The sequence below is a fragment of the Tasmannia lanceolata genome, unplaced genomic scaffold (genome assembly GCF_043159265.1).
Source record: "Tasmannia lanceolata isolate RefF3 unplaced genomic scaffold, GAP_Taslan_0.1 ptg000004l, whole genome shotgun sequence".
Lineage (NCBI taxonomy): Eukaryota > Viridiplantae > Streptophyta > Magnoliopsida > Canellales > Winteraceae > Tasmannia > Tasmannia lanceolata.
The window spans coordinates 5937407-5997658 of record NW_027518681.1 but is presented as its reverse complement, the minus strand read 5'-3'; the positions used below and the strand labels follow the sequence as shown (position 1 = coordinate 5997658).

Below are 60252 nucleotides of genomic sequence, written 5' to 3'. Positions count from 1 at the left end.
AAACTTGCTGGCAAAAGAAGAAATTATATGGGGTTCGTTCCTTTTCATCCAAGAAAAATAATTGCAAGAAAAAGTACAAGTGAGGAATACTTCTTCTATGATCTAAATCATTCATATATTAGTCTAAGATCTAGATAAACCAAAGGGAGTGGCAATATCACCTCCAATAGTTAAAGGAAAATAAACACACATGCCATTGTTTTTATAGTGTCACTCTTCTTTATATTAATAACACATGCCTTTGATTTGATAATGAAACTCTTTTCCATATACAGTCGTATGGATGGTTAAAGCCTTTTATGAATAATATAACAACCTCTCTACCAGCCAACCAAACAGTCTTAAATAAACAGTAGAGTGCCATTAATAAAAGAATGGAATACCTATTTCATCTCTTTTCAAAAAGAGATTTTTACAAATGACTACTTATAGTATGGAGAATTAATAAATAACCACCTCTCATAATGTTAAAGGATCACTTGCTGTCAAGTTCGAGAGGGATACCCTAATGATAAGGTGTTTAACTAAGGAAAAATAAAATAAAAATAGCCCTTAGTTTGATAGAAAAACAAGAGATAAATCAAACAAAGAGGAAATGTTTGGGTTTAGCTCCAGTGTTGGTGCAAGAATCCTACACACTCTCTTTACAAGAGATGTGTCCTTTGATTGAAGGTTTTATATTAGGCAATAAATCATGCCAAACATCTAATGGCAAACCTTGATGTAGTGTGTGTCATTAACCTATCCTTTTGAGATTTGAATCATGGGGTGTTAAACAGCTGGTTGAATTTTCACTTAAAAAAGTTAGAATTTTTAAGGTAGAAGGGATTAAGTGTAATCTTGTTATTTCCTAGTCAAAGAACCTTGTCATTTGAATTTTCATAATTGTTCATTTGGCATTATAGAGCAAATACTTAGTGGGCTTTTATTGTTTCTCAGCATTTCCGTTCCCATTCTAAGACACTTCCAATACAAAATATTTATATGGTGTAAGCCCTTATAGTCCCTTATTTTTCAAAAAGTATTGTACGGACCACACTATAAGATGATCCAAACCGTCCATGTGATGGGCCATAACGTAAATGGGTTGTGCCCAAAAAATCATTTCTAAAGATGATCCAAACCCTCCGATCTATAAAGGTACTGCATTTTATGGAAACCTCTGATGATCGGAGGGCTAGGATCATCCTATGGAAATGATTTTTGGGGCACAACCTATTTAGTATTTACGTCGTGCTCCATCACATGGACGGTTTGGATCATGATGTGGTCCGTACAGTATTTTTTGAAAAATAAGGTATTATAAGGGCTTACACCATATAAATAGAGGGATGTCCATATTTAATGGCTACAACTTCGGCTTAATTGAAGGTTCTTAATTTGTTTTATTATGAGAAAGTATATACTTCTGGAGAAACACTCATCATCATTCACAGTCAAAATTCTACCTCCTTTTTTTCAATCTGGACCGGAGTTGTCTAATTTTTATTAGAAGTAGACAGATAGATCAAAAAATCTTTTGAGAAGTCAATTTCTTAAGATATGGAAGGATATATGGAGAAACCCAAGTTGAGAAACTGTTAAAAAAGAGAGGAACCTGATATCTCCACCCTCTTATTTTAATAACTTCACCCCTCTGTAATCTCACTATAGTCCTTGATGAGTTGTACAAGGCAATGAAAATAATTCTAAACAAAGTGAATGGTGCCAGTCTCTACGGAAGCATCCGATAAAATTGGTACGATGCTGAGAAGATTAGTATGTGAGATGATTTTCTGGTTTCATATGTGAGATGATTTTGTTTGATAATCACCTTGGAGGAGTTCAGATTATGCATATATCCATGAGAGATCTTCTAATACGTTGATGAGACATCATTCAATTCAAATACTTCCTCCAAGGTGACACATGAACTCCTCTAGACATAGGCTTTGATATTAGACTTTGTATTTTAGTTCTATTGTTGATTTCATGCATCTCTCTTACTATAATCTCGATATGTTTGAACTTGTAGGACAAGTAGCGTAGTTACAAGAGGATTCATGAGACTGGCATAGAGAACAACAACAATGTCATTATTGAGTAAATTTTGGCTGAGGCAGGACAAGGGTTTATAAAATCAAAGTTTTTTATGGGTCATGAAAAAAAAATTCCATGTGTTGTTATAAATTCAAATATGTAAAAAATGATGCACTTTGTATGACTATAGTACATGAACGTGCCGATTATAAATGGCAAATATATGCATCAACTTTGCTATAGACAAAAACTTTTAGTGCATTTAGTGGCTGTTTGGGTACGTGGATTTTAGAATCCAGGTTTAAGTTTGAAAACAGTGTAAAAGAGGGTTCATGAGCAAGCCGTTGTATGCTGTCTTGGCAGTGTTTCTTGGATTTTAAGTAAGAAATCTAGGTTTTAGAAATCTCTCCCGCATCCTGAGATTTCTAAAACCAAGAAACATGGGATGATCTCCGGCTCTCTGGCTGTTGGAAAGAAGGGCGAGAAAATAGAAAACGACGGTTAGTCTCTGTCTTTTCTTGTCGTTCATCTACAATTTTGAGGAAATCCAAGATTCCAAAATTAGAGGCTGTTTGGATATGCAGATTTTAGAATCCGGGATTTCTTCAAAATTGTAGCTAAGAGATAAGAGAAGAAGCGGACCGGCCATCGTTTTTGACTTCTCGCCCTTCTTTCCATTAGCAAGAGAATAGCATATCCTCCCATATTTCTAGGTTTTAGAAATCTCAGATGCTGGAGAGACTTTTAAAACCTGAATTTCTCACTTAAAATCCAAGAAACACTACCAGGACAGCATACAACAGCTTGATCATGAACCCTCTTTTACACTGTTTTCAAACTAAAAACCTGGATTCTAAAATCCGTGTATCCAAATGTCCCCTTAGAACACGGTAATACTCATGCAATCATGCTTATGGAGGTGGTATTCTTATGGTCATCATCCATCCAAAGGCTATAAAGCATTAGGTGACAGGGTGATAAACCACTAAAGATTATCCTCAACATATACCGTAAAAAAAAATACTTCAAGACTGAGTGTAATGAGGGAGAGAGATTGCAAAGAAGAGATTGAATTGAGAGTTCTCATCGTAAGACGTGTGAAAATTTGGCGTACTTTTATTAGAGAATAATTGGCATATTCAAATAAGGAAATGATATCAGCACAACCATGTTTTAATAACGGCACATACCCAGCTTGTCTTTTCTTTTTTAATTGGCTTGTGAGAGCTTTTAGGAACTGTAATAACCTTTTGACAGCTCTTTGAATACTAAAAGACACGATACATTAGTGAAAATATCAAAACATGGTTGTGCTGTATCATTTCCTATTCAAAAATCATGTTATATTAACAGCAATGGAATGAAAAACAATTTAGGGTTGGGTCAGATTAGGGCTGAGGGAAATGCTACCTGGGTCGGGCCCACCAGACCCAACCTGGCCCTTGGTTGTACACTTAATTCGGAAATTTTTTGATACGTACAGCCCAATCCGAAGCCCAGAAGAGAAGTGCAAAAGATGTGATCCTCTCACAAGTATAGCCATGATGTATGATACACTAGAAGAAGAATCTCAACAATGCTTAGCACTGCAATCATCAACATACCCTTACTTTTCTCCCCCAGATACACACGCTCTACCCTTTCCCCATGCCCAACAATCTTTTAAGCAATTTCTCAAAAAGAATCAGCATGCACTCTAAAAAGACCAAATTCCTTTCTAAAAGTAGCTCCCTTTTCTAAATAATAAAACAAGCCGTACATATTGCTCGAGTACTGTTAACATGTGGATAGTAAAGATATCCAATAGATATGCTGCCTTTGATTACAGTAGACAGAGAACAGAATTAAAGTCATACATCTAAGATAGATCATGGGTGATGGCAATCTGATCTCAAGGACCTTTAGGCCACATGAGCGATTCCTGAGCTTCATCAGTACGAGTTTTTTCAGAATCGGCGAACCCCAAAAAGAAAGATTTGTGGATTCGCCAAAACATTTTAATCAATTCTCAAATTTTAATTTTCTACATGGTCATAACAAGTGAAATATTGAAAATTTCAATGGGTTAAGCAACTAGAATATCCTATTTTCATATAAAAAAGTTGTATTAGGATAGATAAAACTCAAATCCCGCGATAATAACTGTAAAGTTATGACAGTGATATTAAGAAAAAAAGAAGAAGATAAAAAGATATCTAGAAGTGTCGCACATAATCCTGTAGTATTGGAACTTGACATGTGTTTGACATAGGTGCTTTGCCCATTCAGAAGAATAATACAGTAGTTGCTAAATGATTATCCATTTTATGACGAATTTTGTACCATGTAATTAACATTCTCATACCACTATGAGTAAAAGATTCAATGCTTCTCAAACTGGAAATGATCTTAGAAGGTGTCTTCAGAATTACAGTGTAAGTGTGTAACTAATCAATGAGCAGGAACTTTGCAAAGGAAACAGAAATCTAGATACTGAGTCGCCTACCTGCTGTATAAAAATATCCCTTCATAATAAAAGATATCTGAACGTAAGTTTTGAGAAAAGCAACAGAAACCTGAATGCAGATATGCCAAGCATGACTGCAGTACAGAAATATCCTCTCATCAGAACAAATCATTGACCTTCAAGTAAGTAGAAAAATAAGGATCTCTTAACTTCTTTTTGCTCCATGTCTACAGGAGGGGATGCACCAAGTTTGATAACTCCCATTGCCAGTAAAATGTTCTGCGTGATCAGTAATTTGGAAAGCTGGATGCATGTTGACTTCTGCAGCAAATTTCAGGGCTGTTTGATTGGATTTGAACTCTTCAGTGAGAAGGGAAAATAGTATAGATTTATTGAGTTCATTAGGATTATATTTCTTCTTATAGAAAGAGAGTAACCTATAATTTAAGCACCCCAAGCCTATATTTTCCACCACTGAATCCACATCCGCTCCTTTCACAATGGTATCCACTTCATCATTTGCAGAACGTAATAGGTGTTAAAAAACAAAGGAGGGGGGGGGGGGGGGGGTCAATCGTGATACTAAAGGTCCCTGATTTCTGCTATTATTTCCATGGGCCAGCAGCTTTATTAGAGGCCCAGCTGAACACATTTCAGGCGTCACCCTCTACGATTAAGGAATTATTTACCGGTTGTGCTGTCCCATCCCCATGATCCCCAAATAAGTGCCCGAGATTCTGCCTCATTAGTCACAAATCCCAACCCAACCACAAAGACATAGGAGAGTTCGGTCCTCCAACTCCAAAAAATTCTGCCAATTCCTGCACACCCTGGACTGGATTACCCTTCGAATTTCCATCAAAATTGAGTTTGACTTCCATTTAAAAAGGAAAAAGAAAAAAAAGGAGTTTGACCCACCAAACTGGTGGAGATCGCCACCTAGGCTTTACTTTACTCCCCATTCCTTTATTTTTTATAATGGTTTTCCAATTTCTAAGGATGTTGAGCATGGTATATATTGAACCCTCATTGGTGCTCTTCCACACAGGATGAGATCCATCTTGATGTCTAAAATGTTCCCCGACATTTCTCTCCTTCTCCTCAAACATGCAGTTATTCCACTCTTTCCAAACATGCAAGATTTTTGCAAAAGGAACCAAGCTCCAAAGAGTTTGACCCATCTCACCAAATGGTCTTCAGCTCCGATTGAGAAGAATGCTTTTGATGGATCCGCGGAACACCAAAGAAATTCCAAAATAATGTTCCTCTATAACCGTGAGACGAAAGAGCAATGAACCATGAGATGATCCAAAGATTCTTCTTCTTTGAAAAAGATGCATCGACTTACCAGATGGAACTTCCTCTTTTTGAGCTGGTCACAAGTGTTAATCTGTCTTGCCCCAACCGTCCAAGCAACAGGCCGACACACCAGGCGGTTCCGAGGGATTCCAAATCTTTGCATAACGGGATGACGATCTAGACCCTCCAATAAAAAAAGAACGAATAGAAAAGGAGCCTTGAGAATTCGGAGTCCACAATCGATGATCAGGCCTAGAGGGTGAACAATTACAATTGTTGAGAAGACCAAGGAGGGACACAAGGCTATCTATTTTGCTATCTTTCATGTTACGCCTATTCCTAATCGCTCTTCCATTAATATAGTCAAACACTCTAGCCCATCTATCAATCGCTAACCGGAATAAAATAAAAAATGTATGGCACAACCGAGACACCTATTCATAGATCTACCCATTGTTTTGAAAATCTTATGATTTACGGTTCGATTACGATTCGATTTACGATTCTTAGGCAAAACGATTTGAATCCCATGATTGAATCTTAATATGTATGAATCTTATGTTTTTTTATTGAATCTTACGATTCGATAGTAAATCGTACGATTCATACGATTTATGTGATTTATCCAAATTAAGCTTTGTATAAAAAAAATATGTCTTTCTTTCAAAAGATCTCATTTCCTTTCTATATTACAAGAAGCCTTTGACATCCCTCTCATTAGAAGGAAGAAGACAGAGGAGGAGTAGGACTTCGAATGAATCGAAACCAATCGAGCACAAATCATTTGTTGAGGGCATTACTCACATCGAGGTGGGAGTCGAGGTGGGAGACTACCATAATAAAGACAACATTGATTCCCGTCTTTTATGATTGATATTTATCATTTGATGTTTGAGACTTTGAGAATTAATATGATCTTGTGTCTTTTTTTAAAGATTATTAACCAAGATGCATGGGTTTGGATGAGAATTAGATGATTAGTATGTGTCAAGTTTGTCAGTAAACAAGTAAACAATTCATATTCTGATATTGAATGGTAATCATGATAGTTTCTGTTTGAATTAATGAATTTAGACGAAAAATGAATAATTGGCTATTTTTATTCTTTAATTTATTTTTATTCTTTATTATACATAGTTTTTATATTCTTGAATGAATCTTACGATTTACGATACGATTTATAATCCGATACGATTCGACCCCGATTACGATTTACGATTCGATTCCGATTTTCAAAACATTGGATCTACCCAAAACCTTGTCCCCTCTCCCCTTCCCACTCTAAATCTAAGGACTCGTAAAGGGATTTAATGCTACAAATAGACTTCCATGCACCCGAACCTTTACCTAAAGGAGGGTTCCTACTCCCAATCCACCCATCCCCGCCCACATTTGTCACCAATAATCATGTGCCATAATGTTTCTTTCTCCTCTCCATATCTCCACAACCACTTACCCAACAATGGATTATTTCTTAGTTTGATTCTACCAATACTAGCAGTGATTTGTTTCTTAGTTTGATTCTACCAATATCGATGCCACCCCTTGTGTTTGACCATCCTACCTTCTTCCACTTCATGAGGTGCTTAAGATTCTTGTTGGACTCCCCATCTTCTCACAAGAAGTCCCTTGGTAGCTTCTCCATCGGCTTGGCCACCTTAGGAGGGATTTATGAAGTGGAATGAAGTGCACTGGAAGGTTCGCTAACGCTGCCTTGATGAAAGTTATCCTTCCCCCAAAGGATAAGTATCTCTTTATCCACGCCACAAAATTCAGGCCAATTAGTTTGGTTGCTTGCTTATATAAAGTGTTGGCAAAGGTCCTAGCAGATTGTCTTAAGAAGGTACTCCCATCTGTTATCCCTGGCTCTCAATGTGCTTTTGTTAACCAAAGGCAAATCATGGACTGCTCCTTGGTGACAAATGAAGCGGTTGATTTGTTTTCTAGAACTGGAGTTGGAGGCAATGTTTGCAAGCTGGATATGGAAAAAGCCTATGACCGTGTGGACTGCATTGTTGGGATTATCTTCTTGGTATGATAGGTTTTGGTTCTAGATGGAGAGCTTGGATTCGATGTTATGTATCTTCTGCTTGGTTCACTGTCCTAATAAACGGTTCAACCAAGGGCTTCTTTAAATCCTCCAGGGAGATCCACTCTCTCCTTTCCTCTTTGTAATTGTGGCGAAAACTTTAAGTTGCCTACTGGATGAAGGAAGGTCCCAGGGCTTGGTTGAGGGTTTCAAGGTGGGTCAAGAAGGTCTTGATGTGTCTCATCTTGCTTTTAGGTCTCAGTTTGCCGATGATACCTGTTGTATTGCTCTCCTGATGTTTCTAAGATATTAAGCCTAAAAGCAATCCTAAGATGCTATGAGTTGATTACGGGCCAAAGATCAAATTTTTTCAAGTCTAGAATGTTTGCTCTAAACTCTGATCAGTCCACGGCTATTGGTCTTGCAAATATTATGGACTGTCAATTGGATGAGCTTCCCTCAACTTATTTAGGCCTTTCATTGGGGATTGGTAGGCCTAAAAAATAAACTTAGGAGTCCATAGTGGAAAGAATAGAGAGAAGATTGGATACTTTGAAGCGAAATCTGATCTCTAAGGGAGGCAAGGTGACGTTAATAAAGGCATTTCTAGCGAATATTCCCATCTAGTAGCTGTCCCTTTTTAAATGCCCAACCAGAATTGTGAAACACATTGAGAAAATTCAGAGAATATTTCTTTGAGGAAGGTTAGAGGAGAAAGGCGTCCCTTTAGTTGCATGGAAGGATGTCTGTAAGCCCATAAAGGGTGGAGGTTTGGGAATCAGGAGAATCAAGGAAGTTATCTACTCATTACTTGGGAAATGGCTGTGGAGGTTCGGAGAGGAGCAATTTCAATTCTAGGCTAAGGTCATTGAGAGTAAATATGGGGCAGAGCCTGACCATCGGAAGCCAAAGACATCTTTAGGAGACTAAGGTGACTGTTTGGCATGACATCATGAGCTTGAAAGATCGTTTTAATCAAGGAGTCAGATTCAGGGTTTATTCTGGAGTAGGGTAAGATCCTTGGAAGATATCTGGTGCCCCCACTCTTCTCTTAAAGATCGTTTCCCAAGTTCATATACAATTGCAGTCTAGAAGGATGTCATGGTAAAAGATTGTTTTGAAAGAAATAACGATAGAATAATTTGGAGACATTTATTTAGACACAACTTTTTTTTACAGGGAACTTCCTGCGGTTACTAGAATAGTAGAATGTTTGAGGGGCTAGAAGGGTGCTACATCAGTCTCTGCAGGATACATAAGTGGGTGTGGATATGGGATACTACTGGGGAATTCCCCTTTAAATCATTCTAGTTACAGCTACTTGGTGCCTAGTCCCGTGTCTCCAATTGAAGCAAAAGTGTGGAAAATCTTAGAAGATGCAGATTACAAAAAGCATATACTATAATCTGATAAAATTGATCAAGTTAGAATGGTACTCTTGGGCAGAAGTTTAGTACCAAAGGCACCAAACTGAGTCACGAGAAAACATATAAATCAAATAGAGATTAGTGAATACAAACACTGGTCAATCTTATAATTTGCTATTACAAAGGTTTCAATGAGTAGATAATAGAGTCAAAGGGATGAAATTTGCCAAAAAAAAGAAGCTGTACATGTACATAACACATATACGCTATGCATATTGTCTATATCGCATCTAAATACCTTTAAAGTAACTTAAATTCCCCACAGTTGACCACAAGCAAGCAACCTTGATCACTGTGTGAAAAACTTTGAGATTGTTGTGCTAGACATCAAACCCACCCAGATTACAGTGAGGAGAAAAAGTTCGCCTTGCTCTAGACAGAGGAAAATCTACACCAGTTCCAAAAGGAACAGCGCCACCACCAGTTCCAAAAGGAACAGGGGCACCGATAGCTGGGAATAGATCATAATCTCCACCAATCACGGGTACACGAGGAGGTAACCGAAAAGGAACAGCTGGGCCTCTCCTCGCAGGGAAGTACCGCAGCCCAAATGGAAATTCCCTTCGCCGCACTGGAGCTCTCCACATCTTCTTCTTTGCCATACTTATTGCAAATTTCTCTTTCCAATGCCCCCCTTTCTTTCCCTCCTCATCTGATCTCCCAAACTCCTCCATAAACTTTTGCTTCCACAAATCATCGTTTGACGACATATACTTCAATTCTGAACAAACACAAGCCATCTTTCCAATATCAATACCAGGAAGAAACTCCAGAGTCTTAATCTTGAGATCAGTGGGAAGCCTCATAAAGCAGGGAGGAGGAGGTAATCCAGTATTCTCACAAAGGCCAATGAGGAGAGGCAATGAAAGCCCATCCTTCACAATCTTCCAAAGTTCAAAAACCTCCCTCTCATGAATTGATTCAGAATTTCCATCTTTTTCAATCATCTCATCAGACTCACTATTCTGCCACACAAAATCTATAGACGGGACGAATCGCGATGCATCCAAAGAGAGGCGATACACACCTAAACCCTTCCCACTTAAAGACCCATAAACTGCTACAACTTTCCCTATAACCTGAAACTTCAAAACAATGTTCTGGGCAACATGATCATCTGAAGTCACAAGATCAGGGATTGTATACTGAATGGATAGAGCTTTTGCAGCCATTGAAGCCCATCCATCAGGAAGGCAAAAATCTTCAATAACACGCCCTGTTAATGGATTAAGACCCACAAATCCAGACTCAAGAAAAACAGCATGAACAGCGATTATCAAACGCCTACAATTATCGCCCACTGCATTACCTGCTTCCAAATTAAGAACCTTCTTCAGAAAACAGGGAACTGTACTAGATCGAAGCATTACAAGACATCCATCCAAATCCATATCTTCTGGGTTTTCATCAATCTCCTCAGGAGAATCTAGGGTTTCCTCTTCTGAATTGGGATTTCTTTTCATCGAATTTGGGGTTAGGGTTAGGGCTTTCTCTGCTTCGAAATCCATATCTTCTTGCATCGGATTTAGGGTTAGGGTTAGGGTTTTTTCTCCTTGAACTTTTTGAGTTAATTCGGGATTGGGAGCTTCTTGAATCGGATTTGGGATTGGGGTTAGGGTTTTTTCTCCCTGCACTTTTTGAGTTACTTCGGGATTGGGAGCTTCTTGAATCGGATTTGGGATTAGGGTTAGGGTTTTTTCTTGCCCACAAGGGTTTTCTTCAGGATGAGGAATAGTGGGGTGGATTTGATGAATTAGGGTTTGTGGGGAAAAGGAATTAGGGTTGAGAGAGTAGAAGATGAGATCGCCAGAAGTGAGACCAAGGGATTGGAGAGATTGGTTTGGAGGGGCTTCTAATTCGTCCTTCCTATTGAGAGAGAGATGGATGGATTGGTGAGGGAGGGATGAGATTTTATCGGCTATTGTGGTTTTGAGATCATGGAGAGAACATGGAGATGGTGCTTGGATTTTCAGAGTTTCCTTCGAGTCTAAGGATCTGATTCTCAGCTTCATAGTAACAGATGTGTTGGAAATGGGAACTTTGGAAGTGGGAAGGTAAGTACGTGGTTATATACTTATATAGACTAGCATTCATGGGCTTAAAAAGAAGTAAAAAGAAGAGGTGAATATATTAATTTACCTAAGGAAAATGGTGGGCCTCACTGGGTTTGAGTGGAGTTGGTGGGACCTGCCTTGTCAAAAGTTTCTAAACATGGTATAAATTTTAGGCCCCACACTATGCTTAAGCTTGGGTGGAGACAATGGGATTTTCCCCTTTAAAACATTGGTGTCAAATATGGGACCCATCCTATGCATGGGCTTTGAGTGTAGTTGGTGGGACCCACTCTATGCATGGATTTGGTAGGGATGGTGGCATATGCATGGATCTAGAATGGTGGGCGTCAGATCGCAGGCCCTAGTGGCCTGGCCCATGCTATGCAAGAGTGCATATGGTGGGCCTCACCCCATCAAAACATAAAATAGTGGGCCAACTTTATTGCATAGGTTTGGGTAGATAGTGGGCCCCACCGAATTAAAACTAGAGGTGAAAATGGTAGACCCCACTCCCTAAAAAACATGACGTTTAAAGCAGTGGTCCCTATCCTATTGATAAAATGAGCTCTAAGATGGTGGGGCCCACCCTAATACATGGGTAGGGGTCACTACAAAAAAAAAAAAAAACCTATCAAAGAATGTATCTGCATCTTCTTCATCCCTCTCAATTTCTCATTCTATTCTCTGTTTTAACAGAGCATAAAACTTGCTCAGATTAGGGTTTTTGATTTATTTTGATTTTGATCCAGTATTCTTTGTGTTTTGCAGCTCGTTCTTCATCCGAAGAAGCTAAATAGCTGGTTTTGCTTTGCTCTCAGGTTTTTCTCTTCCCCATCTGTATTTGCATGTTGTACTTTTTTTTTCTGATCGATTTAGAGAATGGCTGTTGTTGTGATTTAGGGTTTTTTAAATTGTTTTAGTAGGGCTTTAACCTTTATTCTGTTATCATGGTTTTAACCTCTTACATTTTAATTTTTTAGTTGGAAAAATCCATCTCCAAACCCAAAGATCGATTGACATATAAGCAAGCCAATTACATGAACTCCCCTGTGTTCTCATTGTCATTTAATACATAAGATAGATCAACAGAAGACCTTTTTTAGTATTTGGGCGTTTTGGGCTAGTAACTAGTAGATTGCTTGAATTTCCATGCTTGCTCTCTTTAGAAAACAAAAACTTTCAAATGGGTGTGGAATTGAATATAGAATAACATAAGCAACAATCAATGAAGTGGATTTTAGGAAATCTTTAGAAATCTGTCATTTTGGGTTATTTTCTCCATAATCCAGTTTTGTAAATGGATAAATTTCTAAAATTGAAAGTGATGGGTTTTAGTAGATTACTTGAATTTCCATACTTGTTCCTCTTTAGAAAACAAAAAACTTCCCAAATGTGTGTGGATATATGGAATAACAAAAGCAGCACTAAACGAAGTGGGTTTTTAGGAAATCTTTACGAATCACTCACTTGGGTTATTTTCTACAACATCCAGTTCTGTAAATTGATTGATTTCTGAAAATGAAAGTGGTGTGGATCCATGATATTTTTTTGTTGGGCATTTTCATGCGACTGTTTATTTGCTTCTAATATATTTATAGATTTTTTCTTATGTTATCTTAAGAGTAGAGCTATTTCTAACCCACTCCTCGAAAGATTTATAAATCTATATTGTATAGGTTTCGCAGTACAATTTGACAAAGTTTCTCAGTTGTTAAGGGTTGAGAGCCATTCTCGGTAAATCTAAAAGCTATTATAGGCCAATGGGCTTGGAGTTTGGAGTTAAATATGATTATTTGCAAATGATGGTTATTGTTGTTTTAGAAATGTTACTGTTAATGGCTTTCAAAGAGGCCTTAATGACCCAATTATAAATAAGATTAATTAAAAAATCTTTTTTTCATCCCGGCCATCTCCCTCTTTTTACAGATTCCCTCTTCCTCTCTATCTATTGGTCTCTTTATTTGTTCTTTTTTTTTCCTATTTGATCTATTTTTTTTTGCAATTTTTATTTGATGATTTTTTTTCTTAATTGAATGATTCTATAGATCTGTTGAAGGTAATAAAGGGGAGGTCAGATCTGTTGAGAAGGGATCTTCTTCTGGAATTTCAAAACCCTCTCAAGTAATTTCAAACCTCTCTTAAATCAATGCTTGTTTGATGTTACTTCTTTGCTTTTGTTTTTGTTTTTTTTTGAATGGTCTCACAACAACAATTGATGTCTTTCTCATCCCATAAAATGAAAAACAGTGCATCTTACTATTGTAGAGAAATTATATGGTTAATGCGCATTCAGATCGGTGTAGGAGGTACGACCCTTGACATTTGATCCAGCAGCACCTTAAAAAGTGCCTTGCTGTTGGATCAAATGTCAAGGGTGGTACCGCCTACACCGATCTACACGCGTATTCACGATATAAAATCTCACTATTTTATTCTTTGGATGAATTGCCAACGTCTATAGCTTGAATCTGCATGTCAAGTTGATAGGAATATGATGTTTTCTTTTAAATTTTCATTAAGGTTCAGTTTCTTTCCTTTTTTTTTTTTTTTAAATGATTGAGGTTCAGTTTCTTTCTATGTAAAATGGGTGTAAAACTAAATTTACGCCCTTTTTTCCACATAAAATGGGCTTAAAATTTGTTTTACACCCATTTTCCATCAAGAGATATGGAACCTCAAGGTCATCAGTGAGCAATATAAGTTGGTAAATTCAAACCGTCAAAATCTTCAATGGTAACCTTCCCCCCTCTCTATACGGAACTCCCATAAACTGTTTGTTATTGTTTAGACATCATATAGGGCCTCTTTAAAGCTTGAAATGCTTGTAAGATCATCCCCTCTATATTTCTTGTAGAGGCAAGGGGCACAGCTGGTTAACAGCCTCAAATTGGAGGGTTAAAACTGTCTTATTTGGAGAGATTTTTTCCTTGGAAAAATATCATGCACATTTATTGTAGTTCCATACGACCAAGACGAGTTTATGTCAATATATTCCAGATCCATGGAAGACTTTTTGTAAAGCCACAATCTTCTCCAGATTTGGAAAAGAAGTGCTTTGAGTCATTGATCATCTGAACACAATAACCATTCCTTGCTTCAAAGGTTGTTCAAAATGTTGTTTCTACAGGGAAACTGATACTCATAGTCATACTCCCTTCTTGATAGATACACCTCTCTTTTTTGAATTTGTCCATTGGTTACAATTCCCAACAAGCTGTCACATGTAATACACCCCTCTTTTTCTTATGTTCGATACGAGTTAGTTATAAATCTATAATTTCATATTTTGAATAATGTATCTATCTTATTATATGTTAGACTCCCGCCGACGTGACTCTGTCACTACTACATGCTCCGTCCTCCTATGGAAGTCACCCAGCTCACTCCCCCCTGAGGTATAAATGGCTTTTACGTTTCCATCTGAACTATGATTTGGCCGACACTTCGAATTTATTGCCGACTCACTTGTCCTGCCGTGTCCACACGTGCCACGCGTGTCCACACGTGTTGACACTCCTTGGACACTTTTACTTGTATTGCTAGAAGTTTTAGACTTAATGTGGGTGTGTGGACATGTTTTTGTACCGTGTCAAGTGTGACATTCTATTTTTTATTGAATATTGTGTTTACCTCATTTTGACAACTCTTATCCATGTCGAAACTGGACACACGGATCCATATCCACAAATCATGATTACATATACTTTGGGGGGTTGCCGTGTCCGTGTCCACAAATCATAGCATCAATAATGTCAATACTTAACTCTTATCATTCATTGTGTAATTTACAAGTTTTCATTTCCTCAATGTTGCTGAGGTTATTTTGATGAGCATTACACGACTGGAGGTTGAAGTCACCAGGGGACTTCTTGTGAGTGAAGATCTAATACCGTTAGTTGATGGCGCACCATTGGGAGATCATTCTTTCTGGTCAGTATCAGGGTTCCAGTGGTGGGCGATGAACCTCTGATAAGACCGTCAGGATGGTGCAAAATTATCAGAGATGCCACATGACATATGCCATTGATTTCCTACTTTGTAAGTACATTAGACGGTTGTATATTGGTGCATGATTAGACTTTTTTTGACAATGTTACTCATTTGTTTCTTTATTTTTTGTTTTATTTTATTTGCAGGTTAGATCAACACCGATTATTTGACGCTTATCATGTTTTTTATTTCATTTCTAGAGTGGATTTATGGACTTTTGTAACTTTATGTAACTATTACAACATTATGTTCTTTTGATTGATGATGTTTTAATGTATATCTTCTAGAAGTTTAAGTTCCCTTGAGTTAGTGATCGGTGGGTAAAATATGAGGAAACTTGTTTCATGTCTTCTTGTTTTCTTTTTTTTTTGAAAATTGACAAAAATATATTGATAATTCATACGAGAATTACATGAAGAAGGGACCAGGAGTCTCCCATGAACTACATCGTATGAGGACTTAGAAGATAACTCCAGAGCCCTAAAGAAAATCCAAAACTATTCCCCCTTTACCATCCCCTTTACATACGCCAATCCAAAACAGAAACACTAAAGTTTCAAATTCTGCAACCTTCCTAGTTGTCTTCGATATCCATGATAATAACACCCGTTCAGTAATTACAACCCCCTGAATACAATTCAATGATCCTCCTTGTCAGGTGCAATAAAGACACTCGTGACCTCCAGGAAAAACACCTTATTTGGCCAGGCAGTCTACCATCACATTTGCTGACCTCCTCCTAGTGCTTTCATCGATCTGATTTCGCGAATGAGGTCCTTGATACCCAAAATCATTTGCTCATCTAATCGGAATGTCTTCCTGTTTTCTAATTCTGAGCTCTTTCATGTCTTTGTGCTTTCTACTCAAAATGGGAACATCAAAAGGTAATTATTATTATATTCTAGTCAGTTTTCTTTTTTTGTTCTATTTATGTTCTAATTTTTGTAATTGGTTGGTGTTTTGTCTGTGAAGATTGAGTATGACCGAGGTACTTCGAGTTGCAAGCGTGAGGTTGTACGTTCAAGCCACCTTTCCAACCAAGAAAAAAAATAAAATAAAATACAGACACATGAAAACTAATTAAAATTCTGGCATCATCTTCTCTATAGTGTTCTCACCAGTAGTAGACATTTGTTGGTACACATTTGTATTTTAAAATTTTATCTTTTACTTGTTTTGCGCATTCTCAAAATGTTGATATTGGATTAAATTGAGTGATTTCCAGTGTAAATTCAGATGTTTACTTGCACTCTTGTATGCATCACTAATTAGCTTAAAGATATCAGAAAGAAATGCCTGAAAGCATGTGTGGATTGATGGTCTCTCCTCTTTTTTGTGCTATTGCAGACAGAGAACCTTGGTTCAGTAGCAATTGGTCCGCCCCAATTTTTAACAATGGCACATGACCATCCTCCTGTCTGGACTGGTCTATTCCCCAGTTTCTTTCCCAAATTTGAGGTAATTTCTATTAGAACCCTGCACTACCTAATTGCTATGATATTCCCATCGAATAATGCAAGTTGATTTCGCACAACACTGTGTGCAAAATGTTTATTTCTACTCAGTTGATGACCAAGGAATCTTTTGTTAAAGAAGGGGTTCTCTTTGGACTGCAACTCTGTTAAATTATCATTTACATTTGTTGGATATAGTGTATTGCCTAAGGGCATAGTTGTCATTTTTGTACTTATCCTATTTAATATAAATACATAAGTGAGGGGGAGATTTTCCTAACTCACTTTTCTTTTCTCTCTATTCTCTCTCAACATGGTATCAAAGCCCTAGGGTTTTTGATCCCTAGGGAAACCTTTACCCTCCATCTTCTCCAGCAACCCTAACCCTCCTTCCTTCTCCCTCTCTCTAACCTAACCCTAACCCTAATTCTAAAACCCACTCTCCTTCCTTCAACCCCGCTACAGTGCCGCTACAGTACTCGCTACAGTACCCGCTTTTACCCTCTTTGAACAACGAAACCAAGCAATCCTAGTTTCATTCTCTTCCCAATGATCTAAAATCCTTTGAAATTGTTCTCTACTTCTTTGCGGCTCCGACTCTAGTCCTTATATCTTCTTGTTTCCCTATGGCTCATATATCTCGCCCCCATCCCTTGTCCTTGTCCTTGTCTCGGGGCCGCACTCTTTTCTCTGGATTATCGATCTGACTTCCTTTACCTTTATCCTCCTCTATCTTCGCTGTAGTTCTTTTGGTTTGCCGGTATCGTTGAGAGCTTCTCATACCTCTTGTCGATCTTCTATTTATTGTCATGGATTCCCCTGATGTTACTGATCCTCCTCAGATCAGCCATTTTCGTGCTGACACCCGCTCTGCTACGGCGTCGGCCTTTTCTTTGAGTTATACTCCTTCCTCATACTCTTCGTCTGTGGACCATTCTTTTCCTCAGATTACCTCAGAGCGTCTTGACGGCTCCAACTACTTGAGTCGGAGTCTTGCTGTTGAGACCTACCTCCTCGCTCGAGGTAAGGTATCCCTTATTGAGCAGGATCCCCCTTCTCCCTCAGATCCTACCTATGACCATTGGCGGCAAGATGATGCCTTCATTCGCAGCCTTCTGTGGCAGAGTATGACCCCCCAGGTCTATAGGCCACTGATGACCTTAAGTACCTCTAAGGCCATCTGGGATCATGCCGCTCTCATTTATTCTGGGGTTGATAACCTCACACGTCTCTCATCCACGTACTCTGAGTGGATACGTCTTCACCGCGGTGGTGCCTCTCTCTCTGATCACTACAGCCGGTTTATCTCTCTGCCAGCAGCTTGACACCTATATGCCCCTGACCACTGATCTGGCTGTTCTTACTCGACAGCGTGACTAGTTCCGTGCTGTTCACTTTCGCGAGTCTCTGGGGCCATAGTTTTTACGCTTTCGTCAGCAGCTTCTTGGCTCCGGTTCACTTCCATCTATTAGCGAGATTTATTCACGTGCTCAACAATGCTTACCCAGTATTTCTTCTACTGTTGTTCCCGTCGACGGTTCCGCCCGTGCAGCTTATGACGGCGGGTTTCGTTCTGGTCGTGGTGTTAACTCATCTGGGAGTGGTCGCGGCCGTGTCGATCGTGGAGGTGGCGGCCGCGATGGTGGTCGCCGCCGCGGTACTGGTGGCCGACTCTGTTCTTACTATACTCACTGCCGCCGAGAGGGACATTATATAGATACTTGTTACACACTACACCTAGAAGTTCATCCATCTCGGTCGGCCCACCTTACTGCTGCAGATTCTATTGATGCTTCGCTAACACCGTTCATTCTTGGCAGCGCCCCAACCGCCCCACAGAGTGACACTATGACTATTTCCAGGGCCGATTACAATGAGTTGCAGTGTCTCCGTCTCAGCAGCCGCCCACCTACTGCCGGTTATGCTCAGCCAGGTAGTTCACCGGCCACTCTCCTTACTAGCTCAAGTTCCTGGATTATTGATTCAGGGGCCTCGAACCATCTGACTGGTAATGCCTCTTCCCTTAGTTCTTTTTCTCCATTTTCTCCTGCGACTCATTCTGTTATTTTAGCTGATGGGACCTCTACACCCATCACTGGTATCCGTACTTTATCTCCACATTCTTGCTTTACATTATCCTCTGTTCTTTGTGTCCCCAAATCTCCTTTCAATTTAATTTCTGTTAGTCAAATTACTAAGAATCTACACTGCTCTGTCTCATTCTTTCCTTCTCACTCTGTTTTTCAGGATCTCACGACTGGGAGGATGATTGGCTCGGGCCGTGAGGTGGATGACATCTACCATCTCGATAGTGACTTGCCTCGCGTTGCCTTACACAGCTCTGTCGATTCGTACCTGTGGCATTGTCGCCTCGGTCATCCCCTCTCTCCAGAAGCTATGCCAGACATCTATTGTTTCTTCCACTATTCAACCTTTTGATTGCGAGTCTTGTCAACTTGGGAAACACCATCGTGTGTCTTTCCCCTCTAGGGTCCTTAGTCGAGTATCGCGTCGTTTTGATTTTGTACATTCAGATGTATGGGGTCCCTCGCGGACTATGTCTCAGTTTGGCTATAGATATTTTATCATATTTGTGGATGATTTCTCTCGTGTTACTTGGCTGTTTTTATTAAAAGATTGTTCTCATGTTTTTAATGCATTTCGTGCTTTTTATGCTGAGATTACTACACAATATCAGTGCACCCTTACATTATTTTCGCACTGATAATGCACGTGAGTATCTTTCTAATGAGTTTAACACATTTCTCTCGTCCCACGGTATCATTCATCAATCATCATGTGCACACACATCCCATCAAAATGGTGTTGCTGAGCGGAAACTCCGTTACTTACTTGACATCACGTGTTCCCTCCTCTTTCAGATGCATGTCCCTAAGTCTTATTGGAGCGATGCCGTTCTCATCGCTTGCTTCCTCGCAAATCGCCTTCCATCTTCTGTACTTGATGGCTCCTCTCCGTACTCGATACTTCATCCTACGAGTGATCCCTTTCCTCTTACCCCCCAGGTCTTTAGTTGTGTCTGTTTTGTACACAACTTATCTCCTGGTCTGGATAAGTTGGACCCTTGGGCTGAGCGCCGTGTCTTTCTGGGCTACTCCCGTACCCAAAAAGGCTATAGATGCTACAACCCTAAGCTGAGATGCTTATTTATCTCAGCCGATGTCACCTTCTTTGAGTCCACCCCTTTCTTTCAGCCTCCTACTGTCTGGGATGGCCTCTCTGATTCTCCAGTTCCTCTTCCCCTCCCTGTCCTCCCTGATCTGGTCCCTTCTACTCCACCTACTCTTCCTTCTCCTACTCCTCCACCTTCTATTCCTCCTCCTCCAATCACACGAATCTATCAGCGTCGCCAGCGAGATGTTGCTCTTGCCCTGCCGCCTGGGTTGCCGTCCTCGCAGCCGGAGATCCCGATCTCCTCTTCTCAAGTACCTCTTTTACCATCTTCTGATAAGTTAGTTGATTCTTCTATTGCATCTCGTACCCGCTCTCGTACAACTGCTCATCCTAGTTCTTATGTGGTTTCCTATGACCATCTGACTCTGTTTCGTAGCTTTGTCTCTTCCTTGTCTTCTGTCTCTTTACCCAGGTCTGTTTCTGATGCTCTTGCTCATCCGGGATGGCGCGCTGCTATGGAGTTTGAGATGGCTGTCCTTCGTTCCAATCACACCTGAGATTTAGTTCATCTTCCTTCCGGGGCACATATCGTTGGCTGTAGATGGGTGTTCACCATCAAATATTTACCAGATGGTACTATTGAGAGGCTAAAGGCTCGCCTTGTCGCCAAAGGTTACACCCAGACCTTCGGCGTTGATTACATGGAGACCTTCTCCCCAGTTGGTAAGATTCCCTCTGTTTAATGTCTTCATTTCCCTTGCTGTCAACCAAGGATGGCCCCTCTATCAGCTTGATGTCAAGAATGCCTTCCTTCCTGATGACTTGCTTGAGGAGGTTTACATGGAGCAACCTCCAGGGTATGTTGCTCAAGGGGAGATGTCATCTTCAGTTTGCAGGCTACGCAAGTCTTTGTATGGGCTCAAGCAGTCTCCTAGAGCATGGTTTGGGCGCTTTAATGACGCTGTCATGCGATTTGGCATGCGGTAATGTGTAGTTGATCATTCTGTCTTTAGTTGTCACTTTGATGCAGGACATGTTCTCCTTATAGTCTATGTGGATAATATTATTATTACAGGCAGTGATACGGTTGGTATATAGAAATTGAAGACCTTCTTACAGGCAGAATTCTCCACTATGGACCTTGGTCGCTTACGGTATTTTCTAAGGATTGAGGTAGCTTATTCTGGCAGCAATCTATCCCTTTCTCAGCGGAAATATGTGCTTGATTTGTTAGAGGAGACTGAATTTGTGGGGGCAAAGCTTGCTGGTGTTCCTATGGATCCAAACACCAAGCTGATTGCAGAAGAGGGAGACTTGATGGATGACCCTAGCAGGTACCGTCGTGTGGTTGGAAAACTTATTTATCTCACTGTTACTCGCCCAGATATGTCTTATGCAGTTGGGGTAGTTAGCCAGTTTTTAAGTGCCCCTCGTACTTCTCATTGGGCAACGGTAGTTCAGATTCTTCGCTATTTGAAAGGTGCACCAGGGAAAAGGTTTGCTATTCAAGAAAAATGGGCATGTCAGAGTGGAAGGATTTAGTGATGCAGATTGGGTAGGATCTCCAGCAGATAGGAGATCAACCACGGGTTATTGCACCTTTGTTGGCGGCAATCTGGTATTGTGGAAAAGTAAGAAACAAGAGATAGTTTCAAAGTCTAGCGCCGAGGCAGAATACCGAGCTATGTCTCATACTAGTGGGGAGCTTATTTAGTTACGGTCTCTCATGTCAGAGATTGGTTTCTCTGCTACTTCTCCATCTCAGCTCTACTGTGATAATAAAGCTGCGATTCACATAGCCACCAATCCCGTATTTCATGAGAAAACTAAACATATAGAGGTTGATTGTCATTTTATTCGCCAGAGAATCCAGAGGGGCGAAATACACGTTTCCTTCACTCGATCTGTGGACCAGTTAGCAGATATTTTTACCAAGTCATTACCTAAGTCAAAGTTAAATGATATTTGTAACAAGCTGGGAATGTATAATATCTACATTCCAGCTTGAGGGGGAGTGTTGGATATAGTGTATTGCCTAAGGGCATAGTTGTCATTTTTGTACTTATCCTATTTAATATAAATACATAAGTGAGGGGAAGATTTTCGTAACTCACTTTTCTCTTTTCTCTATTCTCTCTCAACATTGTTTGAGCCGTCTTCCAATATTTCATTAGAGAAAGGGTTTTTTGACAGTTCATCTGATTTTTTTTGTTTATGGTTTGTTTTGATTCTACTAAATAGGCATTCATGTTTTCCATTTGTTGTCTTGTTTGGCATGTCTTTCTATTTATTAATATCCATTGTTTGCATGCTCAGATGTATGCTAGAGCTCCAACCATATTTTATATGGTTTCATGGTATTAGAGGACAAACATTTCTTGATTGTCTAATACCGATCCTCTTATTTCTTTTATGCCCGTCCCTCTTCCCTCTCAACATGTAGTCCTCCACACGTACACCCGCCAACGCTTGCTCATCAACACCCTCATAGCTGCCCCAATCTCGGTCAAATTGGATCGAAACAATTACCTTCTCTAGTGCAGCTAGTTAGTGCGCATTATCCAGAACCAAGACATACTCTATTTTATAGATGGAACCTCATCAGCACTGCCAAAATTTCTTCCCATTGCCCTCAATCCGGACCCTTTTCTTCTGGTAACAAATTGATCAAACCTTGTTCTTCTTTTCATTCGATGTGTAGTAAGACGGGCACGATCAATATCTATGCTCCAGCTTGAGGGGGAATGTTGAAGGATATTTTTGTCCTTTTACTTTGTATTAGGTTAGCATGTATAAATGCTAGCCTAAAACACTAATAAACAGATTTTTCTCTCTTTCTTCCTCAATTCCTCAATCACACAACTCTCTCTCTCTCTCTCTCTCTCTCTCTCTCTCTCTCTCTCCATTAACAAGAGTGATGACCTTTTTGTTGTCTTTGATTCGAAGATCGGTAGGGGAAGATACCCACTAGCCGTATGATGAAATGTCGGAGTGACATAGGCAATGGAGTCGGTGTTAAAAGTGGTATTGTAAAAGAAGGTATTGAGATAAAAAAAGGAATAGACGGTAATGAAATAAAAGGAACAGAAGTCGACGAAGAAGGCTTTCATCCAGGAGAGGTTTCAGTCGGAGAGAATTTGGGTACACCTCATAAGAGGGGATTTTCATTAGTGTTGGAATTTCAGGATTGCCTTTGTTGTGGATATTAGTTTTTAACCAGTAGTGGTGGGGAGGTTCCAAATAGATAGAGAAATGGATGCAAACAGTTGCAGCAGTAGACCTTCAAAAGGGGAATTTGGGTTTGTGTGGTGATATGATTACCAGCCGGATAAACGAAATCCAAAGGGTTGTAATCAGATCAAGGTCCAATCGTGAAAGACTGAAAAATAAGGAGAAAACCTGACCATAAAAGGTATGAAAAATAAGGGGAAAAGCTGATACATTACCGTGTTCTTTTATACTATAGATAAATTGTAGAAGTGGTTCTAATCAAATACATAAAAAACATGTGCTCAACTTCGTCTAACTACTTGTGTTTCAAATTCAAAATATGGAACCAAAAATAACTTCCTAATTGGCGTAGCCGAAAGCGCGAAGAACGAGTCGAGGATTGATCTCTGTCAACCACCGGTCAAATAAACCTTCGAATCTACGAAGTGCGCTCGTCGAATCCACAAAGAGCTATTCTTCGAATCCAAGAAGAACGAGATAAATAACTTTCTCTACCAAGAAAGAAGAACATTTCTTTACTTCATAAAACAAACAAGAACTATGCAACAACCCTTGCACATAGGCTTTTATAAAAATACTCACTTCTTCTCCAAGTAAATACCTACTTTCTAAAATTATTTGAAGCCAATTCCTAAATTAGACTCAACTTCTATTCCTAGTTGAACTTAATTTCTAAATTTACATGGGCCCAAATTATAAGAGAAGGCAACTAGCCATATTTGTCTAAAACTACCTAATAGCTAGAAGGAAACAAATAACTAAATAACGAAACTCTATTTATACCTACTGCATGTACTCATTGGATTCTTGGGACGCTTTCTAATTTTTAACTCTCCAGCCAAAAGTAGTGGCCACGTCACTAATCTACCACTATAATGATTCAACAGTCAGATCTTTATAGATATGGTCTAATGCTTTCTAACAGCTGGGATCATTGCCAATCCGCATCTTGCGGTACATCAAAAGATGTATGAAGGTAGTATGGGAATTCCATTCGATGAACTGGAACTTTCTCCATCTTTTTCGCAAATTTCTCTTTCCAAGAGCTTCCTTGTCTTCTCTCATCTAATTGGCCAAACTCCTCCAAAAACTTCTGCTTCCACAAATCATCTTTGGAGGACAGATACTTCAATTCTGAACAAACAGATGCCATCTTTCCAATATCAATACCAGGAAGCAACTCCAGAATCTTACCCTTTAGATCAGTTGGAAGGCCCATAAAATAGGAAGGAGGAGACACTCCATTATTCTCACAGAAGCTAATGAGTAGAGGCAAAGAAAGCCTGTCCTTCACAATCTTCCAAAGCTCCAAAACTTCATTCTCGTGGGTTGATTCTGAACTCCCATTCCTACGCACAAAATCTAAGGACGGGAGGAACCTTGATGCATCTAAAGAGAGGCGATGATTTGCCAAACACTTTCCGCTTAAAGACCCATAAACGATCATAAATTCCCCTAAAAACTGAAACTTCAAAACGACGAAATTTCCATCTGAATTGACACGATCAGGTATCGTATATCGAATGGATAGACCTTTTTTAGGAAGGCGAAACCCACCTATAACACGCCGAGTAGATCGATTGAGAACCACAAATCAAATACATAAAAAACATGCGCTCAACTTCGTCTAACTTCCCATCCGAATTGACAACATGAGGTCTCGTATATCCAATGCATACAATGGGAGATGTGGTTCCTTTTTTAGGAAGGCGAAACCCATCGATAACATAGCCAGTAGATGGATTGAGACCCACGAATCCGAACTCCAAAAAAACAGCATGAACACCCAAGATTAAAAGCCTGAGATCTTCATCACCCTTTCCATTAACAGCATTCTCCTCAAAAACCTTCCTCAAAAAAAATAAAAATGAAACAGAATAAAATCTACCCATTATGAGATTATTATACGTGTTTTGTAATGAAAGATGAAGGGATTGATGAGATTTTGGCTGTGAGGAAAAAACGTCAGTCTCATAAATTTATAAGATAGACTTTTAATAAAAAGAAGCTCAATCGTAAGCTTTGTTTCCAATGTTTCCATGAGAGATCTTGCTGGACTGGAAAACGTGGTTGATTGGTAACATACTATAATTTATCTCCATCTTTGTTGTTATATTTAGAGTTGACGAATTTGGTAGAGATTATTTAGGAGCTTGATAGCTTTTAGGAAAGCTTAGAGAGGATTTATTTTAGGATAGCAGGAATTGGTTGAGAAGTTTTAGGAGGTGATGACTTTAAGAAGTTTGGCGAAATTATGGACGTTGACAGAGTTTGCAAAAGTTAAGTCTTTTTAGAAAATGTGTTTGAGTAGGAATTGACAGCCTAGAAGGCATTTTCCTTCTATAAATACTTGTAAGATCAAGGTTCTGTTTGGAATGAATGAAAGTTTGTTTGGGTGTTAATTTTCCCTTGTTATTTTATACATTATTGAAGAGAAAAGTCAAGAAATCTAGCTTCGTTTGGTTGCACAAAAGCTCGGTAGCTGTCGGAATTTGGTTTGGATTTGGCATGCCATTCCTCACAGCCAAAATCTCATCAATCCCTTCGTTTGGTTGCACAAAAGCTCGAGCTCAGGAACAGTTTCCTCTATTAAAAATGGGTTTTATATTCTGCAAGTAGGGGTGTAAACGAGCTAAGCCGAGCCGAGCAAAGAAAAAAAAAATAGTAAAAAAGAGAGAAAAATACAAATTTAGTTGCAAAGAGGGTTGGTTGCCACTAGAGCCACTTGAGGCACGATGTCTCAAAGCAATGAAAGGTGATTTAGTTACAATGAAGAACAAAGGAAGGTCATGGAAATAAATGATGGATGAAGATGGTAAAAACACTTAAGAATGTTGGGATTGAGTCTCTGGCTCAATGGTCTAAGCTTTGTTCTTACACCTAGAGGTCGGAGGTTCAATCACAGCTTACCAACCAAAGGAAACACTTAATAATGTTATGTTTAAGAAAGTTATAAGAGGAATGTTAGATTCACAGGCGCCCTTGAAAAAATTGAGCAAAGGTGACCCATTAGTCAGCTACCATTAAATATGGCACAAAAAATTACGGTCTTTAATGGAAGTTGACCAATAGGGGCGCCCTTTGCTCCCATTTTCGCAAGGGTGCCTTGGAAACTAGCATTCCTCAAGTTATAGTTAGGGAAAATTCTCAAAAAAATGTTATTTTTAAATGAAAATCTCAAAAAAGAGTTGAATTGGCTAAATTCTTAAAGATGGGGATGCGTTTCACCCATTTTTTAGAATTTAGCCAACTCAACTCTTTTTTGAGATTTTCAGTTAAAAATCCCATTCTTTTTAGAATTTTCCCTTATAATTATTAAAGGTAACTTATTTTATTTTAAAGAATAAATATTTAACGACTAGTAGAATTTTAGTGTGTCATAAAACATATCTATTTAGGTGATTAGGTCTATATGAATAATGACAGGTTTCCATCACAAAGTTAACAAAAGGTAGTTTTTCCACATTAAATCACAAAGATTAAGTCGGCTTCAATTTTTCTTCCAAAGAAGCGTAGTGATTTGTCAAGGTGGCAAATGGGACGTGCCGTGCCGTGCCAATACTTCTCGGCCAAACGTGGCCCGCGGACCAGGCACGGCACGGCACGATTTGGCCATGGTGACGCGAAGGAATAAGCTTGAGGTTAGGCACGGCACGGACCACGGCCCGTATCGTGCCGGCCAGCACTGCCTGGGACAATAGCTTTATAGGCTCACATTTTAACTGATTTTTTCGTGCCTGGCCGCTTGTCGTGCCGCGACGGGCCGTGCCACGTGCCTAATCCCACAGCCTGGCACGGCCCACGTCACTATAGCAATTCGTGCTGTGCCTGCACAGCCCATGTCGCGTGCTGGGCTGCTGGCTGGCATGACCCAATTGCCACCTTGAGTGATTTGACATCACATGTTTTCTTAAGAAAGGGGGAGCAGCAACTTAAAAAACGTCAATAAGAGTTGGAAGATACTTCTAAAATAGGGGTCCTTTCCGGAAATGAAGGCTATCACAAAATGACCAAAATACATCAAAAATTTATCCTTGGAAAAGGGGTGTTTTGGTAGAAAACAAATTTTGTACTTTCTTCCATGTTTAGCATTTATGGCTTTATGCTTTGGATGTTAAGGTAATTTTAATCCGTTGATTGATCTCAACCATCAATCAACTATGAATACAAAGATCAGATTTTCAAAAGTGCGGTGATAAATTTACCCCCTTCTAGGATGAATTCACCCTTCAAAATGCACAGCTCACACTATAGGATGTAGGGCTGCACAAAAAACCGGCCAAACCGATAAACCGAACCGCACCAGCCCATTCGGTTTGGTTTTTCTCGGCATTGGTTCGGTCACAGTTTAGAATTTTACTGAACCGATCCCATTGGTTCGGTTCACGGTTTTAGAGTTTTAAACCAAAAATTAACTGCACCAAATCGAGAAATGGAGGAAAAGATGAACTGATTTTGTGTCATTATCAAATATAAGGTGAGTTATTTCATTTGCAAAGAGAGCGGGGTGATTTAAACAAGGGAGGTGTGTCCATATCAATTCCCTGTATTCAAAATTAATGAATGCATTCACCCCTTCGCCTTAGACCACACCTTAGAAGTGTAAAAAGAATAGTCCTAAATACTGAGGCTGTCCAAGAGAAGAAAATGGGGGGGGGGATATATCATCCCCTCTATAAGGCCCTCGATTAGGGTTAGAGAGGGAGGGGCCTCTTCATTTTTTGTTGAGAGAGAGAGAGAGAGAGAGAGAGAGAGAGAGAGAGAGAGAGAGAGAGAGCTTGCTGGTCTTGTTGCATACCGTTGATGGTTGATTTGGATAGATAAACCTTTTTTTTTTGGATAGATAAACGTATTTAACGACTTGATTTGGATTTGTACCGGATAAACCGTGAACCAAACCGAACCGAACCGGTCAAAATTGGTTCGGTTCGGTTATACCTCCGAACAGTTTGGTTACGGTTTAGACTTTCTCCAAACCGATGTGATTGGTTTGGTTAAAAAAAACTCCTTAAACCGAACCGGTCCGAACCATGTACAGCCCTAATAGGATGACCCAAACCGTCCATTTGATGGGCCACCGTGTAAATATGTTTTGCCCCAAAAATCATTTCCATAGGATGATCCCAATCGTCCAATCTATAGAGTTTTGATTATGGAGTCTCTCTATAGATTGTGGAGCTAGGATCATCCTATCGAAAATGATTTTTTGGGGCACAACCTATTTACGCTATGGCCCATCAAATGGGCGGTTTGGATCATCCTGTATAGTGTAGGCAGTGTAGGCTGTACAGTTTATTTTGAAAAATACGGTGAATTCATCCTAGAAGGAGGTGAAATTTTCAAAATTTTCTAAATTCTTGGATCAAACCAACGGTTAATGGCGAACTAAGAACCGGTACTTTGGAGTATCAAGTATGGACCCCATAAAAGAAGAGCGAAGATCCTCCGTCTATATTTCCACGTGTACGGTTGTGACGTACACCATGTTCAACGGATTAACGTGCGGCGTCGGTGCACAACTTTTTAAATATTTTAAAAACACAAAGTAGCCGCCAAAAACACACTAATGTGGGGCCCATCAGTAACGAGAGATTTTCACGCGAGATCTGGTGCTAGATTTGGGGGGTAGGCGGTCAAACTTTGTAGGTCAACGTGATCTAAATCACGCGGCGCGTATGCCACGTGGCATGTCGGTAGCGGGTCACGCCATTTTGTGTTAGATTCTCTCATAGATCTCTGACGTTGACCTCTCATCGGGAATTTTGTTTTTGCCTGGTTTGAGGGTGACATGACATGACATGACATGACATTTCTTTTGAAGGTTCACATGCTTTCTTTTTAGTAATGACACCACCCTTCTCTTGTTGGCTTGTTGCGACATTGGCCTTTCATTCTATGGGCCCCACAACATTTACTACAAGTGGGTGAAGACTAGTCAGCGAATCGTACGTGGGTGATTCTTCCACCTGGTACAAGTTAAGTTTACTCCACCTACTTGCCAAGTTGATGGAGTAAAAGAGTTACAAGCAGACCGACTATAACTTGAGTAGAAACCTTGAGTAGAAACAGTGAGGAAAAGTTTGATTTATAGGAACATAAAGGAGAACATGACCTTCGATATGATAGAATGGAAGAAAATGATCAACGTAGAAGAACCCAACTAAGCCAGGATTAGAGCCGGGTAAATTCCTTTCACCTTCTTCATGAATTTTTTTCGAAAGAATTCATTTAGCCGACCCAAACTAGTTTGGGACAAAGACTTTGCCAAGTTGAGTTGAGTTGAGTAAGGTCGCAGGTTCAATCGTAGCTTATTTAACAAAAAAATGAACGATTTTGATCAATCAAAACTGGGGCCTACTATGACTTATTAGGGGCCCCACTTTTTATTACAACTAGGACGCACCAGACTGAGTGAATGTCACGTTGATTGGTTTGATCTTATAAGATCCGCATGGTTAGATGATTGGCGTCATTTTTGTGGCATAATAAATTGATCAATCAATCAAAGCAAGGATTATAAATTGAACGGTTTTGATCAGTAAGAGGTGAGACCTATTAGGGGCCCCACCTTTTATTACAGGGAGGTTGCGCCATATACAAGAAGCATTCATCCACACAAAGGTTCGTTTCCCTAGTAAAGTGTTTGGTTGCTCATATGTGGGAGATCATTGGCGTTTGAAACGCAGATGATCTTTCGAAGATCCGCCCAAAGCATGTTTGGTTGCTCAAATTCCCATTGACCACCACAACATCCAAACAAGGGCGGAGCCACATATAGCATGGGGGTGGCCATGCACTTGTAAAATCCCTTATATACTAGAACAAAAAACGATTTAACTGGCGTTCGGGAAAAACACTAAAAGGCATAAATACATTTATCGTTAATAGTAAGCGGCCCCCCAATGACCAATGTTGGCAAAGTGTAAATTAGCCAAGCCATTCCACCCCCCCCCCCCCCCCCCCAAGTTTAAATTCCTGGCTCCACCCTGCCTCCAGACATTATTATTACCTACATGGTGCTTAAGCGACAACAATGTTCCCTCTTCTAATCTTCTCACCATCTTTCACCATTTTTGTGGAATTTGGGGCGAAGATTCTTGTTATATTCCTTTTATCTCTTTTACTCTCTATTTTGGTAAAGACACCCCTACATCTTCCGCTAATCTTCTCGCGGATTGCCGCGCAACCAAACACTACTTACCAATCTTCCACTATTTTTCTCCCCTCTTCCATGCTTGTCTTCTTCCCTTTGACGTCTTCATCTACTAATCTCCTAGCCAAATTCAAGCAACCAAGAAAAGGGGGCGAACTTATCACTTAACTTCCATGCTTGTCTTCTTCCCTTTGACGTCTTCTTCTACTAATATCCTACCCAAATTCAAGCAACCAAGAAAAGGGGGCGAACTTATCACTTAACTTTCATGCTTGTCTTCTTCCCTTTGACGTCTTCTTCTACTAATCTCCTAGCCAAATTCAAGCAACCAAGAAAAGGGGGCGAACTTATCACTTAACTTTGAAAACTTTGAAATAAACGGCTACCTTTGAAAAGGGAAGTGTGTTTACCTTCTTTTCTTCCTTGCGCCACCCCCTTTTGCGCATTTATGGATACTTTTTTACATTGGAAGGGATGGCCCAGGGAGGAAAAGGTGAAGGTGGTGTGTGTGTGAGGGGGTGCAAAGTTATCAATTCCAATTGAAAATAGTATGTAATTGGTAAGGGCCAAGGATAATCTAAGAAATACAAGTTCTGGGCAATGGGCAAAATCCGTCGCCAAAAAGGTACAAATTTGTCTTAATACACAATTAGTCAAGGGAAAAAAAAAACTGTCCCATTATAAAGAGTCACGATAAAATGCAAGTGTTGTGAATCCTATTTGTTTAAAATGAAAAGAAATTAAATCCATTATTAGGGACAGAATACAACCATCACTGTAATTCTTTAGCGATGGACTATATAAATTGTCGTAAGTAATGGAACTTTCGGACGGAATGAGAGAAGTGTTTCTAAGCACTTGCTTAGGGAGCTCCCTAAGCACAAGTGGCTTAAAAAGCCACTGATTGGTCGCTTTTTGTGGACCCCGCAGAGGTGGACCCGCCATACGAACCAATCGGTGGCTTTTTAAGCCACTTGTGCTTAGGGAGCTCCCTAAGCACGTGTTTAGAAACACTTTTCTAACGAAATATGCCTTATTTTTAAAACAAAAGATGTGGGCATAATTTTTTAAAATTTTCATAATTGATCTTAAAAACCATCACTGATAACCTTTTTTTAGCAATGGAATAATCAAACTTTATAAATAAGCAAGAATTGCTAGCGTCCATCGCAAAAGGCATTTCGTAGATGGTCTGTTTCATGTCAGACCAGCCACATCGTAAAAGTGAGCATGTGTGGCTGGTCTGACATGCAACAGACCATCTGCGAAATGTCTTTTGCGATGGACGCTAGCAAATCCCTATAAATAAATATCATATTATTTTTTTGGAGGAATGATAGATACAAGGGAGCCCTTGCATAAAGAGCCAAAAAAGGGCTCTTCATTGGATCCACATCATTAAATATAACTGATTTTAAAATGTAACTAAAAATGACGTGGATCCAATGCAGAGACCTTTTGCAGCTCTTTAGGCAAGGGCTCCCTTGTATCTATCATTGCTCTATTTTTTGTTCCAGTGTCTAGGCAATTTTGCAAATCCTCTTTTTCAAGAGACAAGTGCCACCTCATATGAATTAAATGAATAAGACAAATTCAGCAATGTGATGGCTCTTATTTCTTGAAAAAAGGGGTTGCGAAATGGTTTTTTGAAAATGAAAAACTTATTAGCTAACGGTAGAAAATCATATCTTCTTAGTCCTTTGCCAGATGTATGGGGACAAAAAATCATTCGTCTCTTAACATTATACCAAATAAATATCATAATTTTTTATATAATTATTTTTGGAGAGTGTATTCTTCTTTCAAAAAATAATAATATTAGAGAATAAAATCAAATCAATAGATTGTGGTGGATTTTAGATTGATTGGGTTGGATTTTAGATTAATTTGATTAGGTGGTAGATTAAAGAAGAAGGCTAGATTGTTAGAGTAATTAGGTCAAGCAAGAGGTTGCTTGAAGCATTACACCCAAGGTATCTAATTTGGAATACCAAGTTTGTTGCCTCCAGCCCCTATATATATTAGATACACTAGGGTTTTAATAGGTTAGTGGGCTCTAGCCCAAATAGGCCCACTACACCGGTCCATTATCTTATTGGGCTTATATTAGAACATACATGGGTTATATTATATACCCAACAATCTCCTCCTATGTTCTACATATAGCACAATCCAATAGATAGATAGTGTAATGTTCAAAATAAAATATTGAATCATCCACATCACCATATGGTCTATATCATAAAAGATCTGTAATCCAAATGAAAACATGAATCCTTTTATGACAAACCAAGAGTTTTAGATATACAACAAGCTAAACTCAACCAAAAGGTAGTTTCACATATAAGTGAACCCCACTGATCTTAGATGAATTCATTCATGAGGTATGATTCTCATCGAGATCCAAAATAAAGTTCCACAAAAAAGTGAACTCTATGCATACTAAAATGTAAGCATAGTCTTTATGACTTTAGAAGATTTACTCATCAAGTAAGTCATCTTCATCAAAGTCCAAATCAAGACAAGCTCCTCCTTTTTCGCCAATCCCTGTGAATTACCAAATATGAATTTCATGAAAATGAATTCAATCATTTGTATAAAACACTAAAGTATCTAGTTCTACATGAAGAAGAACTTACTGCAATTTCATAATTCACGAAAGTATCTAGTTCTACCTGAAGAAGAACTTAGTACAATTCAAAATGGCTGAAAAAGTATCAGTATCACTCTCACCATAAGCATCATTGTCAAGTTTCAATAAAGAACAAGACCTAAACAGCTTCTTTTGCGAATAACCATTCTAAATTGTCAAGTTTCATTAAAGAACAAGACCAAATAGTTTCTTTTGCAAAGAACCATTTCATGTTTCTTTTTTGAAATGTTACAGTCATCTTATCTATATTTGAGTTAAGCTGTATCATCAAGTTTGGAATGTACAACCTTTCTAAAAAAGGACATGTCATCAAATGTGGAATGACACACAACAACTGTAAACATTGTCGAAACATATCAAGTGCCTATCTTGGCCAAAAGGGAGATTCGAAGATTCAAAATAACATGGATGTAGGTTAAGTCCTGTCTATACAGACTTTAACCCCATCTCCCCCACAGTTTTGAATATTCGATCTTTGTTCAGTCCCTTTGTGAGAGCACCGGCCATATTATCCTTCGATCTCACATCAATCAAAGTAATAGTCCCGTGTTCAATGAGATAATTCAGCACGGCATGTTTCAGCATAAGATGTGTCCTCTTACCATTAAAGAGTGAGTTCTTCACAATCGTAATTGTAGCTTCATTATTACAGAACACACTTAAGGAATTAATCCTTAACCGGGTCAGTGGAATGTCCATAACCATAATCAGAATATTTATCTCCTCTTCTTTCATTTGCAACTGAAGCTAGAGCATAAAGTTCAAATTCGACTTCCACACAACATCATTAGAGTTGTTGTCCCCGAATTCTGATCCCCATGATGCATCAGAATATTCTTCCACGATAAATGGATGGCCACCATAGTTATGAGCATACTCTTGAGTACACGAAAGTTATCTCATCAGCCTCATAAGGGCATTTCTATGCTCATGGCCAGGATTGCTAGTTAAACGACTCAGCATGCCAACTATAAAGGCTATGTTTGGCCTGGTGCAACACAAATCATACATGAGACTACTAATCAGTTTAGAATAATCTAACTGATTCACACTGTCTCTTCCTTAGAGATCAGCTTCTTGGTATAATTAAAATAGTGTCTCAATCGGTTTGCACTCACTGCATTCTCAAAAGGAAAGTAGTTTGTCATATAATGGGCTAGGCCAAGGGTGATTCCTTGCCTTTCAAAAACTTACTTTCATACCAAGAATGGTGTTAACAACACCCAGGTCTTTTCATGTCGAATTCTATTACTCATCACATAAAGAGATTGAAAACAAGAATCAACAAATCTACATACAAGCAAATAATCATGACCTTATTTGACACAAAATGATACTAAAAGCATTTATCAGAGTAATTGATCAGAAAACCCAAAGCTCTTTACTACTTTGTTAAATTTTTGATATCACAATTGAGGTGTTTGATTAAGACCATAACATACTTTGTATAATCACATACAAATATCTACTTGCAGCCTATAGTCTTAGCCCCTTTTGGCAAATCGACTAGCTGCCAAGTTAGATTTTCTAACAGAGAGATCATTTCCTCATGAATTCACAATATAGAGTCCCTAGATCTCATCACGTCCTGATAGGATGATGGATCATTCTCCAATTGGTAGGTCACAAAGTCCTCACCAAATTCTTGGGTACTCTATTACATGGAGGAGCATATAGAGATTTAGGGTGTGATTTGCAGTCAAAGCTGTCTCTCCCCAAAATGCAACTAGGCATGCCAGCTTAACATTAACATGGAGTTTAATATTGAAGTTAACGTCTGTTGTTACACTCAGCTATGCCAATTGATTGAGGCGAGAGAGGAGCAGTAGTTTCAAGGATTACGCCTTGAGAGGCACAGAATTCCTTGAACCCTGTCAATGTGTATCTTCTCCTTCTCTATCACCCCTAACTCTCACACTTGTCAAATGTAATTGACATATATAATGCTATCTTATGAGTATTAGTAAGTTAGACCATTTTCTGATAGTGCACATGTCCCAATCGGTTGTGTAACAACTTAGGAGCAATTAGCGGTGAACTAACCTAGTTAGGATAGATCTCAAAGGCAACTCCAGTCTTTTCCATTTTTAATAACAAAAAATAAATTGGAAAGAGTGCACCTGATTTGCGAATCGCGAGAACCGTATCACGTGAATCAAATCGAGAACCAAATCGCGAACCAAATCCACAACCGACGGCTCAACAAACAAAGCTATGAGCCTAATCGAGGAACCAAAGCCAAGAACCAAGTCGTTCCGCCCACAATAATTTTCCTCTAAAGTGTCGGCTCCACCAGAATCCAATTACCCACTCAAATTTACCAAGGCAAGTCCTTTTTGAGAAAAGGGTTTCGACCAGGAAGGTTTTGGTCTTCAGTGATGCAACCACCAAAGTGTTGTACCAAAAAACAAAAGTGAAGAACACCAACCCCTACTGCCGTGAGATCCCCAACAATTTAGAGAGATGGAACCCCAAAATGAAAATTCCTCTCCCTCCAAAAATGAGAATTCCCACTGAAATTACAGAGGAGCGATGATTCTCCAACAATCAACGGCAAAGAGGGTTTTGCTCCTAGAGGAAACCCCAAAAAACTGAGAAATTTGTGCCGTGAGAGCTTCCTGCCTTGAGTCAAAGGAAGAAGATGGGTTTCCGCCCAGGCACGAAACCCACTTTAACAGACCCCAAAATCGAGATTTTGATTCCGCAAAAACAGATGATCGTATAGTTTCTTCTTGGAGAAGCAAACCTCAACAACCAAAATTCCGATCCTACCCACTTCCAATCAAAATCTGTGGGAGTGAAACGCAATCAAGGTCTATTGGAGAGAAGCCCACACCCAAAACAGGGGTTTCATGTTAGAACAGTTTTGCACAAAGCAATCCGATGGATTCTTCTCCAACCACAACCCATATCTTGCTTGAGAGAGAGAGTCAATTTGTCTCTGTTTTGTTCTCCACAGAACGTGAGTTGCAGAGACAGGCACAAGAGAGAAGAAACCGACCCCCTAAGCTTTCTCCACGCCCAAATCGATTCTCTGATTGAATCCAACGAAGAAACAAAAATTGACGTTAGTGTAGAACCACTCCCAAATCGATCTTTCGGGGGTTAAAACCCACGCCCAAAACGATTAAAAATTAGGGTTGCAGAATAATGCTTCAAGATTGTTAGAGTAATTAGGTCAAGCAAGAGGTTGCTTGAAGCATTACACCCAAGGTATTTAATTTGGAATACCAAGTTTGTTGCCTCCAGCCTCTATATATATTAGATACACTAGGGTTTTAATAGGTTAGTGGGCTCTAGCCCAAATAGGCCCACTACACCGGTCCATTATCTTATTGGGCTTATATTAGAACATACATGGGTTATATTATATACCCAACAATTACATATAAATGGCCTGCAAGAGGGCCAGAAAAAAGAAAAATAGACAACAGAAAGAAAACAAACTGTGTTTATCTTCTTGAGTGTTCTATATAATCACTCATTGGGCTTCATTGTAATACATCCAAGAATTAGTGAAATCTTAGAATTTATCAGGATTGTAGAGAAATGTCTCAAATAATACTTTGGTGTGACGAATTCGGTTGCTAATTATATAAATAACATAATTTATTTTGGTATCTAAAATACTTTTAGTGACGGATTACACAAAACCGTGGCCATTGATCTATTTTGGGCGATGGATGGGGCGAGGGGCATCATGAGGAAGATGGGGTCAACCTCTTTTTCTTTTGTTGTTGTGCAAATCGGTGCTGGGCTTTTATCGCATTTTTTTTTTTAAATGGCAAGCTTTTATCGTGCTTATGCACCATTTCCCCCTCTTTCTCTGACTTTTGATGCATGGCAATCAGACTAATTAAGTTGTGATGGTAAGGAAACACACAAATAACATAGAGCCCATTTGGTTGGGAATTGGGATGAGGCCTTTCCACATAGAGAGGCCTTTCACCATAACTAGTTTATATATCATAATGTGTTATTTATTAGTGGGCCTTCTTGCCGACCCCAACTAGTTTGGGACAAGAGTTGAGTGTATATTAGTGGGCCTTCATAGACAGCCCCATAGAAAAAAAATGCCTACATCTGTATCAGTGAGTGATCTAATAGTGGGGCTGAGATGAAACACTACAAGAAATTGGGCCATTAGTGAGCTAACACCTAAAAACTAATGGGACCCCATATAAAGTAATGAGTTGTACACTACTGGGCCCTCTGTTGAGGGCCTAGTGGTTGAAAAACACAATAGACCACATATATACGTTAATCAATGGCCGACTAGAAGGCCTAGATGTAGGCTACAATGACCGAAAATGTAAGAGCCTACAAGTATCCAAATCACTAATCGATTCGTTGGGCTAAGATGGAGGCCCCAAATGACAAAAAACCATTAGAGCCTATATATAGTTGTTGAGAAAATCCAACAGGCAAACCCGATCCGATCGTGCACTAATAAACAGAAAAGTAAAAATAAACACAAGCCACAAGTTGAACACCGAGATTTTGCTTGGTTTAGCCTTGATGCCTATGTCCCCCAGCAAAAACACGTTATTATACTATGAGAAAACAGAATACAAGATAACAATGGGATTAACCTAAACCTGAAACCTTTTCCCGTGTTTCTCAACCTAGACTGTACGAACAAGAGACCTGAGAAAACCCAAGAGGAATCCAAGAGAAAAATCCAAGAAGAAACCCTCTCTCTCTCTCTCTCTCTCTCTCTCTCTCTCTCTCTCACACACACACACACACACACACACACACACACACAACTCACGTTGCCTCTTGTCACCCCCTCTTCACACAAGAATAAGGGTTTTTGTATCAAGTTTTTTTTCTAAACCTTGAGAGCAAAAGTTTCTATTTTGCCTTCCCACTACACCATGTAAAAGAAGGCAACTTTTCCAACAAAAGAACGAGTTACAGCCCACATAGATGGCTTAATGGCTAAAAAAAATAATGGACCACAAATGTACACTAATTAATGATCTACTAGCGGGATATGAAGAGTCTAATCACCACATATGTACACTAATTAATGATCTACTAGTGGGGTATGAAGAGTCTAATCACAAAAAGTAATGAGGGCTATAGGTTAACGAGTCACATACTAATGGGGCCTACATAGAGGACTCAATGGACCTCAAATGTATTATATTAATTAGAGGAAAGTGTTCCTGAGCAGCTGCGGGAGCTTCCTTGCGCTTAAGTGGCTTAAAAAGCTTCATATTGGTTCGTATAGCGGGTCCACCTTTGCGGGTCTACAAAAAGTGACTAATCTTTATAAGCCATTTAAGCGCAGGGAGCTCCCTGCACAGCTGCGCAGGAACACTTTTCTCTATTAATTAATCAATTATAAATGGGGCAAAGATGGAAGGCCTAACTTGATGCAGGCTAGGAGAAGAGAAAGGGAAGAAAGAGGAGATGAGAAGAAGAAAATTAAGGGAAGAGAGGAAGAAAAGGAGATTGGGAAGGGAAAGAGGGAGGAGAATAAGGAAGAAGAAGGGACGGGAAGAAGAAATCTGTAAGAAGGGAGAAAAATTTACAAACAATATTATTCCAAAGCTATTGTACAATACAAGTGGCCCCATAAAAATTCCTAAATAATAAATAACATGAAAATAAAAATCCCCGAAGTTTTATTGGGCAAGGCTCCTTTCCTTCCAATTAAGCAGGCCCATAGAGCATAGAAATTCCCAAAAAAAGAAAAAAAAAAAAGAGAAGGGGTGTACATCAAATTCAGGGGTAAAAATGCAATAAGACAGAACAAGATCAAGAGTAGGGTTGTTGATGACAACCCACTTCTTTTTCCTCGTGCCCCCCGGGAGGAAGTCTAAAGAGTATTGGTGAGGCCAGAGGCACCCATGAAAATAATTTGGGTAAAAAATCATAGAGTAACCAAAAAGAAGGGATGCCATTTCAATATAACAGGCTAGGGCTGCAACTCGGTTCGGGTTGGACCCAGTAGAGGCCAGCCCTAGCCCAACCCGAGATAGCATTTCCTCAACCCTAACCCAACCCAACACGAGCCTAAGGTCAAGGATGATCAACCCTTACTCAACCTGCCTCTAAATCTCTCAACCTTAACTCAACCCATCTAACCTGTTTTTTTCCACATAGGGTTGGGTCTAGTTGGGTTGGGTTTGGGGGTTCACATATGGCCAAACCAAAAAAAAAACAAGAAAAAAAACCTAACACTATGAAGATCACGATAAAACTAGAGGACGGAGGTCGGGTTAGGTCGGGTTGTCAATGCCTCACCCCTGACCCAACCCGAAATTAAATAACCCAACCCAACCCCAGCAAATGCAAACCCAACCCAAGCCAAAATCAGGTTGAACCCGACCCTTTGCACCCGAGCATTGTTCCTAGTTTGGATGAATGGAAAGAGGTGCCTTGTCTAAATTGCAGGGCAGAAATTTCTAGGGCCCTCATATTCATTTATAAGGAGCCAATTGGAAGTGCGATAAGACCATGAGGAGTCTCAATATCAATCTGAGGGGTTCACAACAAGAAGGACAAATGGTGTAGATATCAAAATTAGGGGGTCTCAACTCTCATGGCTACCATGGATTTTTTTCCAAGATATTAGCTTACCCAATGGTGAGGGAGGGTGGGACAAGGATAGACACGAAAGAAACTGAACGAGGAGAGGGTAAGAAAAGCCTGAAAACCAAGGAATAAAAAAACTCCATACAAAATATGATTGATTTTTTCCTTGTTTTTTAGCCACTTCTCACCCTTAACTCATTCGTGCCCCCTCAAGTCTTTCCTTTTCTCACCCTCCTTAGTCCTTACCCTTCTCTAATCACTTGAGAAACTAATTTATCATAAAAAAAGGGAAATGTTATCAGCACTACTATATTTTGACGAGGGCACTCCTCACTTTATTAAAAATACGGTATGGCCCGCACCATAGGATGATCCAAACCGTCCATTAGGTGGAAATAGGTTGTGCCCCAAAAATTATTTTCATAGGTTGATCCTAAACCTCCAATCTGAATGTTAGAGGGTTGATCCTAACCCTCTACAGATCAGAGGGTTAGGATTAACCTATGGAAATAATTTTTGGGGCACAACTTCTTTAGGCAGTGGCCCATCTAATGGACGGTTTGCATCATTCTATGGTGCGGGCCATACTGTACTTTTAATAAAGTGAGGAGTGCCCTCATCAAAATACAGTAGTGCTGATAACATTTCCCAAAAAATATATCATAGTTGTAGGATATTGATTTGAAACAATTCCACCCAGATTGAGAGACTCTTTCCTATAAAAATTCTTATATTAACATTCTAATTTAATTAAATATTATTAATATACTCACATATATGGTAACTAGTGGGACAACCCACGCGATGCACGGGATGAAAGTCTAAGATTTAGATGCATTGCGAGGACTGAGAAACAAAACTTGAAAATCAGTCTCGCTTGAGAAAAAAAAACACTTGCTTATTTCAATATGAATTAACCAAAATCCCTATAAGCATTAACTTGGAGAGAAAAGCAGGTCGGAAGTTTAAAAATGGATGATCTGAACACACCTATATTGCACATCCAACACATTCAACACGCTAAAAATAAATAAATAAACACATAAATAACTTATTCATATTCCACTGCTTATTGGAAGGAAGAATAAATTGAACCATTCGAACCTCTTAAACACATGCTTCTGCCTTCATCTCAGACAATATGTGGTTGTCATGTCTCCTTTTGATTTCTTGTTTCCAAATCTCAAAACCTGTCAAGCTCTCCATGAAAGCTTTCTACAGTGGGGAGAATATGGAATTGGAAAGGAATAGGCTTTAACGTTTAGAGGAGTATTATTATAAACATTCTAACTGGAACTAATGGGTAGAGAGGAGATATAGGCCGTTTAGGGAGAAAATTAAGAGATTTTACGTTATTTGAAGCCACGTAGAATCAGCAAGTTACTAAATTTCTTAGTAAATTAATAAGATTTAACTGTGCTGAGTGGAGAAAACCAAGGAGTTAAGAGACTTTACGTTATTTGAAGCCACTAGAATCGGAAAGTTACTAAAATCTCTCAATCAGTGGAGAAAATGAAGGAGACATGGCATTTTCAACTCTATAACTTCCTTTTATTTATTTTTTGTGAAAATTTTAGATTTGAATTGCCACTTTGGAAATAAATTGCCATGTAGATTCGAGGGAGGAAGGGGAGGGCTGTCAAGTCAGCGATGAACAGTAAACCCCCCTTCCTCTTTAATATATATAGATTAATGTCCATCAATACAATACCATACGCTTCATAGTTTGGAAAAACTACATGTGAACTAATTGAAAATGCTAAATCAATAAATATCCCTCTTGCAAAATAATTTGAAATAATATGTTAGCTTGCGTCCTACCACATGACGAAAAAAGGAGATATGTCTTGAGTGTTATATGCTGGTAAATTTGTGCGTTGTTAACAGGAACAAGGAAAATCTAGGTAAGAGCATTGAAATGTAGTAAAGTGGATACTAAGATACTTGAACGGTACAATGGAGTTTGATATTTTATTTATGAAACATAAGAAAATATAACAAATTGTAGGTAACATTGATGCAAGTAATGAAGGTGACCTTGATAAGAGGATTTCTGGAACAATGTATTGCTTATTCATGCAAGTGGGCCTATTAGTTGAAAAGCTATACTTCAATTCACAGTTACCTCATCTACAACAGAGGCAGAGTACATGGTAACCATAGCAGGTGCCAATAACGCTTTTGGATGACTGAATTATTAACAGGAGTTGGGTTAGAACAAGAAAACATGGTGTTTTATTGTTGTTAGAGTCAAGCAAGGTTGCTTGAAGCATTACACCCTAGGTATCTAGTTTGGAATACCTAGTTTGTTGCCTCCAGCGCCTATTATAGAGATACACTAGGGTTATTGACTGGTTAATGGACTCTAGCCCATGTAGGCCCATTACACCGATCAATTATCTTATTGGGCTATATTAGAACATAATTAGGGTTATACTATATATCCAACAATCTTCTCCTATGTTCTACATATAGCACAATCCAATATATAGATAATGTGATGTCTAAACAAAATATTGAATCACCCATATCACCATATCGAAAAAGATCCGTAATCCAACTGAAAACAAGAATACTTTTAACAATAACCAAGAGTTCTAGAAATAATCTAAACTCAAACAAAAAAGTTTCACTTGTAAGTGAACTATTATATTCAACTGAAAAGAAAATCATAGTCTCCTATGCTCTATAAGGATTCACTCTTCAAGTAAGTCATCCTCATCAAAATCTAATCGAGGCAAGCTCCTCCATTTTCGCCAATCCCTGTAAATTACCAAATATGAATTTCATGAAATATGAATCCAATTATTTGTGTAAAACACTAAAGTATCTAGTTCTACCAGAAGAACTTAATACATTTCATATTGGATGAAAAATAAAAATCAATAAGCATCATTGTCAAGTTTCAATACAATAACAAGACTTAAATAGTTTCTTTTGCAAAGAACCATTCCATATTTCCATTTGAAATGTTACAATCATCTTATCCAAATTCGAGTTAGGTTGTATCATCAAGTTTGGAATGAAAAACTGTTCCCAAAAAAGGACATGTCATCAAATGTGGAATGATACAAAACAACTATAAACATCATTGAAACATATCAAGTGAAAAAAAGACATGTCATCAAATGTGGAATGATACAAAACAACTGTAAACATCATTGAAACATATCAAGTGCTTATCTTAGTAAAAAAGAGAGATTCAAAAATTCAAAATAACATGGATGTGGGTTAATACATGTCTATACACTCTTTAACCCCATCTCCCCCACAGTTTTAAATATTAGATCTTTGTTCAGTCCTTTTGTGAGAGCATCAGCCATATTATCCTTCGATCGCACATCGACCAAAGTGATGATACCTTGTTCTATAAGATAATTCAGTGTGACATGTTTCAGACTGACATGTCTCCTCTTACCATTAAAGAGAGTTCTTTACAACCGTAATTGTAGCTTGATTAACACGGAACAAACTTAAAGAATTAATCTTTAAACGGGTCAATGGAATGTCCAGGATCAGATCTCTTATCCACTCTGCTTCATCTCCTGCAGAAGCTAGAGCATAAAGTTCTGATTCCATAGATGACAGAGCAATGCAAGTCTGTCTCTTTGACTTCCACTCAACAGCTGCTCCACCCAGTGTAAATACATAACCACTGGTAGATTTATTGTTTCCTAATTCTGAGCCCCACGATGCATCAGAATAACCTTCTAGTATAGGAGGATGGCCACTATAACATAGAGCATAATGTAAGTACCCTTAAGGTATCTCATCAGCCCCATAAGGGCATCCCAGTGCTCATGGCCAGGATTACTAGTGAAACGACTCAGCATGCCTACCGTAAAGGCTATGTCTGGTCTAGTGAAACTCATCGCATACATGAGACTACCAATCAGTTTAGAATAATCTAACTGATTCACACTGTCTCCTTCATTAAGTCTCAGCTTTTTGATATGATTAAATGGTGTCTCAATCGGTTTACACTCACTGTATCCCCATGTAGAAAGTAATTTCTCAATATAATGGGCTTGGCTAAGAGCGATCCCTTGCCTATTAAAACTTACTTTCATATAAAGAATGGTGTCTACCACACTAAGATCTTTCATGTCAAATTCTTTAGCCAACATTGATTTCACATCACTCACTACAGAGATATCGAAACCAAGAATCAACATGTCGTCTACATACAAGCAAATAATTACAACCTTATTCGACGTAGAATGAAAGTAAAGGCATTTATCAGAGTAACTAGTCTGAAAACCAAAGCTCTTTACTGCCTTGTCGAATTTTTGATGCCATATTTTAGGTGCTTGTTTAAGGCAATACAAAGATTTGTTTAACTTACAAACTTTGTTCTCCAAACATTCAATGACAAACCCTTCAGGTTGGTTCATGCAGATTTCCTCTGTGAGGTCTCCTTTAAGGAAAGCCATCTTTACATCCAATTGATGCACAACATACATCCATTAAGGCATTTGAGCATAGCCCTTAGCTACTAGCCGTGTTTTATACCAAGCTACGGATCCGTTAGGATTAAGTTTCTTCTTTAAAATCCATTTACAACCCACAATCTTAGCTCCTTAGCTACTAACCGTGCTATATACCGAGCTACGGATCCGTCACGATTAAGTTTCTTCTTTAAAATTCATTTACACCCCACAGTCTTAGCCCCTTTTGGCAAATTGACTAGCTGCCATGTGTGATTTTGTAATAGAGAGCTCATTTCATCATCAATGGCTTCTGCCCATAACAAAGAGTCCCTAGATCTCATCGCTTCCTTATAAGTTGATGGATCATTCTCTAAATGGTAGGCCACAAAGTCCTCACCAAAGTTCTTGGGTACTCGATCTCTTGTAGATATTCTTAAAGGTTCTGATTCAGAAATCAATGTGGGACGAGTGTCAGAAGTACTCTGATCAGACTCTACAGGCAATTCTGTAACCATATATGTATTGCCTGGTATGGTTAAATCATGCTCTCTGAGAAATTTATTCTCAAAGAATACTACATCTCTAGATCATATAACCTTAGGGGTAGATAGATCCAAAAATCGGTCAGCACCACTATCTTCTGCACCACCTAGATACACACAAGTGTTGGTTCTAGGCCCCACCTTAGGTCTCCTAGGGTCTTGTATCCGCACATAAGCAATACAGCCTCAAGTCTTAATAGTGTCAAATCTACAAGGACGTTTATGCCATAACTCATAAGGAGCCTAGGTCAATTTAGAGTGTGGCACTCTATTCAGGATGTGATTGGCAGTCAAAACTGCTTCTTCCCAATAACAAGTAGGCATGCCGGCTTTCAATAACATAGAGTTTAACATTTTTGTTAACGTCTTGTTCTTACGTTCAGCTATGCCATTAGATTGAGGCGAGAAGGAGTAGTAGTTTCAAGTATTATGCCCTAAGAGGCACAAAATTCTTTGAACTCTGTCATAGTGTATTCTCCTCATCTATTATTCATAAATCTCTTAATTTTCAAGTTTAATTAATTTTCAACACGAGTCTTGAAAATTTTAAATTTATCAAAAGCTTCATATTTCAATTTTAACAGATAAATATGACAATATCTTGAAAAATCGTCTATAAAAGTGATTAAATACTTGCGACCACCTCTAGTAGTGAAACTTTTAAAATCACAGAGGTCAGAATATATTAAATCAAGAAGTTATGTGCTTCTAGAAACCGAACGAAAAGGTTTTCTAGTGATCATGGTTTGTGCACACACTTTGCATCTGTCAAATTTAATCAACGTATCTAATGGGATATTATGAGTTTTAGCAAGTTGTACCATTTTCCTATAGTTCACATGTCCCAATCTAGTGTGTAACCATTTAGGATCAATAAGAGTTAAACTAACCTGACTAATTGTGTCACTTGCAAAACTCAATCTATACATACCATTGATCAAGAGTGCTCGCCAAATAATAAGAGTTAACAGTTAAAGTTATTCTACCACCCAAAAAAAAGTGCACATACCAGCATTGTCTAAAAGACCAATGGAAATTAAATTCTTTTGAAGAGCAAAAATTACTTTAATATTTTTCAAAGTTAGTATTTTACTTGAAGAAAGGACCAAGTCCACAGTTCTAGTATGAGTAACCTCCGCCTCTACTCCACTAGCCACTGTAACGGTCTCTTTCGCTTCAACAATAGCTGTAAGTAGTTTCTTGGAGTTGCAAACATGACACGGGACTCCTGTATCTAACTATCAGTCTGAACAGGTATTGGCCTTACCGTTGCCCAACATAGCAACAAAACTATTAGGCTCAGCTTTGCCCACCAGCATATGAGCTTCCTTCTATGGTGTGTAAGATTTCAGCTTCTTAGGTAGCCTACAATCTGCTGTAAAGTGACCCCATTTCCCACAGTTGTGGCACTTGCCCTTATTTTCTTAGAGATAGTCCTTTTGGCCTCCAACTTGGGTTCACCTTTAGGTGACTTGAATTTCTGAGGAAATTTCTTAGGATTTGTTACCGCGTTAGCAGCAGACTATTGATGTCTAACTATCTCCAAGTTATTCCTGGCTCGATTCTCATCTTCGATTCGAATGAATTGTTTGATATCATCCAGTCCCACTTGCACCTTTTTCCTATACATTTCAGTTTTAAAAGAGCGCCATGCAGATGGTAACTTATATATGATTGCACCCACAATAAAAGGATCACACACAACAATTTTCTCATTATTCAATTTAGATCTCAAATTCTCTAGATCAGTCATTTGAAGAGTGATTCCCTTGTCTTCTTGAAACTTGAAATCCATGAATTTGTCAACAAGATGAGTCTTGGACAATTCCTCCTCATTTTTGAATTGAGCATCTAAATTATCCCAAAGTTCCTTAGCAGTGTTATATTTGCTATAGGTTTCTGGAAGACGGTCAGAAAGACAATTTAACAAGTAGTCTTTGAAGAAATCATCATCCCTAAGCCAGTGAGATTCTTCAACATCTTCAACCGTATTAGCAAAGGTACTCAAAACGGTATAGAAACAAGTCAGATATTTGGGACCGAATTGAGTCTTTCGCTTCCATGAGTTAAATTCAGACCCTCTAAATGATTGAAGTTTGATCATCTCAAACGGAATAGTGTTCTTTTCCATTGTATTATTAAGATAATAGTATAAATTGGAAAGAGTGCACCTGATTGTGAATCGCGAGAACCGAATCACAAACCGAATTGCATACCAACTCCAAGAGGGTTTCAGCAAGAATTTGATCCAAGAGATCAAGCCACGGATGAAATTTGTCAAACCCCCAACCAAAGTTCCACGCAGCTTCAACTAATTGGAGGTAGAAGAAACCATGCCCAAGCGAATTTGGAGGTAGAAGAAACCACACCCAAACAAATTTAGAGGTGGAGCAAACCCACGTCCAAATCTTGGAGGGAAGAACCCACGACCAATTGTGGATGGAAGAAACCCACGGCCAATCTTGGAGGAGAGAAACCCACGGCCAATCTTCCAATCTGGGCGAGAGAGAGGGCTATTTTTATTAACCAAAGAGAGGCAGACGTGCCCTTTTTGTTTTTATTCCAACGTTTTAAAAGAAACCCACGATCAAAACAGATTTTGTGGGAGAAGAAAATACGCCCAAAACGTACTTCTGTGAGAGAATATACCCACGCCCAAATACGAATTTCAGTGGGTGAATATCCACCGTCCAAAGAGGACTTATTGATCGGTCCCTTCTTGATTCCAATTGATTCCAATGGAACTGTGGATTGATTGGTATTGATTGGTCGTTTCCACAAGAATTCCCAACGTAGAAAGAGGGAATTGATTCCACTTCCGTGAGAACCTCCCAAAATCGAGAGTGTATATCCTACTACTATGTCCCACGTGTAATCTGATTGGTGAGGAAACTCAACGATTTAAAACGATGAGAAGAAACCCTCGTTCGAGTGATGCAGACGTCTTCTTTAGAGAGATAATTTTCACAATCCAAAATTAGGGTTTTAGTAATGCTTCAAGATTGTTAGAGTCAAGCAAGGTTGCTTGAAGCATTACACCCTAGGTATCTAGTTTGGAATACCTATCTTGACTGGTTAATGGACTCTAGCCCATGTAGCCCATGTAGGCCCACTGCTCCAGCCCATGTAAGCTATCTAAATTTATCTTACTATCCATTATCTTATTGGGCTTATATTAGAACATAATTAGGGTTATACTATATACCCAACAATTGTGAAGTTAGATTGCGATTCACTTGGGGGGAAATTAGGTTTATTATGACAAGGCCAAGCACATCAAGATTAGATATCATAAGATATAGGAGGTATAAGAGTGGGTAATAGATAGTAAGATAAATTTGGTTAATGTTTTTATAGAAAATAATACAACTGATTGGACTTGATCAATCTTTCACAATGTTGTAGCCTTGTAGGTCATCCATGGTGACAAAGGTGGGCATCTCTTGTGAATGAGATTCAAAAGCAATTCTCAAGTAGGTCCAAGTTATAAATGGCACAAAAAATCTTCAATTTGACTGCGAAACAAGCTAAGGTGAAGATTCTTTGCGTTTAGGTAACTAATGGGTTGACCGGTTGAGTAAACCTAACATACATTAGTCATAAAAGCGAAAACCTATCTTGTTTTCTCTATTTCTCATTTCATCTATTGAAACATTTGTGGTGGATTTCATCAGAGATGAAAACATATACCAAAAAAGTAGGGGTGTCAATGGATCCAGACAGTCCGATGGACCATCCAAATCCAAACTTTAGTGAACGGGATATAAGCATACCAAGAGGGTCCATGGGCATATCTCGGATTCCCAATCATACGATCCGAAAATTTTCGGTTCGGATCCGGGCATGCTTCAAAAGTCCTTAGGGACAGTCATGATCCGAAATCATCTTACAAAAATACCCTCAAAAGTCAAATTCATTATAACATCAATGTTAATAAGTGGGGGTATTCTCGTCAAAATAGCCCAAATCTTTCTAATAGTTATTGGTTTCCAACTTTCCATCATTATTGAACTTACGAAATCTCCTCTTTCCTTTTCGAAATAAATCTCCTCTTCCTTCCTGTGTAAGTAACCCTTCCTCATTATCCGAACAAACATCTCATCTTCCTTTCGGTAACCCTAACCCAGCCATTCCAATGACATCAATACATCATCACATTAACTCACTACCCATTGCCCTCACCCTCGCCATTGCTGCAACCTTGCCTTCCCACTTTCCCCGAGCAGTAAGCACAAAAAACTCATGTTATATTTTTGGTTTCTATTATATTCTTAGTATTTTGGAATCTGGAAATGTTTTTAGTCACATTTTTAAAGTCTATCACCTTTTTTTTTTTCTAGTGGTTGTGATGGAATGATCCAGTTCTTGGAGGGTCTAAGGTACTGTAAAAAAATCTCTGCGGCTGATAATCTAAGCAAGGATTTCAGCCTGAGTAATGGGGAAAAGTTGATTATCAATTATTTGGATGTTATCAACTCAATGGGTTTTTAGGGCAGTGATAAATTCACACCCTATATTTCAAAATGGACTGTACATCCCACACCGTAGGATGATCCAAACCGTCCATTAGATGGGCCACAATGTAAATAGGTTGTGCCCGAAAAATCATTACCATAGGATGATCCTAGCCCTCTGATCTATAGAGAAACTAAATATAATCAAACCTCTATAGATCGGACGACAAGGATCATCCTATGGAAATAATGTTTGGGGCACAACTCATATACATTGTGGCCCATCAAATGGACGGTTTGGATCATCCTATGGTGTGGGCTTTACAGTGAATTTGGAAATATAGGGGGTGAATATTGTAATAGAACGGGGTGAATTTATCATTGCTCGGTTTTTATCATAGAGTTTTCCTTTTGGAGTTTTTATATGGTATAAGTCCTTACAACTATACCATGGAGGTATCACCATTGATATTTGATCCAACAGCAACTCACTTTTTGAGAAGCTACTGTTGGATCAAATATCAAAGGTGGGACCTCCATTGTATAAAGGCCTATATTAATTGTGTACTAATCTTAGTAGGACATACTAGGACACTCCGATGGACGGTCCGATTTAAAATGGATCATGACCGTGACGTGGAAAGTAGGATCCGAAGAACAATCCGAATCCGACCCGACCCGACCGATAAGGAATTTGAATGGCTCGTGATTGTGACATAGGTGGATCCGACCCGAAGTGGATCCATTGACACCCCTACAAAAAAGGACTTTAGAAACATTCAAGGGTGGTTTGTTTGGGGATAGTAGAGCCAAGATAGGGATTTAGTCTAATCTAACTAGGTTCCTGCAAAGCTCCCGGAATGGGAGTGCAACTCCAGCTAACGACTAGACAAGAAAATGCCATTATAGTTTTTAAATGCATAACCAGACAGCGGATAAAGCAGGATCTAGGATTTCCACTATCAAAAGCCAGGATGGCTTAGGGGTTCTGCTTGGCAATTGGGTGCCTGTCAAAGCTATGGATTGAGTCGGACTCCCTCCTAGCAGTGAACACAATCAAAGGCTATTATCCACGCCAATGGAGAAGAAAGCGGACTCTAACTGGAATTAGAAGGAACCTGTCAAAGCTTAGCGATTGGAAGGTGACCCACATATGGAGAGAAGCAAATCGAGCGGCAGATTTCCTTTCAAAAGTTGATTGTCCTATAAAAGGAAATTGTATCGCTGGATCCCCTATACCTCTGCTGGCCGATATTGTAAAGGAGGACTTAGAGGGAACCCTTTACTTCATATTGTAATTTCGGTTTGCATTTTTCTTTGTTTCCTTGCATCTGGTTTTGGGGTCGGCCTAACCCCTCTCACCAAAAAAAAAACAATGGTGCCACATCAGCAAAACCCCTTGTTTGGTTGCCAATATAGCATTGACATCACAGGAGACTCCCAAGTATGTCTCCTGGCTAATAATTGCATGCTGGTGATGTGTCACTCATGTCCCCTCACTATGATATCCACGCCAAAATCCAAAAAATAGGTGGAATTTTGCTTGGGTTTCTTGGGAATGATGCGTTCTCTCTCTTACCTCTTACTCTCTTTTCTCTTGCTATATTGATTGTGACACCGCCTACAAGTACTCTACGAGGTTGACAACCAAACACTACTGTACCACTATTATCCGAGGTAAGTTCTAGGAAAATCCAATGCTTGTCTCCTCTCTGTTGACAACTGATTCCACTACTATCCAAGTAGGGGTGTAAATGAGCCGAGCCGAGCTGAGCTTGGGCAGGCTCGGCTCGGCTCGTTAAGCTCAAAAGCTCGGCTCGGCTCAGCTCGAACCAGGCTCAGGCTCAGCTCGGCTCGATCAGGCTCGCGAGCCTTACCGAGCTCGGGTTATATTATGTTCACTCCCCTCATCTTCCCTGGACAGCCCTACTAGTGTAATTTGACTACTTTTTTTACACTATGGGGGGTGGTCCTAGTAACAAATGGGGTTCCAAAAATGAAGTGACATATTTTGCCCTCCCTTTCACTCTCTGGACAACCCTTTTAAAGTATAAATTAATATATAATATATATATTTAAATATATTAAATTCTTAACGAGCCTTAACGAGCCGAGCCAAGCCTGGCCTAAATTAGGCTCGGCTCGTTAAGCTTAACGAGCCTGGTGAGCCGGCTTGGCTCGGCTCGTTAAGGATTCGAGCCGAGCTCGAGCCGAGCTTTTTTCGAGCGAGCCTCCGAGCCCGAGCCAAAATTGACACCCTTATATCCAAGTCCATGCCGTGCAACTAAACTGACCCCCATCTCTCTATGTGGGTTTCTCTTGCATTGCTTTGTGGCATCTTCTGCCATGCTTTTGGCCTTTGTGGCATCTCTATTTATAGACAGAGGATAGTCTCTCTGGGTGGTTATCTAACTTTGCTCCGTATAAGATTGCTAGACCGAGAGCCATGTGTACATGAGTGCCTATAGATAGGCAAGCATTCATGTAATCATGTGTGAGTCACAATAGAGAGATTCCTCTGAACTTTAACTTTTAATCCACAGGAAACGTGGTAGTCTTTTGAACCCAACATCTGATCTCAACAGGAGTGAAAAAAGGATTAAAAAAAGTAAATGAGATTTAACTGTAAAGGCCTAACAATAATTGCAGACAGGTTCCTGTTTATTCTGAGTATAAAATGCAATAAACTGACCCAAAGACCCATCATCAAACTCATGGGAAGATAAGCATGATTTGAGAATCTATCTCCTTTTTGAATAATGGGGGATGGAATGTCTGTTACCTTTGAGGAAAGATCAAAAAACAGGAAAATGGTAATGATGGCGCCGAAGAGTAGGAGTAGAGGAAGATGAGATAGCGGTCAAAGCAAGACCATGCATTATTGGGAAGTATTGAGCTGGATTTTGTACTGAGCAAGACCAAAAGTTTGTTAAATATAGATGGGCCACCCAGATTACCAACATCATTCAAACAATGAAATCATTGCCATCAACTTTCACCCCCCCAATTGCAAAATAAAATCTTACAATGTGGCCAAAAGGAGCAGCTCCAAAATTTCAAACTCCTGGTTACAGACAGACAATGGTCCCACCTTGACTTCCATAATCCACAGTATCCCATCCACTGATTGCTAAAACAAAATAAACCCCCACCCCTTTTTCTTCATACAAATTTCTTTTTTTTTTCCTGTTTGTCCATGATAAACAGAAGCTAAGCATCAGTCCAACCAGTAAAAACTGGCATGTGAGCCAAGAAATTTGCAGGCCTCAGCTGGGTTGAAGGAATCCAAGAATTCAGAGGGATGGGAGCGATAAATTTGGAGGCATTAGGCTTCGCAAAGAGCACCGAAAGCCCGGTCTTATCAGGGCTTCCCTCCCTTGAGCTGCTCAAGCTAGTTACCAAGGAGGATGCGTTTGATAAGTGGGTCGCCATTTTCGGTGAATCATCAATCCCTTCTGCCAAATTCACCGTATCTATACTGATAAGGTCATGCAGTGATGCTGAGAAAGATGGGTTTCTGTAATTTGTAGCACTCATCGGTTTCTGATCAAGTGGTTCAGCATTTGGAGTTTGCTGTGGGGAGGAATGATACAGAGCCATTTTCCAGTCTGAAGTGCCATTGTTTTCTTCTGCTAAATTGGGTTCACCATTACTGTTATGAGTTGATGGGCAGTGGTCCGTGGCCTCGTTGGTGGTTTCGATATTTTTTTTTCGCTTGGCAAGCTCTCCTGCAAGTAGACTACTGCTTGCCATGATTCGTTCAACATCGTATCTTGTTATGTCAAAATTTGTAACAGCATTCACCCCACGGAATTTTATTGCCGCAATATCGTATGCTTCGGCAGCCTCCTCTTGAGTACCTGAAAATTGAGTCTTGTTAGAACTTAAAAAGAATGCCAGTATAGCAGTATCGTGTGAACTTAAATAGTTCTTTCAGTTGGCATATTAAAAAATATTAGTTCACTGCAAATTAAATTAGCCTCAAGTAGAGTATAGACTGCCTAGCAAACCCTTTTTTTTTTTTTTCCTTTTACTTTGCTGATATGAATAATGCCTAAAAATCCTCCATGCAATTGCCTAGTAGCATCTGAAAAAGTAGCCTTATAAAAGCACAGAGTTTCTGAAAACCAGCCTTAATAGAATCTGCCTTAATAGAATCTGAGTGGCTGAAAGATCAGCCTTCGAAAAGTATATCAGTGGCTTGGAAAACAGCTTTATAAGAGTATGGAGTTTCTGAAATATCAGCCTTTTAAAGAGAACATAGCACCTGGGAGGTCCAAGATTCATAGAACTTGAGTTCAGTAGCAATGTAATCTACTACTAGCTTTTGAATAAAATGTAAGTAGGAATTTGCAATTGCATTAAGAAAATTAAAGAATGGCAGACATAACAATAAAGAAAAAATAAACCTTTTGAATTTAAGATTCAAAACTTACTGAAGGTCCCAAGGTAGAGGTCTTTGTTTCCTGCAACCCTCCCGATTCGAGCTTGCCATCTCCCATGTTGATGATGCCTGAAAAATAACAAAGAACAGATTAAAAAACCACTGGTTCTTTTTAAAGGAATGGGAGTTCAATTATCAAAGAAAAACAGAGAGAGACCTTGTTACACCGCGGTACATCGAAGCCCCTCTTGAGAAACCACTGCTTTTTCTGAGATTAAGAGGTAAAGGAAAGGTTAGCATTACTGATAATTAAATGAGGAGGCGCTATTAGAGATCAGAGATGGCTAACCTTCTCAAATGCGCAACATATTCCTGCCTGCTCATGTTCTTCATTTCTTCAAGTTCTGCATGATAATTATCCAACTGCAAAAAAAAAAAAAAAATCAGGCCAATGTCATAAACGAAGAATTCCAGTACCAGTAAAAAAGAGTATCAACTGATCCATGTTTTAGATCACTACCCACCATACCTGGAAGTTGATATGAGTTGAAGGACCCCAATACTTGAGAGCTGCTAAGTCATAAGCTCTTGCAGCTTTCTCTTCCATATCATAACCACCTGAAATCCAAAGGTGGAAAGTTAAGAGAAAATAAACAGGATTTTGATAGGATTAGGAAAAGAAATATGAGCATTTTAATGTTTGGATTAAGAAAAAGACCCTACCAAGATATACTGCAAGGCATTAGATTGCATGACATGCCCACAAGCAAAGAACATGACAAACCACAAATGAAAATAGTCAGCCAAACAGACCAAAGAAATCAAGAAACACAAGCCATGAAAAGTACTACTTTCAAAGAGATATTGGAAATGGGTGTTTTTTTTGTGGGCTACCTTGCCTTCCTTTTCTGGTCTGCCCTTCTTTCTTGCAACTGTTGTCCCATAGATGGGCTTCATATCTACCAGTCCACCTATGCCTAATGAAGGTAAAACCAGTACTCTTATAAACATCATCAAAGCAGTGAAAACTAAAGTGAAAAGAGGAACCTAAAGAAAATGAATCCTGTTAAGCATCCTACATCAAACACAACCCCAAAAGACATCAATAATAATATAAAAGAAAATTAACAAAAAAAACAACAAAAATGAGGAAAAAAAATCAAAACCCAAAACAAATGGGGTGTTTATTACCCAAAATCAAAACCCAAAAGACATCAATAGTAATGATATAAAGGAAAAATAACAAAAAATAAACAAAAAAATGAGGAAAAAAATCAAAACTCAAAACAAATGGCTGGTCTTTACCTTGTAACACCTCTATATTGTGATGTTCTCTGCCCAAATGTATCAATGGACTTCCTATGAACGGGCTGCTTATTACCAACCTTCCCAGCTGCTCTTTTCTTTGTCTCCAAAGCTACACAGTCAGTTTCAGCAGGTGAGATCTGTTGTGGAGCTGTAACACAACTAGATTGAGAACCAGGGCTCATTGACAAGCTTAGAGACTGCAAATCCCCAAACCCCATTGGACCCACAGAACCAGACCCACCTCCTCCATTACCCAAAAAATTAGCCATCTTATGTTCCAATGAATGGTTTGTAGGATAATGCCTAGCCACCCAGTTCTTCAAGCCTGGAATTTCATCTCCTGTCATTGAAGGGACAAGATGATTTTGCTTGTGCTCCTCTTCTACTGGTGTCTGGTACATTCCATGGCCTGATAATCCAGAGCAAATCCCTTCTTGGAATGTCTGAAAATGGGGATGATGTTGAACTTGCATCTGCTGACTAAAGGGTTGAAGAAGGTTTTGGGAATGCTGTCTGTGGTTTTCATGTTCTGGGTTTGTATGAAAATACATGTTGTCTAAGCTCAGAGCCATGGATTCCCTATCATTATCTCCATATTGATGTGTTCCCATGGTTGGTCCACCTAAGAAATCCTCCAGTTTTGGTGATGAACATGGCACCAATCCTTGCAATGAGAAGAAAAAAAAACACAAAGGGCTACTTTAGAAAAAAGAAAAGAAAAGTATAGTTTATTAAAGTAGAGCTGATTAGGGAAACATAAGCAAACCTTCCTGCTGTGACCTAGACAGAGCTTCCATGATACAAAGAGACCCATCGGACTTAAGTGGCATCACAGACAACTGAGAGTAAAACCCTCCATTTTCTTGCTCAGCTCCATAACAAATATTAGGACTGTTTAGGTGAGGAGGAGCTAGAAAAAAGCTGGTTGGAACTGTTGAAGAGCCAGAACCAGATGTAACATGTACTTGATGATGAGGATGATGATGATGATGATGATGTGGATCTGCTGAAACCTCCATGTTCATTTGGGGTGAGAGTGAGAAACCCAACCAGTTATTATTATTCATGGACTTCATCTTCCTCACAGAGATTCTAGTGGGATTCTCTCTCTAAGATAACTCAATCATTGGAAAACACATAAACTAATTATTCCCCACTCTCTTGTTTCCCCCCATTTTAAACTGAGTCATTTGTTTTCTAGTGGCAGAACCCATGGAAGAAATCTATCTACAAATCTTAGCAGAACACAAGAATCTATGCACCAGTCTCTCTCTCTCTCTCTCTCTCTCTCTCTCTATACTGTCTATGCAAAACCCGGCAGAAAAGCTATGGAAAGATAACAAAACAAGTCCCTTTAAACTAAGCAAAAAGAATGAGTTCCAACAAGCAATGCTGGATTACCATTCTGCATTTCATAGGGATCTGTGTTTTGAGAAAGAGCATGTTTTTGCTTTCATCTGCTTTATGCTGAAACAAAATGCCTACCCCTGTACCAACGCATTCAAACACCCCAAAATCTTAAATGGGTTTTAGGCCCCCTCATTAACCAGAAATAACCCTGTAATTAATGGAAAAGTTGCCTTTGGAGAGACTTTACTTCTTCCTCCTTCCTTTCAATCTAGTGAGGTAGTGGTCAGATAACCAAAACAGGTTGCTTTTTTCCCAATCCATGGCCATGAATAGATTGACAGGGAGGACAACTGTCCAAGCAGTCACTTCACAACAGTACAGCCTCTGTAACTGTCTGCAACTCAAGGATCTAATTAAAACTACAATGGGTTTCATCTTATACCACTTCATCCTGTTCAAAAAAAAAAAAAAGCAAAAAAGAAAAAAGAAAACCTTAAAGCAAGGAATATTATTGAAATTTATAAGAGACCCAGATAGGAAAAAGATTGCAAACAGGCATCTTCCTAAAATTTATATGTGAAATCTCATGCTTTTTCTAAGGTTTTGGATGTAGTCAATACCTGCTTCCAGACAAAAAGTGGGAGGTGGGTCCATGTTAAACTTGAAATATTCCATGAATGATGAGCAAAGGGCCCATATACATGAAAAAGCTTCTTATTAATAAAACATATTATAATTTATTCTAGATTTATATTACTAGAGTAATGCTAAACTCGGGGGCACGCTTGCAAAAATCAGATGAAAGGGCGCCCCATTGGTTGCTATCACCAAAGCACATTTATAATTCTTTGACTTTTACATTTGGTGATAGCAACCAATGGGGGGCACCCTTTCATCTGATTTTTGCAAGGACGTCCTTGTGTTTAGCATTCCTCATTGTTCTACTGGAAAATTTATTAATGTAAAGTTTATTAAACAAGGAGCAATACTTATGTTCTTTAATTTTTTAGTTATTTGATTTGGGTCCTTGATTGTTTGAATAGTGGGTCTCCAAGGAACTAGTGTTTTAGGGCTGTGGTTGCATGCAAAATGCCATGCTTGTGTGTGAGGGGGAGTGTAAAGAGACAGATTTTCTTTGGGAAATGATTTGGTTTGATAAAAGGGGAAGATTTGAGAGGGAGACGGAGGGTCACACGTACAAGCTAGGGTTGTCTTTTGATTATTGTAATCATGAGTGAATCCACCAACACACCCTCACATCATACTTTTACATGGAAAATGCATCACCTTGCTATGGTCTTTGCTGCCATTCCAATGACATTTTGCTTCCTTTCATTTTCACCCACCTATTAGTGGGAAGTAAATTGGTGATGTTGGGGTTCCTCTTTTGCTTTCCCATTGTTTCTTTCTTTGTTTGAAATTACTCTTCCATCATTTGCAATGTTGTATGCGAAAGCTAAACGGTACCAACTAAAGGAACAATTTGAGAGAGAGAGAGAGTAGACCTGGCAAACGGGTAACCCGCACGGGTACGGGTACAATCCGTGCCGTACCCGTGCGGGTATGGGTACCGGTGGGTATGGGTACGAAATACCGGCGCGGGTACGGGTTGCCTTTCATGAACCCGGAACCCACCCGGGCGGGTACGGGTATACCCGGTAACCCGGCAAATTTAAAGAAGAAATTATATATATATATTTACCAAAAGAAATTATATGATGAATGGGTGTATGAACACATAAAGGTGGTACAATGGATGTACAAGCCTTGATATTTAATCCAACAGCAGCTTCTTAACCAGTCAGCTGTTGGATCAAATATCAAGGATGGGATGATGAGTACATGTTTATATGCCCATTCATCATACAATTTTTCATTTACTTTAACAAGTGTTTGTTTTGGTACAACCAAAGATACCAGTCACATAGTCTGATTGCTTTAATTTGTTTTGTTTGCCCACCCACATAGTCTATTTTTTACTGTTTAGTGTTTAGGCCTTAAGAATAAAAACTTGAAAGCCGAATGGCGGGTAACCCGCGGGCACCAACGCCCGACCCAGACCCACCTGCAGGTCACGGTTACGGGTTGGGTGCGGGTATTTTTTTCGCGGGTAATGAAATTAGTACCCGTACCCCTGCGGGCCGGGTTTACCCCCGGGTACGGGTCCCATTTTGCCAGGTCTAAGTGAGAGAGAGAGAGAGAGAGAGAGAGAGAGAGAGAGAGAGAGCTAAATTTAATAATTAGTCTAATTTCTTCATAAAATTATAATTAGTGTAAAAGATCATTATATACATGGTTGGAAACTTGGAATTAGGGTTGTTAATAGACCAAGGCAGTCCGATGGACCGTCTGATTCTGATGGTTGTTAAAGAATCATCCATGGGGCTGTCGCTCCTACTAGAGTTTGTGCCTTTGCTTGGACGGACATTCTAGATAAAATACTCACTGTGGACCGTCTGCTACATCGTCAAATGTGGATCATAGACCACTGTGCCCTCTGCATTGAAGTAGGAGAATCTGTGGACTATATTCTCCTCCATTGTAAAATGGTGAGGTATGTATGGAGCAAAGTCCTTGGTAGTTCTGGAATTTCTTGGGTCTTCACTGCCAAGCTCTCAGAGTTAGTAGAAGGGTGGGCAATAGCCTCATGGAGGGGTGATGGGAGGATGTTGTGGAAAATTATCCTGCTAGCGGTAATTTGGGTCCAATGGAAGGAGAGGAATGCACGGGCGTTTAGAGGGAGGGTGAAATCTCTACATTAAGGTCATTGCTCTTACCATTCCATGGGCAAGAGCTTTGCCAAGTTTTCGTTTTGTTTTAGCTCATGAATTATGGCAAGGTTGGCAAGTGGTTTGTAATAGTCGGGAAATAAGATCGGCATTCAGCGATTTCCCAAGCTCGAGAGCCTCCTAGGAGCGGGTTCTTAAAATTAAATTTTGACATATCAAGTTTGGGCAATCCTGGAGCGACGGGAATTGGCGGAATCCTTAGAGATGTAGATGGAATACTCTATGGGCTTTTTCGGGCCCTATTGGGTTAGCCGATTCAAATGAGGCGGAGATGCGGGCGACGCACAATGGAATATTGATGTTGAAAAAACATTGGTTAAACAATGTTATAGTTGAGGGTGATTCTTTAAATGTGATTAAGTAGTTGTGTGGTTCATCATCTCCTACTTGGTTGAATGGATGAAAGATCCAACCAAGTGGTGGGTCTGGCTATATCATTTCACTATGTTAGGAGGTCGGCTAACTTTGAGGCTGACAGGTTAGCTAGAGATGGATGCTCTAGGTCGGAGTTGGAGGTATTTGACTTGCTCCCCCCTTAAGTTGTATCTTTGTGACGGTTTGATCTTGTTTTGTTGTCCTCTGATCATCTCAATCGGTGGGGTCTCGCCCATTTTTTTTAGTTTCATTAATTTAATTCTTTGCCAGTCAAGAAAAAAAAAAAAAAAACACAAATTGCCATGATTGATGGACACAGTTAAGATCCCTCTCATAGGATCCAAAATTACTTCCGATCAGAACCATACAACTAACAAAAACCCGGAGGGCAATCTTAAATCTGATTTTATTATACAATTTTATGAAAACACCCTCTAATGCTTATAACTTCAAGTATTATTTCAGGCTAGTAAAAGGAAGCCATATGCATTTTCCCCATCTAATATTCCTATTTTCAGTATTTTGTCATTTATCTCTCTCAAGTCCTGAGTCACTCTTATCTCTTCCCTAACTATTTAGTCATAGTCGCTAACCCGCTGGTCCGTTGCTGCTCATGCTCATCGTGACCCGTGCTCTCTTCAATGTAAGTAGGATCTACTAGAGGACACTATGAGGGAAGGTCCAATTTGAAATGAACCATGACCGAGACGTGGGTAATAAGATCCAAAGAACATTCCGGATCCGATTCACCTGAAATTTTGGATTTCGGTGAGGACCGAAACCGAAAAGTTCGAAGCCGAAATTTAGGTTGAAATTTTGGAAATTTCAGCGAATTTCTTAATAAAATATTAATATTTTATTCCTTTAAAAAATTTCAGCCGAAATTACTGAAATTTTGGCCCAAGAAAACGACATTTCGATCTTGTCTGCTGAATTTAGGCTAAAATTTCGGTTTCGGTAAGGACTAAAACTACCCCCAAAACCAAAATTTAAAACCTTGGTCGTGACTAAGGAATAGGTGCATCCGATCCGAAGTGGATCTGCTGACACCGCTAGTTGGGATGGGGATTAGGGTTCAATAAGGCAAGGGTAGTTTGATCATATTGGCACCTAAAATAAATTTACCAAAGCAAGGTTTTGATCTATAATTTGAATTTTTGTCTTTTGATTTATTTTTGTCC

The 60252-nt window shown here is 39.3% G+C and overlaps 4 protein-coding genes across 24 annotated transcripts; 1 reads left to right on the top strand and 3 right to left on the bottom strand.

The window, feature by feature from the left end:
- Positions 1-9302: 9302 nt before the first annotated feature.
- Positions 9303-11270, bottom strand: LOC143876134 (F-box protein SKIP22-like). Its single transcript, XM_077377806.1, has one exon. It carries the CDS (start codon positions 11230-11232, stop codon positions 9541-9543), a length of 1692 nt encoding a protein of 563 aa, XP_077233921.1. The 5' UTR covers positions 11233-11270; the 3' UTR covers positions 9303-9540.
- Positions 11271-11851: 581 nt separating this feature from the next.
- On the top strand, positions 11852-21976 carry LOC143876132 (uncharacterized). 21 transcript variants are annotated; one of them, XM_077377791.1, is made up of 6 exons: positions 11893-12092; positions 13320-13395; positions 14593-14669; positions 16612-16722; positions 18539-18726; positions 18966-21976. In XM_077377791.1, exon 6 carries the CDS (start codon positions 19364-19366, stop codon positions 20408-20410), a length of 1047 nt encoding a protein of 348 aa, XP_077233906.1. In that variant the 5' UTR covers positions 11893-12092; positions 13320-13395; positions 14593-14669; positions 16612-16722; positions 18539-18726; positions 18966-19363; the 3' UTR covers positions 20411-21976. The 21 variants fall into 18 exon arrangements, 19 of the variants coding, with proteins under 19 accessions (XP_077233903.1, XP_077233912.1, XP_077233908.1 ...); XM_077377787.1 differs by having other exon boundaries at positions 14593-15312; XM_077377788.1 differs by lacking the exon at positions 18539-18726 and having other exon boundaries at positions 11852-11914; positions 12043-12092; positions 14593-15312.
- Positions 21977-24015: 2039 nt separating this feature from the next.
- Positions 24016-43872, bottom strand: LOC143875955 (F-box protein SKIP22-like). Its single transcript, XM_077377535.1, has 4 exons — positions 43785-43872; positions 43504-43583; positions 24700-24931; positions 24016-24641 (listed from the first exon to the last, which is right to left on the bottom strand). The coding sequence occupies exons 1-4, from the start codon at positions 43870-43872 to the stop codon at positions 24016-24018; spliced, it is 1026 nt and encodes a 341-aa protein (XP_077233650.1).
- Positions 43873-51830: 7958 nt separating this feature from the next.
- On the bottom strand, positions 51831-56339 carry LOC143876131 (AP2-like ethylene-responsive transcription factor ANT). The gene is made up of 9 exons (XM_077377784.1): positions 55324-56339; positions 54555-55221; positions 54144-54226; positions 53973-53981; positions 53779-53867; positions 53599-53672; positions 53467-53517; positions 53302-53378; positions 51831-52725 (listed from the first exon to the last, which is right to left on the bottom strand). The coding sequence occupies exons 1-9, from the start codon at positions 55631-55633 to the stop codon at positions 52076-52078; spliced, it is 2010 nt and encodes a 669-aa protein (XP_077233899.1). The 5' UTR covers positions 55634-56339; the 3' UTR covers positions 51831-52075.
- Between the last annotated feature and the right edge of the window lie 3913 nt (positions 56340-60252).

Excerpts from the sequence above, each read along its gene's own strand:
- LOC143875955 (XM_077377535.1), bottom strand. The coding sequence starts at position 43,872 with ATGGCTTTCCTTAAAGGAGACCTCACAGAGGAAATCTGCATGAACCAA. Across the intron at positions 43,584-43,784 it reads ATGTTTGGAGAACAAAGTTT|TGAGTGATGTGAAATCAATG; the intron begins GTAAGTTAAACA and ends ATATCTCTGTAG. Across the intron at positions 24,642-24,699 it reads GAAGTTAGACGAAGTTGAGC|GTGGGTTTCGCCTTCCTAAA; the intron begins GCATGTTTTTTA and ends GGCGTGTTATAG.
- LOC143876134 (XM_077377806.1), bottom strand. The coding sequence starts at position 11,232 with ATGAAGCTGAGAATCAGATCCTTAGACTCGAAGGAAACTCTGAAAATC.
- LOC143876131 (XM_077377784.1), bottom strand. The coding sequence starts at position 55,633 with ATGAAGTCCATGAATAATAATAACTGGTTGGGTTTCTCACTCTCACCC. Across the intron at positions 55,222-55,323 it reads GTCTAGGTCACAGCAGGAAG|GATTGGTGCCATGTTCATCA; the intron begins GTTTGCTTATGT and ends TCTCATTGCAAG. Across the intron at positions 52,726-53,301 it reads CCTCTACCTTGGGACCTTCA|GTACTCAAGAGGAGGCTGCC; the intron begins GTAAGTTTTGAA and ends CTCAATTTTCAG.
- LOC143876132 (XM_077377788.1), top strand. The coding sequence starts at position 19,364 with ATGTTTTTAATGCATTTCGTGCTTTTTATGCTGAGATTACTACACAAT.